Raw genomic sequence first — 72,089 nt, 5'->3', positions numbered from 1 at the left:
TTTAACGTCTAAATTGTGCGATTTTATCGTTAATTGTTATTTAAATGTGCGATAATAGTTATTTAGAATTATTTAGTATTTTTTATAAGTTAATTTAGTTTATAAGTTAATTTAGAATTTTAGTTTTATTAATTAGGAAGTAAAAACAAAGAGAGCAAGAATATAAAAGAAAATAGGAATTAGGCCTCTTCTTCAATTTTGAACCACAGGCCCAAATATACCCAACCTTCCCCTATGACCCGGTCCATTTCAAACCGGGTCAACCCAGTCCATAACCCCAAAGACCCAACACCCATATTTCCCTATCTTTCATTTCAAAACAAAACCCTAAAATTTCACTGTTGAAGAAAAAAAAAAGCCCCACCTGCCCCCTCTCTTTCCTTCTTCTTCTTCAAGCATCCAAATAACCCCTCCCATGGCTGCCCAATGACCACCCCCTCTAGACCTTCCCCCTCACCCTCACGTTACATGCACATACACAGCACATATACGTACACACATAGCAACGCATACACACACACACACGTCGTCGAACGAGAAGCTACTTACTGCTTTGTCTTCGCCTCATCGTCAATGGTGACCCTTTCGCCTTCTTCTTCTTTGTCACATCCAAACGAGCTTCAGCTTCACCGCCTCCATAAACCACCATGAACGACCCCAAGCCAGTCTATTGCTGCTGCGCCAAGCTCCCATGGCTGCCCCGTCTTCATCTCCTTCTTCTTCACTTCTGCTCCAAACAACCACCCTCTCATGGCTGCCCCTCTGCATCTTCTTCGTCATGCTGCTGCTTCACCAACGACCATCGAACTCAAGCTCAAAACCACCATCCATGGCAGCCCTCACGTCGAGCTCAGAAAGAATCGCCATGGCTGCTGCTGGATACTGCTGCATCGCCATCCACTGTCGTTGTTGTTGTTGCTGTTACTGTTGCCTCGTCTTCGTCTTCTTCACTTCTGCTTCACGTTCAAAACCAGCAGCAACTGCTATTTCTCCGGGGTGCTGCTGCCTTCTATTTCGTCCAGCTTCGACGGGCTGCCATTGCCTCGTTTTCAAACGATACCAAACGACCATCTTCTTTGATCATCCGTTCGTGGTCGTCTTCGGCGTCGAGTTATTTTGGCGCGATAATTGTTTCCGGGCAGATTTGTTTTCATTCAAGTTCTTCGTCGTTCCGATCCGGTTAGTTGGTTTAAGTTCCGTTTCTGTCCGTAATTTGTTTGATATTTTTCAGATTTGAAATTAAATATGTTTGATATTAACTTCATGTTCATAGTTTTTTTTTTTAATCTTTCTTCAGTTTGTTTCATTCATTTTTCTTGTTTATTTTTAGGTAGAAATTGATTAGCTTAATTATAATGTTGTTAGATTTAAGTTGAAGATTCAATTAATTATTTTTCAGTTTGTTTTATTAATTTAAAAGGATTTAATTTTAATATAGAAGAGTGTTAGTTTAAATCGCTTGAATCCGTTGTTTGTTGTTTAATATAGATTTAATTCGTGTTCATTTTTATTTGAAATTCATTTTTAATTCAATGATTTAATGTGAGTTTATGTTTTGGTTTTTAATTTTTTGATTTAGTTTGAATCATGTATCTTTGTTGTATTTTGTTGGATTTAATTTGAAGATCAATTGATTATTTGAGTTTAGTGATTTGAATCTGTTCATTTATTTTGTTTAAGTTTAATTTGAATTTGAGCTCATGCTTTGAATATATTTGTTTGTTATTGTTGTTGAATCTGAAAATAGATTTGTTATTTAAAAAAACATTGTTCAGTCAAAATAATTCCAGTTGTTTCTTTGTTGTTCATCATATAGTTTGAGTTTGTTCATAAAATCTGATTAAGAATTGGTTATAGCTGCTATATTTTGGTTAGAATTGATTAGGTGAATTGGTTATAGCTGACGGGGTAGATTGGTAAATTGCAGTATTTTCAGGGGTAAAATGGTAATTTCAGTAAGGTCAGAGGGGTATTTTTGGAATTAAAATTCTGAACAAATATTTATTTTGAGTGTTATGTCCATTAAGATTAAGATAATATTAAAATAATTAATAATGGGGGGACAAGATATAATGGTGGGAAATAATGCAATTGTTTAATATAAGCATGGAGGACAAGATATAATGGGGTATTTGTTTAATGTAGCGGGGGACAAAACATTAGGTAGTGGGATTAAAAGGGGGATGAGTGGAAGATAGTGGGTTTTAATTTTTTAAAAATGCTGAAAGATGGTAATAAATAGGGGGACTTGGACAGATTTAAAGAAAGAGGAGATAGAGAGAGAAAAAAAGGGCTGAAGATTGAAGAGAGAGAAAGAAAAATTCCGAAAATATTAAAACTTTCAAAAAAAAAAGAAAAAAAATACAAATAAAAAAAGAGCTGGAAATTAAAAGAGAGAGTAGTATACACCTGATAAATATTCTGATATACGGGTTTAGAAATTAAGGGTTAAACATTAATTAGTCTTTCAAATCTGAAAAGATTCCCTTGGCTTCTGTCCGTTGTTTGTTGTCGGTGTTTCTGGATTTTATCTTGATTTTCAAATCCGTCACTGGGATTTCTGTTGACTGGATTGCTGATTATTATTGTTGTTGCTGTGTTACGTACTACGTTGCTGACTTTCGTCTTCTTATATTGGCAATACCAGGTACACAACTGTAATTTTGGCATTTTGTAAGCTGAAATGAAGAATGAAATTTTAAATTTTTAATTTAGCTTTTTTTTATTAATTGTATTTAGGTTATTTCATGTATTATTATTCTGTAAATCGCCGTCGTTTTGCATAATTAGACATATTGTAGCGATGTATTAAATAATGCTTTGCTTTAACCTGATTATTAGGTAGTATATATTTAAGCATGTTCATTACTGATTAAACTGTCTAATAATTAGAATGAAAAGAAAATAACGAAAAATGACTTTAGTAAATTAGTTTGGCAAAATTGATTAAGTTCACTATTTATAAGGGTTTTAGTATTGCCAACATTAAGTTAATCGAAATCATGTAGCTAAATTTAGTTAAAACATGAATTTAAATTAATTTTGCGAATCAAGTATTAGGACATGATTTGAATTAAAACAAGGTTAGTTAAGGTTAAATTAATTAAATTTTAGAAATACGCATTAGTAATCAAGATTGTTTCTAATTTTCAGTAGTTGTAAATAATTAATTTCAATAGCTCAAGTCATCTAACAATATGATTTTAATCCGGTTATGGGATAATTAGTTTCTTTTAAAAAATTATTTGACAATTCCATATTGTATTTATAATTACAATTTTAGTAATATTTCTTTCCACTAATATTTGTTTTAAACTAGTATTTAATAGGTTATTTTTAAGTATGTAAAGATTGATTTTATATTTATAGACAAAAATAAAAATAAAAATGTAGTCATTTTAGGATATTCATAAAATAAGGGAGGATTTCGCTAAAAATAAATAAATAATATAAACAATACAAAAAATTGCAGGGTCCTCCAATCTTATTTATTTTTTTAAAATACTTAGATTCTGGGATGGGTCATTTAGTAAATTTCACGGTCCTACCAAAAAGTATAACAACGCGTAGTCTTTAGGCGCGTATTTAATAAGGGTATTTTCTTAAACATGGGTGTGCATTTATGTAACCCAAATCCCAATCTTGGCGGAGTCAAAATGCGTCAACAAATCACATGTACACTGGTTATGACGTGGTTCGAGATGCGTTTTCACGACATTGCAATTCTTGTATAAAATAATAATAATAATAATAATGATAAAAGCGGGTCAAAGTTAAATTTGCATATAAGTCCTTAATTGTTAAGAAAAAATTCAGATAAATAAGCCAAATATAATAGTTGAGCGACCGTGCTAGAACCACGGAATTCGGGAATGCCTAACACCTTCTCTCGGGTTAACAGAATTCCTTATCCGGATTTCTGATTCGCGGACTATTAAACAGAGTCATTCTTTTCCTCGATTCGGGATTCAACCGGTGACTTGGGACACCATAAATCTCCCAAGTGGCGACTCTGAAATAAATAAACAAATCCCGTTTCGATTGTCCTTTAATTGGAAAAAGCTCCCTTCCGTGCCCCCCCACGGGCGGTGCGGGCGAAAGAGGAAGTGTGACAAATGTGAACTCTAGAGGGGTAACCCTTAACTTAGGGCGATGAAGATTCTGAATTGTTTGAAAATAACGTCTACAACCAGTAATACCAAAATAAACATCTACATAGGGTTGGTAAAGCCACAATACTTATATATAAAAAATGGACAGGACTCGTCTACAAGCCTTTAGGGATAATTGAACTGTACCATGGTCGGCACAGGGCCTCAACCTACCCATCAAACCTGTATATATAAAATGGACTCCAAGGTATATACCTGGTAACTCCAAGGAAGTAGAGCTTATCAACCAAGCTGATGTTTGACTCTATCTGCTGGGAGGGTCTATCCAACTGTCAATGAGGACCTGCATGCATGAAATACAGCGTCCTTGGCAAAGGGACGTCAGTACGAAATAATGTACCTAGTATGTAAGGCGACATAATAATTGAAAGCTGAAACTGAACTGATAATATAATAACTTAAATTAACTAGGAGTCAAAGATAATCTGAAGATATGCTTACCTGTTGATACTAACTCAACTCTCTCAATATAGTAAGTAAAATAGTTGTCCGGCCTTATAAGGCTCGGTATGTGTAACTGCTCTGCCAAAGTAGGCTCGCTCATAGGCACTCGGCCATACTAGGCTCTGTATCTCGGCCATTCTGGGGTCGCTCATAGGCGCTCGACCATAGTAGGCTCGGTATATAACTCACCATTTGATCAGAGGTTGCCCAATAGGGGCCTCCCCATCAATTATAGCTCGATTATGGTGAAAATACTATAATACTGTATATATATAAACTCTCTACTCTCTTGGCTAACAGAAGACAACTAAACTAAATATGAAGTCCTGATAAAGGAGAATATTGTAACTTATGAGACTAGAAAAATGTACATAAAGTCAGGAATATGAACTTCTCTTTATGTCTTGTTATCAAACACATGTAGTTACTAGATCATGCCAAAATGAAAGAAAGGTTTAGCCTTAATATACCTTAACTCTGTTGAGTCCTTAATACCTTCCCAGCAATTCTTCAAATAACTCAACTCAATCTGCCATAACATAAGAAGATTCAAAATCAGTGCTGAGTAAAGGCTAAGTTTGCAACTTAAACTAGTAGCTCGTTTGCGTAAATTTGGGCAGCATCTCTCTTGTAACAAGGCCCTCCTCCAATACCATGTACCAAAAACACCAAGAACAAAACAATAAAAACATGTATGCATCATTTTTCAACCTTATCTCCATCACAAAATATCACAAAACAACCCACACACCCTAATCACTTCATACATAAAATGACAACAAAAGAAGTGTCAAACAACCTAAAAATATAACGATGGATGGCCAGCCCACCATTCCGTCATTATGTGGTATTTCTCCATACCTTTTATCCTCCAAAACTCCATAAAACATCAGCAAAATAGACAGCCCAAAAGCAACACGAAACATCCCACTAAGCAGTCTACTACAAGTCGAATAACTCGAACTCACAACTTCCGATCACCGTCCCGTGAGTTCTAACTATTAGAAAATGAATTTATCAACCTTTATTGATACTCAAATCTCAATTACAGAAATCATAAGTTTTATTAACTATGAAGTACCCTTCAAAACTCAAACTACAAAGAAAAAGAGAGGCGATATACCGATACTTACATCATAGGGATTGTCATAGTGTTATCGCTTCTTGATTTCATACCCGGGATGTTAATATTCTTGGAAACCCTTGTGGAGAGCTTGAGGATAAGTTTAGGGGTCTTATTCTGGTCGTGGTATGTGGAAAACTGAAGAAAGAGACGATATAAGACTTATATATATCCATTTTTGAAAAATCAAAGAGGTACTAGTTTGGCCCCCTATTATTGGCTCTTCTTCAGATGCTTATATCTTTTTATCCGAATGTCGTATGAAAGAACTGTCAAGAGAGTCAGAAACTACATTCCAAGAACTTCAATTTGGTATATAATATGTCCCAAAAATACCTCATATAACACACAAAATGTATTGCTCAAAAGGTTTTAGTGACACACCTACTTGTCACCTATGCAGTCTGCGCAGGCTCGCAAAACTGTAAATATCTCTCTACTCCTATGTCGTATTGATGAACGGTTTAATACGTTAGAAAATAGACTCGCAGATATTAAATATGTTAGGTATATCATTCCTTAATTCCAAGTATATTGGGAGAAAAGCTCAGCTACATTTGACCTAAATTTTAGCATATTTATGAACGTAACTTGTGAGGATCTTTTCCAAATTTTGTTCCACAACTCACTTGACTTCAAAATATAACACACGACTATCATAAGACAAAAATACTCATAAAATAACCTCCTTATCATTTTGAGCACCCTAGTCTCACCCCAAAAGTACAGAGTATAACATTCCCAACTTGTCGAATTTCGACGAAACTTATTTTTTTCAATTGGTTTAGCTTCTAAGCCTTCCAACTCTCTTGGTACTTGCATTCCACGATCTTAAGTATTTATAACATCCAAATTAACATGATTAACTTACTTAATGTACTTTCAAAGATGATCTCGTTTCATATCTTACATCAATTGACTTACGACGTACTCTCACATTCGAAACTATGCGGTGTAACAGAAATGCTAGACACGAATCTTGGTGAAAAGGTTATTTTTTATGCTTGCAATAAGACCAAATTGCTGTAAGGTTATTTTTGTATGCTTGCACTCAATCCTGCATTCCCCCTATCATTGTGTCTTTTTTTATTTATAAGGAACATGTTCCTAGAAACCCTAATAGTACAAGTGCATAGAATATCTACTAGAATATTCTCTTTAATGTCCTATATTGGAACTAACCATTATAACTATGTCAAGGATGCTCGACCTTGACCTTGATCTTTGATGACTCATCGACCTTAATCCTTGCTAACTTTTCAATTGCAACCTTCATTGTTTCTAGAGCCACCTCGGTCCTGGGGAGATCTCTATCAAAGTTGCATTGGTGACACCTGGCGGCATGTGAATGCCTCAGTAATGCTATCATGACTTAAGCATACTAGAGATAATTTTTGACCCATACAACTAGTCCCTCTACTTATGAGGTCGATTTTGTGGGCCAGTTCGATGAGCAAATAATATCTTTTGTGGTCGAGCTTATCAAGCGGACTACACGGGTCATGGTTGTTATGGCGAACTAGTGACGTGGCCCTCTGTGAGCCCCACATTTCAAATACTTCAAAATTTCCTGGGTTATTTGTTGGAGTTATCCTGTCCAAGGGTTGAAATGACATCAAGACATCATGCGTTATTATGACATATATTCTGAATGCGTAGCTTCGTTTCGTGTGTGAACCCTGATTACACCTACCATTTTGATTCCAGTGCCAATTATGACGAGTGATGTTTTGGTTTTGGTGCCATGACTTTTATAAATAGGGATTCTTGGACTTGGTTTTGAAGTTTCACTCCTCTAACGTTTTGAAGCACCAACCCATTTTCCTGCTTTCTTCTTCTCTGAATATCCCTTCTCTATTTCATTGACCTTACTATTTTTCATTCTCTCTCCATATGTTACTTTCCTTCACTACCTTGAATCATGTCAAACCTATCTTCTGACGCTGGCGAAGGGAGTCGTATTGCTCCCTTGGTAGTGGTGTTTCCCTCCTATGGGGAGAGCGTTTCTGCCATTGTTGAGGATGAAGCATTTCCGTCTAGGAAATTATCCCCCGCAATCCTGGCTCCAGGTCTTACCTTACCAAAGTACCTGATGTCACGCCTGGAGTCTTTCAATCGGCGATGACGCCTAAGGAACTGGCAGAACTCAAGGCCAAATTCGGCCTTCCAAACCATGCCAAACCTATCCCGCTGAAGGGGACAAGGTATAGGTTCATCGCCTCAGGTACTGCGCTCTTTATGCCTACCCCTTCTCATCGGCTATTATTTCCCCCTCCTTCCATTGGTGGATGAATTTTGTCATCACTACAGTGTCTACCCTGCTCAGCTTGTGTTTTATGTCTATAAGACTATCAAAATGTTGACTAAGTTTATCGAGCTGGCCGGGGTTGAACTAACGTTGTGGAACTTAGCATATCTATTCGCCCAAATAGGGGAACGATGTTGAATCTTCGCCACCATGGAGGAAAATTATTGGTGGTGAAGATGGAAGACAAGGCTAGTCGTTAGTTCTGGCTTAACTTATTCTTCATCAGAACAGAGGGTGTCGTGGCCAATGTTAAAGGCTCTCCTGAGTAAGGCTGTTCATTCAGATCGGATATCCGAAATCCAAACCGATCCATTCAATTTTGGATTTCGGATTTCGAATTGGATCGGATTTCGGATTGTGTTTATTAAAATTTTGGATTTCGGATCAGATTTCAGATTGGTATATTTTAATCCAATCCAATCCGAAATCCAAAATTATTAGGACATGTATAAATACTACACTTTAATTTACATCAACCTCCAAGTTATTACCTTTACAATTGCTAGATTTAGCTATATTGGCACCATAATACTCTCATAATTGCATAAACATGAATTTTTCTTAACTTATTGCCTCTTTTACAAAGAAAATATACATATTAGTTTAACTTTGAGGCATAATAATACGATCTGATATTCGATCCGATCCAAACTTTAAAATCAGATCCGATCCGATATAATTCGGATCGAATTCGGATTGCATTTTCTAGAATCCAAAATCCGAAATTCGAATCCGAAATATGCTAAATCCGATCCGATCCGATCCGATCCGTGCACTGCCCTATTCATGAGGCTTGGAACTACACTCGTAAGTGCCTTGTTTCTTTCTACATTTTGTTTTTGCTTAGTTCTCAGTTCTGATTTCTCATTTTCATCTCTTGCAGCCAATAGCCATCCTCCTCTTTTGGTTGTGCACATCTTTGATTGGGTCGAGCGACTCCTTCCCCATATTATAGGAATCCACGATTGGTCGAGTTTTTTTAAGAGATTCAAACTGGCTCTTCCTTTGACGGGTAATTTCTTTTCTTTGATCATGGTCTTTTCACTTCCCTATGTGTATGGATTTGCTCTACTAACCTGATGTCGTGTCTTTTTCCCAGGCAGGTGATCTTCTCAGAGGAACGGGCATCGATGCCCTCTTTCCGGAAGAAGGTTGATGTGCCGTCAGATTCTACCCCTGTTGCGACTACGACATCTTCCGTATCGGTCCCAACCTTAACTACCGTGGTCCAAGAACCCGTCTCCATCCTGTCTGCTAGTTCTGCTCCTCAACTCCTTTTGTTGGTTGATGAGGACGACGTCTCCCCTAATGACGGTGGTCTAATGCTCTGTAAGAGGAGATCCGTGGATGGGGGGATGACGGTAGTTGTCGACTTGGAGGATTATGGCTTTGTTCTTCGAGATACGCCATGGTGTATGTGGGAGAGGGCCCCGAGGCAGGTCCCGCACTTAGAGGAGATGAACACAAGTGCATCAATGCATCCCGCAGGGGACTCAATCGAGGGAAAGGTGCATGATGAAGGCCTTGCACTTACGAGGCAAGAAGAGGCCTCGTCCTCTCGGGTCACAATGGATATCCCTTCTACCGCTGATGACAGAGAGCAGGCGATCGCCGAAGAGGACGTTGGATTTGACTTCCATAATTTTTAGAGCTTTAAATTGATTTTTTCTGCATGAAAATTACTTGAATAATTATTAATTATTCCTTCAAATCATTTGGTGATGATTTAATCATCCAAATTACTATTTTGCATCCTCATATATGTTTCATAATATTTTTACTTTATTTCGTATAATTATATTTGTATTTTTTAAGCTATTTACCTAATTTTGCAATAATAGCCTATATTCATATATAATTGCTTTTTGTCTATACTATTTGTGTCAAAATAACCTTCTATATTTTCATAATGCTAAATTATTATTGTTAATCATTTTATTGCATAAATAATATTTTTATTTATCTATTAAGTATTTTTATAAATTATTTTGTTAAATTTTGTGTATTTAAATAATAGCCCATTTTTAAAACCAAAATTCGGACCTAAAACAACCCAAACCATAGCCCAATTACCCCAGCTCAAAAACGACCCATGATCAATACCCAATCGTGACCTGCCCCATTTAATTTTTTATCTCAGTTGTTGATCTCTCAAGATCAACAGCTACCGTCCCATCTCCCCCTTTTTAATTAACCTAACCCCGAAAACCCTACCCCATTTCCCTTTACCTGCCACCCTTGAACTCTCTCAACCTCCCCTTCTCTCTCTGTCAAACCCTAGCCACCGTAACCTCTCAACCTCTCCAAATCCGGCTCTAAAATGGAATCAATCGTTGATTCACTTACCTTATTGATCTCCTGTCACTACCGGTTGTTTGTCTGTGGTGTTACCTAGTTGCTTGCCTGAACATGGCAAGCAACAGCAATAACAACAACAACAACAACGGCCCAGTATAATCCCACAAGTGGGGTCTGGGGAGGGTAATATATACATAGACCTTACCCCTACCCCGAGGGGAAGAAAGGCTGTTTCTAGGAGACCCTCGGTTCAAGAAGAAACAAGAGACAAGAGACGATATATTAGTACGATCAATTGACTCATAATAAAGTAACATAAAATAACATAAACTACAAAATAACAGTAATATAAGAGATGCAGGAAATATAGAAATACGAAAAAGATGGAAGGTGGAAGGTATAATAACATCCAGCCGATAAAGCCCTGCATCAGTAGCTGACCAGTAGAATCCTAAGACTAACTCCTAACTGGCTAGTCCCATTCTAGTGCACTGCAGAAATATTCACAACTTCCCCTAACCTACAACCTTAATGCTCGACCTCCATAATTCCCTGTCAAAGGCCATGCCCTCAGTAATCCTAAGTCGCGCCATGTCCAGCCTAATTACCTCTCCCCAATACTTCTTAGGTCTCCCTCTACCTCTCCTCGTGCCCACCACAACTAGTCGTTCACACCTCCTCACCGGTGCATCAGTGCTCCTTCCTGAATGTGCCTAAACCATCTAAGTCTTGCTTCCCGCATATTGTCCTCCATGGGGGACACGCCCACCTTCTCTTGAATATCTTCATTCCTAATCTTATCCATCCTTGTATGCCCACACATCCACCTCAATATCCTCATCTCTGTTACTTTCATCTTCTGGATGTGTGAGTTCTTAACCGGCCAACACTCGGTCCCATACAACATGGCAGGCCTAACCACTGCTCTATAAAACTTACCTCTTAGTAACAGTGGCACTTTCTTGTCACACAGGACTCCCGATGCTAACCTCCACTTCATCCACCCCACCCCTATACGGTGTGTGACATCCTCATCGATCTCCCTGATCCCCTGAATAACATACCCAAGGTACTTGAAACTACTCCTCTTAGGAATGACTTGAGAGTCAATCCTCACTTCCACTTCCGCTTCCGTCGGCTAGACCCCAAATTTGCACTCGAGGTATTCCGTCTTTGTCCTGCTCAACCTAAAGCCTTTAGACTCAAGGTCATGTCTCCAAACCTCTAACCTCTCGTTAACGCCACCTCGTGTCTCGTCAATTAGAACTATGTCATCAGCAAATAGCATGCACCATGGTACCTCCCCTTAAATATGATGAGTTAGTGCATCCAACACTAGGGCAAATTGGAAAGGGCGAAATGCAGACCCTTGGTGCAACCCCGTAACAACTGGAAAATACTCGGAGTCGCCTCCTACTATCCTAACCCGAGTCTTAGCTCCATCATACATGTCTTTAATCACCCTAATATAGGCATCTGAGACCCCTTTAACCTCTAAGCAGCTCCATAAGATCTCCCTAGGAACCCTGTCGTACGCTTTCTCTAGATCAATAAACACCATGTGGAAGTCCTTCTTCTTATCCCTATATTGTTCCACCATCCTCCTAATAAGGTGGATGGCTTTTGCGGGAGATCGCCCCGGCATAAACTCGAACTGGTTGTCTGAAATAGACACCGTCCTTCTCACTCTCATTTCTACCACTCTCTCCCAGACTTTCATGGTATGACCCAGTTATTTGATACCCCTATAGTTGTTACAGCTCTGTATATCACCTTTGTTCTTATACAACGGAACCATTGTACTCTACCTCCACTCTTCAGGCATCCTATTAGTCTTGAATATAACATTAAACAACCCAGTAAGCCATTCCAAGACTGCTCTACCCACACACCTCCAAAGTTCAACTGGAATTTCGTCTGGCCTGGTAGCTCTGCCCTTCACATCTTACGCATTGCCTCCATGACCTCATCGACCTCAATGTCCCTACAATAACTTAATTCACGGGGACTGTCGGTCTTCCTCAAATCACCTAGTACGAACATGGTAAGCAAATCTCATCAAATTGAACCAAAATCGATTCAAATCCTTGACCTTTCTGCTATTCCGTCTATATTCATCCTTTGTTCTATTATGGGTACGAATCTCTATGTATTTTCTGTTGATTCTTACTTACCCTAAAACTAGGGTTTATATCTCTTCAAATCGAACCAAAATTGGTTCAAATATCTGATTTTGAGTATTTTTTTTGTCTATATTCGTCCTATTCTGTGTGAGTTTGATTTTTTGTTTAGGTTCTGTCGATTTTTTACTTTCCTTAAAAGTTAGGGTTTACACATCTCTCTCTTAAAATTGATTTTCAGATAAATTTGCATGATTATTTACTTTGTTAGTTGCTTAAATTACTGGGTTTCCTTGTTTGTTGCTTGATTTTTACTACTATATAAACCCTTCCCCCATTCCCTTTTAGACAGACGAGAATCGCTATAATCTCACTAAAATTTAAAGCTCTATTCTGTTATTCCTTCATTATCTCGTTCTATACTTTGGTTCTTGGCCAGCTGAAAGCCAATGCCACCGAAATTCTGGGTTCTTGCTCTTCGTTGATATTCAGAATATTGTGGACTTCTATTCTTTCTTATTTTTTCACTTAACTAGTGAGTTAGTAGACTTCGTAGTTTCATTCCTATGTATCTATGATTTGCATATGTTTTCATGCCTGGAGTTTTTGCTTAATGTGTTCTTTCGAGTTGTTTTGTGTGATATTCTATTTGTTCTACTTCAATTCTTAGCTCTCCTTAACTTTTAACTTCATATTGATAGTTTAAAGCATGCCTAAACCTGATTTGAGTAAATTAGATCCCTTTCAAGCCTACTTAGCCTATGTGTTGCAATTTACTGGTGTTTAGGACCTTTGCATCTCTTTGTTGTTTAATTTTTCTATCAATCTTGTTACTTGAACGTGCTTTACTTACATGATTTGTATCCCTTTTACTAGACTAGCTAGTTGTGTTCAAAAGCATGAATGTATATATCAACTATATAGCATAAGTCTGTCCCCTGTCCTATTCTGAATTTGTTATGATGATATCCTACCTATGTAGCATGTTTGATCCTGCTCCTTATTAGTATGTTTCTAACATTCCCAGTAGTTGCAATGATCTGTTCTCATCCTGTCTAAATTCTGTTGCCAATTAATGTGATTCCCTCTTGTAACACTAGTACCTATACTTAGCACAATTTGAACCTTTTCCTCACTATGAGTCTGTGTACACCAATCCTGCATATGCACTAGGTATTCAACTTGTTCTTCTGAATCTTTGCTATTCCGCTCTTAAGACCTAAAGCATGTTCGATTATCTACTTTATGTGTTCAACTTGACTATGTTTTATATCCTTCACTGATGTCCATCAACCTTAGTTTACTCTCTTTCACCTGTTACCTGGGCTCTTTTGAGTTCTCATTCTTATCTGGCTGAAAGCCAAGGCTACCTAAGCTCTATTATTGACCTCCCTAGTGTGAGCACTACTCGGTGTCCAATTTAGACTCTTGCGAACTCTGACACACTAGGACTTGATCCTTAGTCATTCCCTGAATCTCCTCTGTTAGCCTTTCTAGTGTAAGCACTGCTTGGGGTCTATTTTAAAACCCTTGTGAACTCTGACACACTAGGGTCTAAGGTTCCTTGGCACTCTGTCCTAAATGCTTCATCCTACCCCCTTTCTACCTACTGAAAGAGCCAATAGGCTTGTGTACATGGCTCTTTTCTGAATTTTTGATGGCTACTGGGTTTTGGCTATGAAGATTATTTGCTGGGCTGTTGCAAAACTATTTGGACTTGAGATTGAAGGCCTGGCCTGGCCGGGTATACTTGGGCCTACCTTAGGCCCACTATAGCTATTTTGTAATTTATTTCATTCATTAGGCCTGTAATAATACTGTAATAACAATTGGGGTGTTAGTAAAATCGGGAAAATGGGTTTATTTTAATATTTGCATGAAATGGATAGAAATCCTGCCTATATGTATTTAATTTGCTCAAACATGTTCTGCTACTGTGTGTGTTAGATAACCTGCCTATATGTATTTAATTCGTTCTGCTTCTGCATGTTTGTCAGATATCATGCCTATAGGAAATAAAGTGACCAATGTTTTAATTTGCATTACGGCATATCCATTAGACATTATGACCATAGGGTCATGATAGTTTATGTTCTACAAATCTGTATTTTAGAAATCATGCCTATATGGTTTTAATTGGTTAATGTGCTGTTGTTGTAACTACTCACTTAGGAGACATGCCTATAGGAGCTAAAACCATTTTTAATAGCTAATTGTAGAAATCCTGCCTATAGGATATTCCCACTCGCTTTTAAGTACTAATATTGAACTTTCAACACTATTTTGTTGCCACTATTAGAAAGCATGCCTATAGGATCAAACCGAGTAATTATGAACGTCTTCCATAGTTATCACTGTCAACTACTGCACATAGATATATGTCTAATTATAATCTATAATTTTAGTAATCAGTATGCAATACTAGATTCCCTAAGATATATAGTTATTCAGAAAGCATGCTTCTAAAGTAGCACCTTGCATATGAAATTGTCTGCATGTTTAAATTCCAAGGTCACATAGAAACCATGTCTATAGGGCTTAATGGCTTTGACTCATCTCAATTTTGAAACTGTCAAATGCCTAATTCGTTTGCGTGCATTTGTTGTTTAAGTGTGGAGGCTAACTTGAGCCCTTAATTGCTTTTACATGAAGTCCAACTTGTTTTGTATGTCGCCTAGTTTTCTCATTTTGAGCAACCTAAGATAAGTCTAGAACCACCCAAAATAGAGGTTCAAACGCCTCCTGGACCATAGGCATGAGACTGTTAGTGCACGTATAAGGTACGACTTAGAATCAAATAGTGCTCCTTAAATAACAACTTAAAAATAGTAATCGGGTAGCAGGAGATGATAGTCTGTGCCCGCTGAATAATACGAGTACCACCCCATATCGAGAGAGTTACGAAGTATTATTTATGTTGCACAGGGTGATCCTTTAGGCTAAAATATTTAGGACCCTCCTCCCATCTTGTCGTAAAATCAATTGTTTCGTTTAGTGGTAGATTTTTTGATAATAATTGCCCAACGTCTTGTCTTTCCCTCTTGTTTTGGACTAACTCATATAATTCGAGTTCGACTGGGACCCACAGTTGTGGACCTCGAGGAATGCCTAACACCTTCTCCTCGAGGTAATTTGAGCCCTTACCCGATCTTTGTTGATGCAAATTGGTTAAACCTGAGTTATTTGCAAATAAGTGCCCTAATGCACCTCAAACTCGTTAGGTGGCGACTCTTCTTTTTAACACCTTCCTTAAAAGAGTTGTCACATGTCGAAACCCAATTTCACGAGAAAAAGGGGCGCGACACTTGGTATAAGCTGGAGGGGATGACTCTCATGAGATGTATCCATAGTCGTCCTACTATGGCATTGTATACGGTTGCCTGGTTCATGATGTGGAATGTTGCCTCTAGTGTTATGCCACCGGCCAATACGGGGAATTTACTTTCTCCCGATGTCCGCTCAACTACATTATTAAAACCGGTTATGGTAATGCAGCGTGGCACTATCTTGTCCTCGAGTCTCATCGGGGTGAGGACTCGGGGATGGATAATGCACGCTCCACTTCCATCGTCTACTATGATACATTTGACATCAGTATCTAAAATACGCAAAGTAATAATGAGAGCATCATTATGAGGGAAAGTCAAACTGGCGCCATCTGACTCATCGAAGATGATACTTTCTTCTAGTCCGTCAAATCGTTCGCGGGTGATAGATCCTTTAAGTTTGTGAGTGGTGGTGAATTTAATGTCTTTAATGGAGGCATCGTCGCTGCCATGGATGATCATGTTGATAGTACAAGCTGGTGATGGCGGCTTAGGCGGACCTTGGTATTCGCGTCCTCTAGCAAAGTTATTTCTCCCCTTATTACTCAGCAGCTCTTTGAGGTGTCCTTGCCGCAACATGTTTACAAATTCTTTCCTGAGGGCGATGTAATCTCCTATTTTATGTCCACGCTCCCGGTGGAACTCGCAAAGGGCGTCAGATTTTCTGGTGCTCGGATCAGACCTTATCTTTGGCGGCCACTTCACTTTCGTTTCGAGTTTCTCCAGAGCATAGACTATTTTTGTAGGTGACACAAAATTTTTGAGCAGATAATAAGGGGGCATACCTCTTTCATTCCTGTGAGTCTCTGTCCTCGACATGTACTGGCCTTCTTCATAGCAAAGGGAAGGTGGGGCGGGGCCCTGTCATATGACTAGTATCGTTCCTTGTTGGGTTGTGAGACCGGGTGATCCCTCTTGATGTTGTCTCTTCGTTCTTTTTTGGACTCGACTTGTACTGAGATGAGTCAATGAATTGGTCCATTGAGGTCATCCTCATCTGCTCGGAATTCAACACAGTAAGTGTTATAGATCTCGTCCCAAGTGGTTGGAGGATATTTGATCAGCCGGCTCAGTAGTTTTCTAGTTGCTCTCGAACCATCTCTACACAACCCGTTCTGAAAATCCATGAACGCCATCCCCTCGGACACGTTCGGTAAGGTCATCCTTAACCTGTTGAATCGGGCAAGGAAGTCCCTATCCTAAGGACTGCTTGATGGCGAATATGTCGTTTACTCTTTTTTCGTCCTTCTTAGCTCCGGCATGCGCCGTTACGAACTTATCGGCCATTTCCTCGAATGTTTCTATGGAGCGGGGTTGGTGGTTGTGAGTACCATATTAATGCCCCTCCCATGAGGGTTTCGCCAAACTTCTTTAACAAATTAGAGGACACTTGTTCCCTAGTGAGGTCGTTTCCTTTCACGGCGGTGACATTATTAGTCACATGATCTCCTGGATCATTCATTCCATCGTATATCCTGAGGTAGGGCGGCATTTTGAAGGTCTTTGGTATGGCATGTAGGGCTGCTTCTTCGTTGTATGGCTGCTCCATGAACCTACCAGCATCCCTCTTTGGCAATAGCTTAAGAGCGCCCGGTATCTTGTCGACTCGTTCTTGGTGTTCTTTCATTTGATCCCTGAGTACTTTGTTTTTATTCTCCATTTCTGCCATCCTCCTTGGAACAATGGCGAGGGCGTTGTCACCTGCATTGTTGGTTAAACCTAGTGTTGGAGGGTCTGGTCGGTCACCCTGTTCGTCTACTTGTTGTATTGCGTAGGTTTTTGCAGTATCTATAGTCGTGCATAGAGTGGGCTTGTTGAGCATGCTCACTAGCGTATCAGTTAGTCATGCTTTGAGGAGCTTCTTCACGGCGGGTGGCGTCCCTTCTTCTGTAGACGTGGAGGCCCTTTTTCCATATGGTTTTATTATGCTATAATGGGGGAGGGATGGCGACCTCTCGCGCCTGGGGGAGGCAGTGGGCGTCACTTCCTCGCCTAATGTCTCACAACTCTCATTGATAGCATTCATGAGGTTGTTAGGGAAGTCACCTGTTACTTTATCCCCCTCTCCTTGATTACCTGCCATGTAGGTTTTTGTACGTGCAAAGAAAGAGAAAGATCTTGGGGTTTTTGAGGTTAGTGACTCATGTTAGCGGTAGATCTAAAGGAAACTAAAAAATTAACTAAGAAATCTCCACAGACGGTACCAAACTGTTTGGCCAAAAATATAGGTGTTGGTTCAAGCAATTAGATTTATATAAAGAAGAGTTAATCTTAGTTAAAAATAATATCCAAAAAATAAAGCTACCGATGTTATGACAAGATAACTAGTACTGTATATTTTGTCCGGATAGTAATTAATATGAGCAATGATAACAATACTCAATGATCTAAAAAGATGGAATATGACATTCAATAGTAATAAATGACATTTAAGTAAGTAAAATGTATGAGTCACCTGAAAAGATGAGATCAATGGTTATTCTTTGTGATAATGATGAATGATTGATATGCCTTTGAACACTTAGGTTATTCTTGGGTGGAAATGCTAGATAAGAATCTTGGTAAAAAGTTATTTTTGTATGCTTGCAATAAGACCATGTCCTCTCTATAAAGTCAATGTATTTTTACAAATGAATATCTCATGTCCCCTATCATTATGTCTTTTTTCTATTTATAGGGAACATGTTCCTAGAAATCCTAATAGTACAAGTACAGAGAATATTCACTAGAATATTCTCTTTAATGTCCTATCTTGGAATTAGTCGTTATAACTCTGTCAATGATGTTCGACCTCGGCCTCGATCTTTGATGACTCCTCGACCTTAATTCTTGCTAACTTTTCAACTGCAACCTTCATTGTTTCTAGAGCCACTTCGGCCCCGGGAAGATCTCTATCAAAGTCGCATTGGTGACACCGGGCGGCCTGTGAATGCCTCATTAATACTATCATGACTTAAGTATATTAGAGATAATTTTTGATCCATACAGCGTATATACTATCATTTCCAAATTCCACGTATAGAAATACTATGAATATATTATTGTTGTTGATATATATAATATACTGATTCCCTTCACGCAAGTTAAAAGCTTAACTGTATGGTCATGAGGTTCAAATTTTCTAAAAGATTAGAGGTCCAGTTCCATTAAGCGCAGTTCTAATCCTATTAAATTTTGAATCTGCTTCGTAAATATTCTACCTCTGCCACCACTAATAAATGGTAATGGAACACCGCTGGGTCTAAGTTGATAGTAGTGTATGGAATAATTTTGAAGTTACAGAGCTTGCACCCTTTGGGTCTCCACTAATATTCTTGTTTTGGATGGGAATCAACCGATTGAAGCATCGAAAGCAGAATATAGGTCCACACTACCAATTGATTCTTCAAATGAAAGCAAATAGAGCCAAGCAAGGAGCCACCAAGCATATGGATTCCCAAAGAAAATCAATAAATTATCATAATAATACTTTTAATATAAAAAATGTTTTGTAACCTTGAGAGCAGTGCTCTTACCATATACTCCATAAGCGGCATAATATTCACTAAATTTTAAGCGGCATAAGTACATGGATAAAAGCGTGCACAACTTAATTTGAACACCATTTGTATACAGAGTAATCCCTCTATCTCATATTATGTAGTGTGTTTCTCTTTTACACGCCCCTTGAGAAATATTAATTAGAAAAGGGATTGGACTATTCTACCCTTATTTATATCATAAGATACAATCTCTCTTCATTGAATATTTATTCTATTTATGTGTTATCTCTATTTTTAAGAACAATTATTACTAACGGTAAAAAAGAGAAAAATAATCAATTTTATCTTAAACTTTTAAAATAATAAATAATTTGAGACAACTATTTTTAGTAACTACAACGGTTAATATGAGACGAAGGAAGTACTAATTTTTCTTCAAATCAAATATCTTTACTTGGTTAAACGTTAATAGATAAAATTATCCAATACAAACAAAATATGGGCGAAATAACCACCCTCATAAAAAAAGAAAATCTTTTACTTGTGTGGTTAGGATTAGGACTTAGGAGGTATCTATTCCCATTCAAAGTTGAATACGACATGTTAAGGTACTCCCTGGGCAGCAATATTCTATTTCTATTACAATTGTACCCCTCGTCCCATAAGCTGACTAAAGTGAAACTCTCCCTCTAATCCAAGGGTATTTCTGTCCATTCGTACAAGGGCGGCGAAGACCCAACACAGTATATATATTGACCCTTCGCCAATTTTAGGTTTTGAATTCATCATATCAAAAGCGAACAAAAAAAGGGAGAAGATGATAGAGGTGGTGTTGAACGATCGATTGGGGAAGAAGGTGAAGGTGAAGTGCAACGAAGATGACACCATCGGCGACTTGAAGAAGCTGGTTGCTGCTCAGACTGGTACACGCGCTGACAAGATTCGTATCCAGAAGTGGTACAATGTCTATAAGGACCATATTACCCTTAAGGATTACGAAATTCACGATGGCATGGGCCTTGAGCTCTACTACAACTAATTCAATAGGTAACTTTTGGAATTTGAGGTTTTTTTTTGTGTTACTTTTGGAGTGTGATCTGATGTTTTTTTTTTGTTTGAGCTAAGAAACTTTTGTTAATATGAATTATGATTGAGTTTTTACTCCCCTTTATGATCAACTGATTTTATGAATAATGATGTTGTGTTTAGTTGAAAATTTGGGTTTGATCTGTTTTTTTATGTTTTGGTTGGCTTGGAATTGATTTGTTAATTTGCGTATGTGATTGAGTTCTTACTCCCCTTTTGGCGATACAACATATGTTGTTGGGTATACGAAATTTTTATGCAATTTGAGGGTTTGATGGTCTGAACTGTTGTAGTATTCGTGAATGCATCCCTCTGTATTTTGAGGGGGCAACGAGTTGAGAATTTTATTAAGGCTATGCCAAAGCTTTGAGAAATCCCAAAACTTTATTCAAATTGTAAGATGTGGAAAAGGTGTTTATTCCCAACTGGCTGTTGCAACTTCTTGCTAAAACGATGTAGCACGATATCAAATATTTAGTTGTGCACACACTTGTATGATACCATCGAGTTGGTGTCTTTTCTCTTTTACAACCGCAATAACAGTGGCTCAGCTTGATACAACTTGGTGTTTTCTCTCTTTTAGTTGTAAAAAAATATCTTGAAATTGGACTGAGGTGCTTTTTTTGTTGTTGGTGGTGGTCGCTTGAGTCCTTGGATAAACACCCAGAAGGACACCATACTTGGATACCATAACCTTTAAACTGTTTATGATTCGGAAAGTTAGAAGTTATGCAATCTTCTGCCTTGAGTTATTTCGGTTGTTTTTGGTGACAGTCATGTACTTATGACTAATGAAATATGCTCTCAAGTTATTAAAGAAAACGTCTTTTAGTGCCATATTAGGATGTATGCAAAATATATAAAAACGAACAAAGAAAGAAGTTATCTCCTAATAATAGTGTCTTCGCGTATTGACTACTTTTCAGCGTATCCTTGCTACATCTTTGGTGCTCAATGCTTCTTTATTCAGGTAGCAGGGGCTCAATAAAAAAGAAAAAGTTACATTCCTCATTGAACTTTAAAAACCATGAAATAACGCGTAATATCAAACTATATCAGAGCACTGAATCCCTCGGTGCTCATGCTTGTCTATTCGGGTAGCAGGGGCAACTGCATATGCACAGCCTTACCCACCCAAACTATTTGTTCTCAATAAAGCTCACCTCCATTACTTTGATGAGGCAAGCAGAATGAGTGGTTTTACTCATGATGCTTTATAGAATTAAGAGTGCCTAGTCTTTAGGTATCAGTGAGCTGTTGGTTTAGGCTTCCAAGAGAATCATTTGTCTTTAGAGCAAAGCACCTTGAATAGAGGATGTGTGGACGTAAAATGAAACCAGGGATATTCCATGAATGCTCAATGTGAGACATTCTATGTGGAAGACAAGGTATGTGGTTCTGCCCACCATGTTGCCCTGACTTTGTGCTGTATTCTGAAATTTCAGAGGATTACTCTTATATAGTAGACCACTTATTTTGTAAGATTGTGATAGAGGATCTTCTACTGAATTGCTGGTGTGAGATTGCGGGAGCAAGTTCTGGTTTGATTGTGTTTCCAGAGCATTGTTTACTGTAGCATATCTATGTATTACTCTTGGCAGTTGATATTCATTATTTCCATTTCTTATTTTAGGTTTATTTTGTGATGGAAATACACTGGAGAGACGTATCTGAGGTACCATGTTCTGAATAAAAGCTTGATCATTGGTTTGTAATGAGAAGTACGACATATTTAATGGACTCTAAGGAAAATGCTCAACTTTGTGAATGCCATGTAACTGGTTGGTATTTTGCCTTGTGTGCAAGGAATTATATCTGTGCTTAGACTTTTTCTCACTAGAAAAACTGAGGTGGGATGTTACCTTTGGCTATGTAAAATAATAGAATTTGTGACTGAGCTTCCTTGTTCTTTTTTTTTTGGTTTGTTTGTTTAAAGTAAACTGTTGACTTACCTCTAAAGAATCTGAACTATATTCCAGAAGTTTTAACAAATGCAGAACATTTTCTTAATCTCATGGGTCAGGTTTTGGGATGGGTAAAATTATTTGGGTCATGGGGGTCTTCTTTTACTTTAAATTAACGATTGATATTGTATGAAACAAAATGAAAGTGGTGTGATTTTGTTGTAAGAAAATTAAGTTTGATGATTTTACCGCATGTGGTGTGTACTTTATGTTCAGATTCAGTGGCCTTTTGTGAAATTAATCCAAAAGCTCTGCTGTCATGGTAAACATTTAGTTTGACTGATATACTGGGAAATTTAATAACCTTGAGTACTATTTTAATTCTAGTTTTTTTTGGTCTAATAACTCGGTATCCAAAATCTATTGGCTAAAATAGTAGGAATAAAGTATTGTGATGATACCCGCTGTTCCATCACAAAGTTTTCTGAAAATACTTGTTACCTCACACTTTTTTAGGATAATGGTTCTACCAATATTTTACTCGAATTCTTGGTATCAAACCATAGTGGTCTTTGACCCCTCTAAGTGAGAGTTTAGATGTTGAGGAAGTTCTTCTCGATCAAGCTTTCAACAGTGTCCTTCACGCTCAATTCAAGACATGTGCAATTGATGCCTAAACTTTTTGCTCTTTCCCCTGATATTTGGAAGGTTGGTGTAAGGGGCAATCCATCTTCAAAACTACATCCAAATATAAGAATTATGATTACCTCAAAAGTTGCTTTAAATAGAACAAAAAAAAGAACTATTTAACCATAAGAAAGTGAAACATGAATGACTATAAGCCAGTGTGTAAATAGTCCACTTTTAATCCCAAATGATTATTTTAAATTTTATTTATTATAACAAGAAATGGCAATACTTGCTTCCCAGGGATGGTGATGGAAGGGTAAAGCTTATGTACAATCTTCAAAAGCGAAGAAGTGTATCCGTTTACCCCAACTAAACAATATCTTCCATTTGCTGAAGGAACCTCAAATGCTAGAATATATGCATTAGCAACATCCCTAACATCGACAAATTTATATATTCCACCAGTCCATGCTTCTTTTCCTACATCCAATTAAGCCAATGTTTTAAAAATGCATTTATTATTTATCAAAAGAATATCTCAAGGTGTCAGTTGAACATGCTTACCTTCTTTTATGAAGTTAACTATAGACTCACAAGATGAATTGAGCATAGGCTGTAGAAGTGGACCAATGACTAGACCGGGATGAAGTGTAACCAAATCAATCCCATTTTCTTTTGCAAATTCCAAAGTAGCTTCTTCAGCCAGGGTCTTGGAGAGTTGGTACCATTGCTGCAAATTAAGAGAATGCTGATATATTCTAGTATTACTTCCTCATATATAAGGACACATACTTAGCATCTCAAGACGGATAAGGCTTTGTTTCACAATTGGTACAATAGGGATTGCAGAATTAAGTAAATTTCTGGTATAAGAACCATATCTTACTTGGGCACATTAAGTTCAGATAGCACACGCACACACAAATACTAGTGTGTGTCTGTGTATCCTTAACAGATTTAAAAATTCGAACAAATAAGCTATAGTATTATATAGAAGGAAATAGCTTTGATTTTAGTGATGTTAAAGCTTGATTCTAGTGATTCGGTAACATAATGCAATGTAACGTCTAAAAAGATGTCAAACAAGATCCAAACCTCCTGGTATACTAATCAAACGATAAGACTCATCAAATTGAAAAGAACTACCAAAGTCACCTTTCTGGGTCCGAATACCAAGTCTCATCAGCCACAGCTCCAGGAATAAAACGATTTTTGTTGCATATAACAGAAGCAGTAGAAGAAGTTATCACCACTCTTCTGACTGATGGTGATTTGGTACATGATCGAAGGACATTTAATGTTCCTTTTACAGCAGGTTCCACAAGTTCCGCCTGAAAGATGGAAATAGAAAATGTTTTCTTTTTAAAGTTACATATATACAAACATGCTCCTCTTTAAAGACATCTCTTGGGCATCAGTACAGTGCTTTATAAATAGAGGACTGCAACAAAGTAGGTTTCTGACCTTGGATTTAGCTGTGAGAGAAACAGGTGATGCTGTATGAAAGACACATTCACAACCATCAACGGCAGGATCAAATGATTGCTCTTCGAGTAACTCAGCTTTGAAAAGATGCAGCCTCTCTTTAGCTCCGTCAAGGCATAGCAGGTGAGCCACTTTGCTTGTATCCTCTGCGTGTTTATAACTAACATTTTAGAAGCACGGAAGCAACACCATGATCACATAAAAATATTGCACCATTTCTCTTCTGTCCTGAATATCAGATGTATGTGAAACCGCACTTTTGATTTGGCTAAAACAATAACAACAACAAGAAGCCCAGTAGTTTCCCACAAGTGGGGTCTTAGGAGGGTAAAATGTACGCAGCCTTACCCCTACCCTGGAAGGGTAGAGAGGCTGTTTCAGATAGACCCTCAGCTTGATGAATGATGACAGCAGAGCTAATAATTCTCTCAGCTGTGGAAACTGGACGTAAGAAAACAACAATAACGGTTATGTTGTCTTTGCTGCCTCATTCCGCAGCTTTTGTTGCTAACCTCTTTGAGCACATTCCTGGCTCTTTCACTGTGTCTTTGATTATGTTCACTACATCTGTCTCACTAACAACATCCCAAAGGCCATCACTAGCCGTTACAATGTATTCATAACTGTTCTTGATTTGACTAAAACAAGAACGAAATATACATAGCATTTTCTGATTAATATACATAACATACCTTTGGTTCTAGCCTTAAAGCCAACCAGTTTAGCTTCTTCATATTCAGGGTGTGTTTGGTATTTTGCAAATAATTAAATACCACTGCAAAAGAAATCCAAACACAAACATGGAGAAATTAAAGAGAGAAAACTGACTGAGGTTGCGAACAGTGGCATTGACAGTGTAATCACGTTGTAGCAACAACTTCACAAGCCATGAAGCTATGAAACCAGAGGCCCGTCACACATACCACCTTCCCTTCTCCACTACTCTTGCTTTCGATTGCCACATACTAGTTCCAGTGATTCAGAGCCAATGCATATATACTAAGAGGACAATTTCTTGTATTTTTGTTAGCGTGTTTTTTTATTGAATTTGGACATATTATGCTCTTGTTTGCATTCACAAATTAGTCTCCACGTGAAAAGAATCAAAACCATTTATTTATCTTATTGTTGTGCTTGTTTCAGCTTATTCAACTAAGTTACTTAACTGGTTCAGTTTGTAAACAAGTTATACTGGGATTATAATGTAAAAATAGTAATGTGAAAAATTAAATAATGATAAAATTATTTAGTAGATATACTTTTATTGATAGATGTTTGGTTCATATGACTAGAAAAAAGATATATGAGGTATAATATAAATCATATGTTTGATTTTACACTAAATAAACTTGGGTAAACTTTTATTTTAAATTTTAAGTTGCTTTCGTAAAAAACTTTGAGACGAGAGCTTTGAATAAAGGCAAATGTGCCATTTTGAGTTTTACCCCGGTATTAGTAATTTGGAGATAATTATCGCACTTGAAGTATGGTATAAAATTAATACCACAATTGTGGTATAAATAATCCTAGGATTGCTTATGACCGAAATAAAAATTTCAACCAGTAATTTCACATTTTATCCCGAGATTCTTATGAGTACTTGTCTTGTAACCAACCGACCCCTTGCACACTGTCACAGGCTCATAACTCACAAGAACATGTCTCGAATAAGCAGAGTTTTTAACTCTGATGGACGTCTTATCCTCACATTTCAGTAAGCTCAAGAGTTTCACTAAAGAATTATGACCACTAATCTCAGTATAATACCCACTACTATAGAAGGAAAGATAAATTTGATCACTCTTCTTTCTATATGCTCGTTGAACCAACATGCAACAAGTAGAATCCAGGTAAGTAAATAGACATAACATCAGAGAAATCCAGTGCCAGCAGCTCCCAGAGCAGTAAGCACTAATTTTTGGCAATAGAAACAATGTTACAATGCATTCACCTACTGCTTGTTCAAATCTTGAGGAAGTTCTTCTCTATCAAGCTTTCAACAGTGTCCTTCACGATCAACTCAAGAGATGTGAAATTGACGCCTAAACTTTTTGCTCTTTCACTGGATACTTGGAAGGTCGGGATCAGAGGCAATCCATCTTCAAAACTACATCCAAATTTAAGAACTATGAGACCTCAAATTGATTTAAATGGAACAAAAGATTCTTAAAAGAAGATCACTTAAGCTTAAGGAAGCAAAACATGTTCAATTAATATAAGCCAGTGTCTAAATAGTCCACTTCTAAGAGTAGTTGGTGATCCTTTTCAAAAGTTTTAACTACTCAGTAACTGTAAACTTGTTAGATTATTTCTTCTGCCTTTGTTGTTTTCCTATTTTGAATCATCACATCTATTGATGTTTTTTCTCTGCTGAAGAAGAAGATAGTAATGAAAACTAACCAGTATCAAGAGAATTATAACTGTGATATTGGCAATACTTACTTCTCAGGGAGAATGATGGAAGGGTAAAGCTTTTGTACAATCTTCAAAACCAAAGAAGAGTATCCATTTACTCCAACTAAACAATATCTTCCATTTGCTGAAGGAACTTCAAATGCTAGAATATGTGCATTAGCAACATCCCTAACATCGACAAATCTATATATTCCAGCAGACCATGCTTCTTTTCCTTCATCAAACAACGACAATATGTCAAATTTTACAAAGGGTTAAATTTGTAATTACAAGAAGTGTTAATTTTTTATATAAAAAAGGCCCAAAAAAGGGCTAATTGTGCAAATCAGTTGGGCAACGGCACCTTGGCAGGTGACCATTGCCAACGGTAACCAAATAAGCCAATCAACAATTAAAAAAAAAAGAAACTAGTCGTTAACTGGTCTGGGCTGATCCGGTCCGATTTAACCGGTTTTACAGTATTTCTGTTGATCGGGCTTGACCGGTCCGGATAATCGGTTGAAAATAGGTGAACGGATCAAACCCCCTACCCCTTTAACCCAGCCCCATCCGACCCCCTTGTACCGATCCGAGCCGGTTCCGGTTTTAATCGGTTTGGGCCGGTTCGATTACGGTTAAACCCGGCCCGTTAGACACCCTTAGTTACAATTGGTGTCAGCAAATACAACTAACAACAATGTAAAAGATGAAAAGAATACTTTAGTACAGTAGAAAAAATAGAGTTTGAGACTTGATCCTACATTGAAAGAATGTGATTCGAATGACGTTGAAGTGGGCTCAAGTCTTTATTATAGCGGAGAGTGGTGCTTTCATAAATATTTGAGAGTCTTGACCAGTTTGGACTCGTGATCCGCATGGGTTGTTATAAAGGAAACTTACACAAATGTCTCAACTAAGTTTCAACTTAACAACCTCTAGCCATTAGTCATAGACTTACCAAAACTAGCCAACCACATATAAAAATTGAAAAACCAAATAAATAAGGTTCTTTCTCTCAAATAATCACATGCAAAAATCATCTTCCATATTTTTAAGCGTGATTAACAACATTAGATGCAAGACGGAAAAAAAATTCCATGGATGAGGTAGCAAATAAGGGGATGAAATAATATATATATATATATATATATACAATAATTCCAAATATCTAAGCAAAAAAGGAATTTTTTTCAATGGGTATAGTTGAAATTCATTGAAAACATATAGATAAGTCAATATACAAAATTTGAGGAAGATTGGAGGTGATTTGGACTGGTTTTGTATCAAAATTCGTAATTAAATCGAGTTCAAAAAATTCTTTTGCGACACATGTATCAAATATGTATTACACATGTATCTCACGCACAAGTATACATGGATATACATGTGATATACAATTAATACAAATATGATACATATTGATACACAAATGATACATACATATATATATATATATATATATATATATATATATATATATATATATATATATATATATATATATATATATATATCATGTTCAGTTTTTACTTCGAATTTTTAATTCAAACCACCTCAAAACTTCACCAAATCATTTCAAATCGGAGATTCAAGCTCCTTAAGATGTACCCAATCTATTCTAATAACACTCGCTCATAAAAAAAGGAATACTTGACCTTTTTTTTACTACAAATAGCTAATTCGCTAATATTAGTAATATTTTGTGAATGACCAATTTTTGTAATGAGCTACTTATAAATGTACATAGCTATGAGACAAATTTAGCCCGCGGTCGAAACTATTTACATTTTTAATCACCACAATATTTATGAATTAGCACATGTTTATTACATACACTTTGTGCGTGAATTTTAAAATGTTACAACAATATAATAAAAAAAAATATTTATTTGTTTCAAGAATAAATTAGATATATGGAATATTTTAAATATATTAGAAATAACAAAAATCCCTCATTTTCCCAAATGGATAATGATATTTTTATCTTTTCTAAACATATATACTAGAAATGAAAATCTGTATTTTGTAGTACAAGTTATAGGAACGAATTTTAGACTTACCAATACATTATTTTAACAACAAATTAAAGATCATACATTATATTTAAAAAAAATAAAAAATGTAATACAAAAGTTTGGGATTTATTAAGCTCAAAACTTGCTCTGAACTCGAAAACAGAAAGAAAAAGCCTTTAACTGAACAAGTGACCTCTTAAGACTTCGTAATTTCATTTTCATACCGATTGTAATTTATTTGGTCATTTTCTCCCGAACCCGCGACGATTTAACAGTAGATCCCCCCCTAAAACTCCAGATCTCATACATTTCTCGGCGTCGTTATCAGCAATGTCAATGGATTCAGAAGATCCGATGGACGAGGCATCACCGGTTACCGGACTTCTCCCACTGGCATCAGCTTCACAACAGCCTTACGTCTCCGAACTCCTCTCTTTCACTCTCGATCGCCTTCACAAAGTACTAATTAATTGCAATCTCCGCAAGTTTGAAATGTACTAGTTGATTTAATTTCATTTGAATTGAACTTTTTATTTTAATTTGTGCAGGAACCGGAACTTCTGAGAGTGGATGCGGAGAGAATTCGGAGGCAGATGCAAGAGGTTGCCGTTGGAAATTACCGCGCTTTTATTTCTGCTGCTGATGCACTGCATGCCATTCGCGAAGAAGTTTCTTCTGTTGATAAGCATCTTGAATCCTTGGTAATTTTCATATTTCCTTGCAGAAATTTTGTTAATTGATTTTATTTTGAGTTGTTGAATTGCTATTTTAGCTCTTATATAATTCTGAAAGTGAATTTTAGTGTACTAACGAGATAGTAATCCTAAGGACTAAGTGAGACTGATATTATAAGAATGAGTTATCAGTTGCATTGCTATTATAGCTCGAATATATATCCAGAAAAAGTGTGAGTGGAATAGGCTTAGTGCATGAATCTTTGTTGGTTAATGGCTTTCTTGAATAAGATTTAAACTAACTATACAAAGCTTCTAAAGACCCTTCTGGACAGCTCATTCAATTTAGGGTGTGCCTTATAGTTGGCGTCAATGTTCTGTTATTTCTTTCTGTAAGTGGGAACACACTATTCATCTTTTTCTCGTATAAATTCTTTTTAGGAAGAACAAGGACGTAAACACTTACCATCGTGTTTCTTGTTTGCAGATCGATGAGATTCCTAAGCTAACATCTGTTTGCAGCGAGTTCAGCACCTCTGCAGAACATATCTTGGAAAAGAGGAAAATGAACCAAACATTGCTTGCAAATCATAGTACTCTGCTGGACTTGCTTGAAATTCCTCAGCTAATGGACACGTATGTTTTCGTCAATGCTGTAAGGATCACACGTTAGAATTGAATCGGTATCCATGATTTTGAAGGGATAAAATGTCCTTGGTATTTGCTTTTGATGTAGATTACATTCCAAAGTGCCGTTTATGTGTGTGACTGGTAAATTTGCGAGAGGGTTCATTTTGGTGCAAACATTGTAGCCAAGTTATCATATCCAACTTTTTTTTTTATATTTTTTTTTTTTATATTTTATGAGGGAGGGATAGCCTAGTGGAAAGGACCTTTTACCTCAAACATGAGGTTAGGGATTTGAATCACCAAGAGAGTAAAGTGAGAAATTGTCGTTTGCTCCTATGCATAGGGGTTTGGGGTTGTGGTTTAGCATATGAAAATGATCAAGTTTCGTGTTTATCTGGGCGATGAACAAAGTTGTGTAGTTCTGCACTCAAGGATGTGGCCTAGTGGTCAATGGAGTGAGTTGAGAACCATGAGGTCTCAGATTCAAATCCCAGCGGAGAAAAAAACACTCGGTGATTTCTTCCCATGTTTCCAAGCCTTGGTGGAAGAGTTACTTGGTACCTGTTGCTGGTGGGACGTAGCTGGTATCCCGTGGTATAAGTCGAGGTGTGCGCAAGCTGACCCGGACACCACGATTATTAAAAAAAAAATGTCATGTAGTTCTTGGAGCCATTACAGCTGCCAAACCTGGAGCTTCAGCCTGAATTATCTTGCATAGCACAGCCATGCTAGGAGTCAAGCTTGAAAAGAAGTTTTATGTGTCAGAACATAATATGTATAATTGTTAGTACTAAACAGTATCATTATTTTAACCTGCTGTGCTTCATTGGTGCTAGACTTAATGAATCTCTTCACTTTGCAGATGCGTGAGGAATGGGAACTATGATGAAGCTCTTGATTTAGAAGCATTTGTTTCCAAGCTTTCAACAATGCACCCCAAGTGAGTTCTTTTCTTTGGTTTCCAGTATGAACTGATTTTAACTGAATTTGATGAAAAATTATTAAGGTACTTTTGCTTCTTTTTCATCCTCCCCTGAAGGTTACCAGTCATTCAAGCACTTGCTGCAGAAGTTCGGCAGACTACCCAATCTCTTCTTTCTCAGCTTCTCCAAAGACTTAGATCAAACATTCAGGTGACTTCTCGCATAGATTATGTATATCATGTTACAGTGATGCTATTGACGCATACTTGAATGGAAGTTCTCCATAAATTATGAAGCTTGAGACCTTACTGTTTACAATTTATTGGTGCAGTTGCCAGAATGTCTGCGTATCATTGGATACTTGCGTCGAATAGGGGTGTTCAACGAGTATGAGATGCGCTTACAGGTGAGACTGATTCATTTCAACAACACCGGGTTTTACGCCTACACCTACATCTTCCATTTGCTTTTGGTCTTCATTAATTGCATTTGGTTCATTATTTTTACCAATAGCTGACCAATTTTGCCCCTTCAACAGTTTCTAAGATGCCGTGAGGCCTGGCTTTCTGGAATCCTCGATGACTTGGACCAGAGAAATGCTTATGAATACCTTAAAGGGATGATAAATTGTCATCGAATGCATCTCTTTGATGTTGTTAACCAGTACCGTGCAATATTTGCTGATGATACTTCAGGGAGGGAAGAAAACTATGATGGTGGGCTTCTCTTCAGTTGGGCCATGCACCAAATTTCTTCCCACCTCAGAACTCTAAAAATGATGCTACCAAAGATCACTGAAGGAGGTTCTTTGTCGAACATTCTGGATCAGTGTATGGTGAGCACATATTTATCTGTGCCAGACTGCTCATTTGGAATCATTTTGCTTTAGTAAAATGCCTATTTGTCTAAAAAAAAGAGAGTAAAAGTCTTGGCTGTGATTGACCTTGATGTCTTCTGCTTGCAATCACCTTGAATGCTAAATACGTGAAAGAAAAGGTATAGCGTTATGAATACAGAGCAACGCGATCCCAGAAATGGTTGGAGAAAGATAGCTTTTAAGTTTGTCCTTACCATTCAAGTCTCTTGTTGCACTTTGGCCATCCTGCTAGAAGCATTCTAGATCAAGATTTTGACATGATTCTGGAGAGGCAAAAAGCAGGCAAATGTGTTTTCCTCTCTATCTCTCTCCCTCTATCTCTCTCTCCCTCCCTCTCTCTCTCTCTCTCTCTCTGGTGGGGAAGGAAGGGGAGTGGTGTAGCACAAAAGCAAAAAAGCATACTTACCTTTGGGTAATCTCATCTGATGAGCTAGTCCTAAGGGCCATATAACTCAAAATCTAGACAGCAACCTAAAAGAGTAGAGTTGAATTCCATCCGTTTGTTTCCCTCTAATCGCTTTGCTTTACTCGGTCAATTTCAATTCTCAACCTATCTCTTTGTCACGTTTTGGGGACAATTTCATTATCCATCTTCTTCGTCACATTTTCTGAATCTTTGTCCACTCTTTGTCCCCTAACTGCCGTGAAACCAAAGCAGATGGCATTAACTTTCTTGTCCTTCTCCCACATTTACAATAGAAAATAAGTAGACTTCAATTCTCTGCAGGCTGAAAGTTCAATCACTCGACAGATCCAAAATCTTAACTGACTTGGCTCTGATGGCTTAAAATAAAGTAGAAAGTTCTTTGTTGTATATTCTAGTATAATCAGCTATTAGTTAAAGAGTATGCTTGCAGACTTTTCCTTAAATTCCCTTTGTCCTGTTTTATGTGACATCATTTGACTGCCACACAATTTAAGATGCTAATTTGACTGTTTTTATTATAGTAGTAATAGTAGAAAGCATAGACAGCATCTAAATTTAATTTTGTTTATTAATGAGATTAAATTCTTGAAAATTGTGAAACTCTTTTAGAAGTGTATTATTATGAGAATCGTGTCAAACCTTTTCCAAAGGAAAGACTATCATGTAATTGTGAGTAGAGGGGTATGTTCCCCCTCCCCTTTCTTTTGGAGTTTTTTCCTGTTGGGTTGGGGAGTTGAAGAGGCATCACCAACCATAAGTTCTTCTCTTGTTATTCTGTACGAGATGTATTGAAGCCATCAGAAATCAGGCTCAGCCAAAGCTTTGTTTAATCTATAAAGGTGTTCATATTTGCTCAGATGCATTTGCGAGATAGTTATTGCTTGTTTTGAGGCGTTGCAATATTTGTTCCTATTGTTGCATTTGTTATTTACTTACTCCGTGTTTAAATCAAGCTTTGGGTTTAACTCATTTATTGATGCTTTATTCCTTTTTCTCCTGACAGTACTGTGCCATGGGGCTTGGTTGGGTTGGACTGGACTTCCGTGGCTTGCTTCCCCCTCTTTTTGAAGAGTACATACCTGATTGGTTCTTTGTGATTTTTGAATGTTAAAATTGGTCATTAAGCTAGTTCATTTATGCATTTCATTTTCTGATGATTTTGCAGGGCTGTCCTAAAGCTCTTCTCGAAGAACATGAATGCAGCTGTCGAGAATTTCCAGGTATATATTTTGTCACCAATGGTAAAAATCTTTTACCTAGCACAGTCAGCTTAAATGGAGGCACTTAGACCTGAAGTTATCTTTTGAAATGAACACCCAATCATTCTTCGCTCAGGATTGGTAATGTGTATACTTTACTTGATTCCAGTTGGTCCTTGATTCTCATCGCTGGGTTCCATTACCAGCAGTTGGCTTTCCTGCCAGCAGTTTTGGTGAAGAAAGTCAAGAAGATGTTACTCCTCCCTCGAGTCTAATGGAGCACCCACCTTTGGCTGTCTTTGTTAATGGTACGTTATAAGATGTAGGTCACTACTTAAGCTCCTTTTGCGAAGGTTCCCCCTTGTTCATTGCCAACAACTGTTAATGCACCAAGAAAAAGACAAGTACCAATAGATGGTTTTTTAGGCCAGCATGAGAGATATCTAGGTTATGAATTCAAAATTGTGCTTCGAGCTCCTGCTGGCGTACACTAATAAATTTATGGTGTTATGGATGTTATTATGTCACCAAAAATGCTTTAATGCCTGTTATCTGCATGTGGTTTCCTGCCAAGCAAAAGGCAAATTTCTTTTAGAATCCTACAAATTCGTTCTTTGGATTTTCCCATGAATAAACAAAAAACAAGAGGATTTTAGAGGTCGATTCACTTTTTGTAAATCTTGTGTAGTTCACTCTGTTCCATCTTGTTGAAAATCGATTTTAACCGATTTTTTTAAAGCTGTGGTTGCTGGAATTTTGTTCTGATTATTTTATAATTGAGAACTCAACTATAGAACTGGAATTGTTTATCTAGTCTAAGCATCTCTAATGTGGAGGAAAGCATCTTCATTGAGGCTATGACCTACAGGTGTGAAAAAGATTGTCTTTGATTTAGGGCAAAATTTGAGCTTCTATTGAATCACAGGAAAGTTTGCAGGGCTTCATATTGTATGAATTGTATCTTAATCAATTTACTATTGAGCTGTACTTTCATGACTATTGGTTTCAAAACCACCCTGCATCGATTAGGTGTCAGGTTCTAATCCCACCAAAGTTACTTTTCCTCTTTTCCTTCCATTCCTTCTATTCACCGGCCCACCTGCACCCAAAAGAAAAGGAATAAAAAGAAAGTCAGTGGCCACTGTTATTTGGTATCTCTAAGATAATAGCTTCACCATCTACTAAGAATTATTGAGCTTTCCACTGATGGAGCAAACTTTAGATTTATGTTTAAAGCTCCAAAAGAAAGTAAAGAAAATCATTGGCTTTATGTTTCAACTAATTGCTAAATAGTCTTGCTGCACTAATCCAGTTATTTTTGCATCCTGTCTATGATTTGCAGGTGTCTCTGCGGCAATGAATGAATTACGACCTTGTGCTCCATTAAGTATAAAACACGTGCTTGCACAAGAACTGGTGAAGGGATTGCAGGCTGTTTCTGATTCTTTACTGAGATATAACACTACTCGCATGCTTCGAGAAAACGAGTCTCTGCTTTTTCTATCATTATGTCGAGCATTTATTGAGGTAGCATCATATGAACATGTTTGACTTCACTTATAATTGATTCTTGCACCCATTGATTCAATCATACAAATTCTGTACTTTTCCAGGTTGCTTTCCCGCACTGTGTTACTTGCTTTGGCCGTTGTTATCTGGATGGAGCTGCTCTGATAGCCGATGCCAAAACTTTTTTTGATGGAATTAGCCGACTATTGGTGTCCTCTTCCTCCAGGGAACTTCCAAAACCAGTTCGTAATTCAGAGGCCAAGAGTATATCAGAAAACGGTGACATGCCTAACAAGGAAAATGGGGTAGTTCTTAGTACTGAACAAGCTGAGAGTACCAACACAGAAGAGGAACCCAACAATGTCCCTTCAGAAAATGAGGAAAAGCCTGGTAATGTGTCATCGTGATGTTGAAGAGCTTATACATTTGGAAAGCCAGTTGATATATACTCCTTTATACTGCATTTTCTGATGAAGTACTAAAGAGAATCAGAAAGATGCTTTTCTCGGTTCTTCAAATCCAGGGATAAACCTTTTCATCCAATGAGATAGTGGTCGTGGCTGATTGATTATGATCAGATAGCTATAATGAGCAGTCACGTTTGTACTCGTTTTAAAGGAAAGATACTACTCGGATGGAGTTTGGCCTGTAACATTTTTGAAAAAGCTTTTCTTCTCTTCCTCCTCACTTATTCATAATGTTACTGAGAATGAATTGATTTATATACGAGATATCGAAGTGTAATGAAGATTTTGTATAAATGGTGATGCTCTAGGGTCTGCAAAGGCACTAAATTGTATGAACTCTCCAATATTATTTCATTCTGAGAACAAAATAGGACTTATGCTTTCTTCGGTGAAAGAAGTGTTTGTTCCATATGCTGTTGCATTTTTGAAGAATCTTTTTACCAGGGTAAAAACTTTGCAGAATGGATTTGATCCTACAGTTTATTAATAGTTTATATTGGAAAGTGGTTACTTTAACTAATCATGAAGAAAGATATGTTAAGACTAAAGAGACAAGAACAACCTCTGGAACCAACAGTCTGTAACCACGGTTGTGTCTAAATTGTGTGAATCCATCTTTTACTCTTCTAGATACAACTTTTCTCAACTTTATTCTATAAAAATTAAAAAGTTTAAATAAAACCCAGATGTATATTAAACAAATCAGAATTGATCTCTTTTTCTTTCTTCGTGCAAAATCAAATTCATGTAGTAGCTCTGTAGCTGCATAAAGTTTGAGCTGTATTCGTCAACTTCAGAAAGTTCATCCCAATTTCCCCCTTTTCATTTTCTGTTTTGTTTATTGTTTATGTTGTTGACTTCTGAAAACTTGATAAGATAAAGAACAAAAGCTAGCGACAAAGCCGAAAGATTGACGCTCAAGGAAACATGACAAAATCATTTTCAAATCCTATGACATAAAGATCAGTTGACAAAAAAAAATGTGAAGCCAATTTCTTTACTTATTCTTTTTGTTGTACTTAGTCAGTTAATGTTCTACATGATGGAAAGTGACAACCATTTTGATAATAGTTATTGCTAATACATCATTTATTTCAACCACCTAATCCCATCCTGAAAACTTTTGGTTCTTTGTTATATTCGTTCAAATGTAACTTTCTTGTTGCAAGACTTGGGATTGATGGAGAGGCTTCAAGTTTATATTCTTTTTGTTGTCATTTTACATTCAATAGCAGTAGAATTTGCTTGTGAGGGCCAAACTGTTGTTACAAGTTGTTCAGCTAATGATCATGAAGCACTTCTTGATTTCAAGAATGGCCTAAATGATCCTGAGAACCGGCTTTCGTCATGGCAAGGAAGAGACTGTTGTAAGTGGAGAGGAGTAAGGTGCAGTAACACTACTGGTTCTGTTATCAAAATAGACCTTCACAATCCATTTCCAGTCAATTCTGCTGATGTTACCAGGTATGGATTTTGGAACTTGAGTGGGGAGATTAGGCCTTCTTTGTTAAAAATCCAATCTTTACAATACTTGGATTTGAGTCTAAACACTTTTGGTGGAATCCCAATTCCAAGATTTGTTGGTTCTTTGAAGAACTTGGAATATCTGAATCTATCAAAAGCTGGTTTTTTTGGCACAATACCTCCAACTTTGGGAAATCTTTCTCACTTACAGTATCTTGATGTTTCTTCAGAATTCTCAGCCTTGACTGTTGAAAATTTTCAGTGGGTGACTCATCTTGTTTCTTTAAAACATCTTGGGATGAACCAAGTAGATCTCTCTATGGTAGGATCAAGTTGGTTGGAAATGCTAAACCAGCTTCTACATCTAACAGTGTTGCGTCTTTCATCTTGTGGCTTGTTTGGATCCATTTCATATCTTACTCCTGTCAACTTCACTTCACTAGCTTTTATTGATCTTAGTTTCAATAGTTTCAACTCAATGTTCCCGAGTTGGCTAGCAAATATCAGCAGTCTTGAACATATAGACTTAAGCAACTCTGGTCTTAGAGGCAGAATTCCACTTAGCATCAGTGAGATTCCGAGGTTAAGATACTTGAACCTTGCGCTTAACAAGAACCTTAGTGCCAATTGTCATGAACTATTTAGTGGAAGCTGGAAACAGATAGAAGTTCTCGATTTAGGTTCGAACAAACTACATGGAAAAGTGCCTAGATCCATTGGGAATATGACTCATTTGACTCACTTCAATCTCTTATTGAACAACATTGAAGGTGGAATACCGAGTACTATAGGAGGACTATGCAAATTAATCAACTTCGATTTATCAGGAAACAACTTGACAGGAAGTCTCCCTGAAATACTCGAAGGAGCCGAGAAATGTGATTCCAAGAGGCCCTTGCCTAGTTTGATGTACTTAAAGCTGAGCATTAATGGTCTTGTCGGTAAAATACCAGAATGGTTGGGACAGTTGAAAAATCTTCAACAACTTGGATTAGCTTCCAACTTTTTTGATGGTCCTATACCAGCTTCTTTAGGAACACTTCAAAATTTGACCAACTTGGGACTTTCAGGAAACCAGCTAACTGGTACTCTACCAGAGAGTTTCGGACAGCTTTCTGAATTATCCGTTCTTGATGTTTCGTCTAATTTTCTCATAGGTACTTTATCAGAAGTTCATTTCAAGAACCTGAGCAAAGTGAAGATTCTTGACCTTTCATCCAACTCCTTCACCTTGAATGTTAATCCCAACTGGATTCCTCCATTTCAGATTCGAAATCTTGACATGGGGTCTTGCCATTTAGGTCCTTCTTTTCCTACTTGGCTCAAGTCTCAAAAGGAGCTTAAGTTCCTAGATATTTCAAATGCAAGTATTTCAGATTCAATTCCAGGCTGGTTTTGGGACATTTCTTCTAATTTATCCCTGCTGAATTGTTCTTTTAATCAGTTAAATGGTAATCTACCAAATCCATTACCAATATTTCCCTTTGCAGATATTGACCTGAGCTCGAACCTATTTAAGGGAACCATTCTTTTACCTACTGTCCCAATTGAATTGCTTGATCTCTCAAACAATAAGTTTCAAGGTCTCATCCCTCAGAATATTTCTGAAGTCATGCCAGATTTAATATTCCTGTCTCTTTCGGGTAATGAAATTGCGGGTGAAATACCAGCTACTATAGGAATGATGACCCTTCTTCAAGTCATTGATCTATCAAACAATAAGCTAACAGGAAACATTCCTTCAAGCATAGGGGAATGTTCTTACCTAAAAGCCTTAGACCTTGGGAACAATAACCTATTTGGCTTAATTTCAAGTTCCTTGGGTCAACTGAGGCAACTTCAGTCATTGCACTTAAATGATAACAAATTCTCAGGAGGGATCCCCTTTTCTTTCAAAAATTTATCCAGTTTGGAGACACTTGATCTCGGAAACAACAGGCTGTCTGGAAATATTCCCTCTTGGATATCCGATGGTTTTCCAAATCTTAGAATCCTCAGATTAAGGTCAAATTCATTTTCAGGAGAACTTCCTTTAGGAATGTCAAACTTGAGTTCGTTGCAGGTCCTTGATCTTGCAGAAAACAACTTAACTGGCACAGTTCCGACAAGCGTAGGAGACCTCAAGGCCATGGTACAAGAGCAAAAGGTGAATGAATATTTGTTGTATGGGAAGTATAGAGGGCTTTACTATGAAGAAAGCTTGAGAGTGAATTTGAAAAACCAGTTTCAAAAGTACACTAAGACTCTATCACTTCTGATCTCAATAGATTTGTCAAGGAACAACTTATATGGAGCATTACCTGTGGAAATGACTAAGTTGCACGGCCTCGTGGTTTTGAACTTGTCTGGAAACCAAATCATTGGACAAATCCCAGAAAACATTTCAAGCTTACGTCAGTTGGCATCGCTTGATCTCTCGAGTAATAAGCTTTCTGGTTTCATCCCATCAAGCATGGAATTAATGTCATTCTTGAGCTATCTTAACTTCTCCAACAACAATTTATCCGGTATGGTTCCTTATAAGGGGCAGATGACAACTTTTACAGAGTCTGCTTTTGAGGGGAATCCCCATCTTTGTGGGGCTCCACTTCTAGTACTGTGCCAAAATGGAAACTCAAACGATACAGCAGTACTAGAGAATGACAGCAGTGATGAATTTCCTGATAAATGGTTTTATGTGAGTGTTGGATTGGGATTTCTTGCAGGTATTCTAGTTCCTTACTGTATCTTGCTTGTTCGAAAGCCATGGAAACGAGCTTATTTCAGTTTCCTGGATAGAGTCATCGACAGATTTGTCTCAATTGGAAGCAACAGAATAGCTGGTAACAGAGTAACCAGCAGCAGACGATCAGGTCCAAGCGCTAGATTTTCATTTTAATCGTTGTATTAAGTTTCATTAGAGGTAAAGAAGGTGAATCCCGTTGTACATAAGACATCTTTGTACTATTTTGAAAACTTGAATTTTGTAATGTGTGCTCTTCTTGCAGATATTTGTCAAACCTCGGTAATTATGTAAAACGTTGTCCATATTTTGATCATGGAAAGTTTGCCATCGCGCCTTAAATGGTTTTGTTCCATCGACTAAATTAAATCTCACCTGATTGACGTTTTGCTTCAGTTTTGAAGTGTAAACGGAGAATTATAATAAATGAGGTTGAACTACCCGTGCTACCTCATAGTGAATAGATTTTGACGTTAGCAAACATTGTAAATTGAGCAACTTTTGTCAACTTTAAATAATAAATAGTGCAGCTTTCTGTCCGTTCATGACTGCATGCCTACCAGTGTAAGGGAAAGCGTCACTATACTAAGACTTCAGCTAAGCTGATAAAAATTTACAATAAATAAAATTCTGAATATTCAACTAAGACTCAGACTAACGAAATCCTAGCTTTAACTAGTAAATGCATAGCAGGTAATGAATCACAGATATTAAAAACGATATGAAAGGTGAAATTGTAACTTTATTATTATTTCAATGTTTGAAATAGTTCACGTGTACAAATTAAAGGGCATATACCCTAGAGTAGACTAACTAAAAAAAATATTAGTCAAGTGAATGGCAACACAAAATTCTCATGGGGAAATTGAATCATGATATCGTCTCAAAACCTTCTCCTTTCCCAGCAGCGTTTGGGAGCACAAGGATCTTTCGCAGGCGTAGGCATCTCGTGAAAGTCCACCATAATGGTCCTTCTCTTTGTTTTGTTTTGCTCTGCCATCCTATCCTCATATTTCCTTTTACTTGATTCAAAATCCACTCTCGATCTCTTCTTCTTCATTAATATTTCTTCAGTGCAATGCTTAGTTGTTGTTAATGTCGTAGCACTGTTCTTGCTTTGGGCATCAGCGTCAATATCCGTCTTCTTGAAACCATTGCCTCCCTTCCTCATAACTCCGTTTGTTGCTGATTTCAGATTAACAGTAGTAGTCTGCATGTTCTTGCTTTGGGCGTCAGCGTCAATATCAGTCTTCTTGATCAAACCTTTGCCGCTCTTCCTCATAACTCCGTTTATTGCTGATTTCAGATTCTTGCTTTGGGCGTCAGCGTCAATATCCATCTTCTTGATCAAACCTTTGCCGCTCTTCCTCATAACTCCGCTGCAGTCAGCGTTTGTTACTGATTTCGGATTAACAGGTAGTGTGTAGGTTCTTGCTTTGGGCGTCAGCATCAATATCCGTCTTCTTGAAACCTTTGCCGCTCTTCCTTATAACTCCTCTGCACTCAACCTTTGTTGCTGATTCAGATTACCAGTAATAGTAGTCTGCAGGTTGTTGCTTTGAGTCCGTTTTATTCCTTCTTGATCTCCATCATTCAAGTGTTTGTGTTGTTTGATCTTCGTTGAACCACCACTGCAACTCTTGGACATCGCTCTTACTCTTGTATTCATGTGAGTGTTGGCGTCGCTACTATTGAAACTCTGTTCTTCTGTTATTACAGTAGAGTTGGTCTTTTCAGTAGTGTTGTAAGTAGTTTTCTTTCTCATGTTTCTGTTGATCTTCAAAAATAGGAATCTTTATTGCATCCATCTGCTCCTCCTCTTCAAGGGAAGAATCATAACCATTCTCGAAATCTTCTTTGACTCCTGCAATAGGAATCATCAACTGCTTTTATATTTTATTTTGATGCTTCTTAAAGTACTCCTTAGGATACTTTCGTTCACCCACTGTTATAGCAGCTTTAGAGACCGTTTGAGTGAGCTTGTTTTAAGTGACTTTTAAATCAAAATAGCTTTTAAGCCATAAGTTAGAAATTCTAACTTTTGGCTTTTGGCTTGTTTTTGTCATTTTAGCTTAAAAACAAGTGCTTAAAAGCATTTTTTTACTTTATCCAAACACTAAAAAGTTATTTTGGAAGCCAATCCAAACGGGCTCTTAATCAACTCAAATATATCATCTGGCTTCTTTTCTATGCAAAAAACACTCATAAACATTGCTTCTAAATCCATGCTTCAAATTGTGAGAGAAATTTCCAAAAGTTGCTCAAAGTGAAAGAGGACGGAATTGCTTTCATAAGTTAGGTATTTATTATAATATAATAGACTACTCCTAATCCTATTCTAACTAGGTTAATTAGGATTTCAAATAGCTTTTTTGTATCCCGTTATGAATAGGAATTCTAATATTTCATTACAATTAATCAATTTTCAAGTTTTCTCAATTTGTTTTAGGACATTAATTCGTCAATTCAGTTTCTTCAACCTAAAGCAATACATACACAAATTTTATTTCACGAACACGTACGACAAGTTTTGACACGAATTTTTTTTCCGGAAACTTTGTGATCAAGAATTGAGTTTTCCTTACTTTTATGTATATGTCTTATGTATTATCGTTTAACTGATATAATAATTGTGCCGTCCTTTATAAATTGTCTCTGATAGTGTAAATGGAACACTTAAATGAAGTTGATCAAACCATGTTTATTCATTACATAAATGTTTCTTTTGTTATAGGATTGTAACGACCCGACTGGTCATTTTACCTTCTACAATCTTGTTCCACTACATAAGACTTTCCGTACGTGCTTTTACTGTTTTATGACTTGCGGTGATGGTTAGTTCGGGATTTAGAAGGGTTCGTGTTGAAATCGGAACACTTTGTTCCTAAAGGTTGGCTTAAAAAGGGCAAATTTGACTTCGGTCAACATTTTGAGTAAACGACCTTGGAATCGGGATTTGGCGGAGTTGTACCATATTGCTCCAAAAGAATTGAAGGAGCTGAAGGAGCAGCTTGAGGAGTTGTTAGCAAAGGGTTCGTCAGACCAAGTGCATCACCTTGGGGTGCACCAGTATTATTTGTGAAGAAGAAAGATGAGACTATGTGGATGTGCATTGATTACCACCAGTTGAACAAAGTAACCATCAAGAACAAGTACCCGTTGTCGCGTATTGATGATTTATTGGACCAGTTGCAGGGTGATAGAGTGTTCTCTAAGATCGACTTGAGGTCAGGGTGCCATCAGTTAAAGATTCGGGCCTCGGATGTTCCGAAGACTGCTTTGCGTCTAGATATGACCATTATAAGTTTCTGGTGATGTCCTTCGGCTTGACTAGAGCCCCAACGGCCTTTATGGACTTGAAGAACTGGGTGTTCAGGCCTTATATTGATTCATTCTCATCGTCTTCATTGATGGCATCTAAATCTACTCACGTAGTGCAATCACCCGGCCGGTCGTTTCATGAGTTACCGCTCTATTTTTTCTATTTCTACTTCTTATTGTCTTGTTCAAGGTATTAGGTGTTACCGGGTTGGTTGGCTCGGGTTCGGAAAGGTTTTGGTAAGGTTTGAGACACTTAGTCTCTTTATTGTAAGCTTAAGTTGGAAAAATCAACTGGATGTTAACTTATGTGAAAAAGGGCTCGGATGTGAATTTTGATGGTTCGGATAGCTTCGAGAGATGATTTGGGACTTAGAAGCATGATCTGAAGTTGTTTCGGAGGTCCGTAGTATATTTACGCTTGAATTGTCAAAGTTGGAATTTTGGCATTTTTCAGTTGATAGGTGAGATTTTGATATAGGGGTCGGAATGGAATTCCGGGAGTTGTTGTAGGTCCGTTATGTCTTTTGGGATGTGTGTGCAAAATTTCAGGTCGTTCGAGCGTGGTTTGATAGACTTTTTGATCAAAAGAGAAATTCGAAAGTTTTTAGAATTCTTAGGCTTGAATCCGATGTGATTTGGTTGTTTCGATATTGTTTGAGGGTTTTTAAAGATTGGTATAAGTTTGGAGGGTGGTATATGATTTGTTCGTGTTTTTGGTTGAGGTCCCGAGGGCCTCGGGGTGATTTCGGATGGTTGGCAGAAAATTTAGAGTTGAGTATTGGCAGCTGAAGCATTTTTGTTGCTGTCATAACCGCACCTGCAATTGGGAGGCCGCAGGTGCGATGCCCGTAGAAGCGGAAGGCAAGCCGCAAATGCAGCCAAGAGGAAGATCAGCTGGAACCACAAAAGCGGCTAAGGGAGCACACCTGCGATAGCGCAGGTGCGGACATTTCATCGCAGATGCGGAAAATGGGCTCATAAGTGAAAACCACAGATGCGGTATCTTGGACCACAGAAGCGGGACCGCAGGTGCGAAAAGCCTGGGTCAGAAAGTATAAAAGATTTCCTTCGCGATTTTTGAGTTATTCTCCACCATTTTCATGCGGATTGAGCTCGAGGGAGTTATTTGAAGAAGGATTTCAAGGGGAATTCATAAAGATAAGTTTTTGGACCCTAAATTCGTTTCTATGGTGTTATTTCACTGATTTTGCTTGAAATTAATGGAAATTAAGGGTTAAAAATTAGGAATTAGGGCTTGAGATTGGAGACCTTTGAGTAAGGGTTTGAGGGGTCATTTGTAGTCGGATTTTGGTACTTTTGATATGGATGAACTCGTGGGAGGATAAGGAGTTTTTTATGTAATTTTTATCGAATTCCGAGACATGGGCCTAGGGGTTGGGTTTTGGTTAATTTTGGGATTTATGTTGTGATTTGATTATCTTCGCATGGGCTTCGTTCCCTTAGCATATTTTGATGTCATGATTCTGATTTTGGATAGATTCGACGCGAGTTGAGGCCGATTCGAGGGGCAAAGGTATCGCGGGCTACAGTTTGGACCGGATAGAGGTGAGTAATGATTGTAAATGTTGTCCTGAGAAACCCCGGATTTCACATCGTTGTGCTATTTCGAGGTGACGCGCACGCTAGATGACGAGCGTGGGTCGTGCACTGTTGGGGATTGTGACTTAGTCCGTCCTGAATGACTATTTTACTGCGTATTTGATTGAAAATTATTTGTTATCATCATGTTTTGGATTGAATGTCATATTTGGGCCTCGTGCCAACTGTTTTGAACCCTTAAGAGATTTTTACTACTATTCCTTACTGTTTTGACTTTATACTTGTACTCAGTCATGCTATATTCCACTGTTTTCATAACTCAGCCATGTTTACTCTATTTTGACATCTTAAATGATATTTTGAGTTGAGCATCATATTCTACTGTGCCCGAGTGGATTTTAGAGATTTCTGAGTGAGTAGGGTTGAGGGCCCGTGTTGTGAGGTTATTATGGGATTGGGCTGCACGCCGTAGCGATATTGTACTAATTCATGATCATGAGATCGAGGGCCTAAGTTGTACGCCACAAGGTGGCTTGATATGAGGCCGAGAGCCTGTTGATTATGCCACGAGATGGCTTGTTATTACGCTTGGGCCGTAAGGGCCCATCCCGAAGTCTATACACCCCTAGTAAGCGCGGGTACCCAGTGTGAGATGTGTTATAGCCCGAGGGTCTGATGCTGTTCCATGTTATTGCCCGAGGGGCTGATACGAGTGATTGTAAGATAGCCCGAGGGGTTGATTCTGTTGGTACATTGCCCGAGGGGCTGGTTTTATGTGTTTATCTTTTCTCACTATTTTTCATTCACTCGTTTAACTGTTAAAAGATGTTTTAAAGAAGCTTATACTGAACTAAGGTGTTTTTATAAGTTTTCACTATTTTATTGCATTGTATTGGTTTTACACTGCCTCTTTGTAGCATTCTGCTGTATTTTACGTGTTTTCTTATTGCTCAGTTGCCTTTAATTTTATTACTCACTGAGTTGGCGTACTCACATTACTCCCTGCACCTTGCGTGCAGATTCAGGAGCCTCAGGTCCTGCTAGCGAGGGTTGATTGCTTCGAGCAGACTGTTCGGAGTTCACTAGGTAGCTGCTCGGCGTTCGCAGCCCAGTGTTTCTCCTTCTTATCCTTATTTTCATTTGTACTGGATTTGTAGTAGACTATGTAGTCTCTTCCTACTCTCAGACGGATGTTTAGATGCTCATGACTGGTTACACCCCGATGTCGGGCTATGTTTATTTCCGCACTTATTTTATTTCACTATATTTTGGGGTTTATCACTCATTAATGACTTAAATAAACTATTATAACTGTTAAAATGTATTGGGGGTTTGTGTCGGCTGGCCTTGTTTCATGATAGACACCATCACGACAGGGTCCGAATTTAGGGTCGTGACAAGTTAGTATCAGAGCCTAGGTTACATAGGTCTCACAAGTCATGAGCAGGTTTAGTAGAGTCTCGCGGATCGGTACAGAGACGTCTGTATTTATCCTCGGGAGGCTGCAGAACCATTAGGAAAAACTTCATATTCTTGAAATTCTTGTCGTGCGAATCTATTGATCCGAGTACTAAACTTATGTTATTCTATTCTCTCAGCGATGGTGAGGACACGAGCGACCGATCAGGATGAACGACCGCCAGTACCACCAGTTGTGGCCGCTAGAGGCCAAGGACGCGGTTGAGGCCGTGGTAGGGGCAGGGGTGTAGCCTGCACCGCAGCTAGGGCAGCACCTGCAAATCCGCCAGCCGCCCCAGTTCATGATTAGGTCCCAGTTGTGGACGCTCCAGCAGCACCAGCTCAGACACCAGTTGTGCCCATTGTGATTCCGGGTCTTCAGGAGGCCCTGGCTCAGATTCTATCAGTATGCACTGGCCTAGCTCAGGCGATCTCAGTTACTACAGTTGCAGCTACTTCTCAGGTCGGGGAAGGCACTCAGACTCCCGCCGCTCGCACACCTGAGCAGGTCATGCAGGGACTCCAGACACCGGGGGCACCTCTATCCCAGCCGGTTGCAGCTACTCAGGACTATGTAGCCCCTGCTATGCCAAAGGACGAGCAGCGCATGTTGGAAAGGTTTGGTATATTTCAGCCTCCGACTTTCAGTGGTGCAGAGGGCGAGGATGCCCAGGGTTTCTTGGACAAGTGTCAGAGGATTCTTCGTACAACGGGTATTCTGGAGACCAGCAGGGTCGCTTTCACTACTTTTCAGTTTTCTGGAGCTGCTTTCACTTGGTGGGAGGCTTATGAGAGGCGTAGGCCTATTGGTGGAGCACCCCTTACCTGGCAGCAGTTCTCCGTTCTCTTTTTGGAGAAGTATGTACCATAGTCTCGCAGAGAAGAGCTGCGTAGGCAGTTCGAGTGGTTGCGTCAGGGAGATATGACTGTGACGCAGTATGAAATGAGGTTCTCGGAGTTAGCTTGTCATGCTATTTGGTTGGTTCCCATAGAGAGAGAGAGAGAGAGAGAGAGAGAGAGAGAGAGAGAGGATTAGGAGGTTCGTTGATGGCCTCACGTATCAGTTTCGAATTCTTATGACCAGGGAGAGGGTGTATGGTGCTACTTTTGAGGAGGTTGTAGATATTGCTCGTGAGATTGAGTCAGTTCTATGCAAAAACGCTTCAGAAACATTATTTTTAAATCCATTACACCCAAAAAATAACAAATTGAAAGGAATTGCTAAGACACTGGTAGTGTCTCTAAATTACAAAATAGTGCTTATTTATAATACTAACTACTATCCTATTCTAACTAGAAAAACATACAAAAAAAATCCTAAAATGATTAGGATTTGCGTATCCCGGTAGGAATAGGTTTTGACGAGGGATAGGTCTTTTCCATTTTGGAAACTTTGCGACCAAGATATATATATATATATATGCTTTTTGTATTCTCGTGTAACTGATGTATATATGTGTATATATATACTAGTTTTTGGGCACGTTGCACGTGTGTCCCAATCATGTGCCTTGCAGTACAAATTTTTTAAAACTGCTTAAATAAAGGGGAAAATGCTACGTAAAAAACGATTTGTGCAAGTGATATGGTGTTAAACTCAAAATAATTGGATATGCAGATATATTTTGTAATTAAATCATTTTAATGTTATTTGAGGCACAAATATGTAATATGATTAGCAACCTAATTTTTCTTTACAGATGTTGTTTTTGAGTATGTTCTACTGACATATTAATTGTCCATGACCAAAACTTTTATTGTCGATGTTGATTTCCTCTTAAAAATATAATATATAGTTGTGAATATGAGAGAAATTGTTATAGAAAATACAGCCAACATTGAATTGTTTGGTCTTGTAATTTAGGCCGAATAAAATATTGCAGAGTTTATTTGGGATCCAGACCCGACGGGGGAGAAATTCAAAAATAGCCAGATTTACAACGGTTCGTTCAAAAATAGCTCAATTTCAAAAGTAATCGAAATTTAACCACTTTTTATGTAAAGATAAATCTGAGCGAAAACACTGTTCAAAACCCGGAAAATACGCCAGTATATTATGTTGGAGTTCCAACATAAGTATATTTGAACTCCAGCATATGAGTTCCAGGATGGAGTTCCAGCATAAGTACACTAGAACTACAGCATAATATATTGGAGTTCCAGCAAGTATACCGGTCCAGCATAATATACTGGAGTTTGGAGCACCAGTGCTCCAGTCTCCAGTATATTATACTGGAGCAAGCAAAGTATACCGGTCCAGCATAATATGCTGGAGTTCATACACAGGTGAACCGAACTCCAGTATATTATGTTGGACCGGTCTCTGTTGCAGCAAAATAGTGGCTATTTTTCATTGACTTGGTAAACATTGGCTATTTTTGAATGACCAGTTCGAAAACTAGCTATACCGTGCTATTTTACCACGGGCAACTGGTTAAAAGGACTAGGGGTCAGAAAGTTTCAGTTTATGGGAAATGTTATTAATAGCCTGTTTGGCCAAACTTCTAAAATCAACTTATTTTGAGAAGTGTTTTTCTCAAAAATACTTTTCAAAAAAGTGCTTTTGGTGAGAAGCAGCTTGTGTTTGGCTAACTAATTTGAAAAGCACTTTTGAGCAATAATTAGTGTTTAACCAAGCTTTTGAAAATTGCTTCTAAGTGTATTTTTCTCAAAAGTATTTCTCAGAAAAATGCTTTTGAAGAGAAGTACTTTTTTCTGCTTCTTAAAAACTGCTCACCCGCTTTTTCTGAGTTATGCTTCTCTATCCCCTTCTTCTAAATCATGTCAAGTTGTGATTTGGCTTAGTTTGAGTACATCCCAACATACCTAATAACAAATAATAACCTTTATAAAATTAAAGGACACGAGAATATAACTTTTAAGTCCCTAATTTTTTTTTATTACGTTATCCACTATTTAGTATTGTTGCATTGCTAATATGAGATAATCACAAGGAGGAATAAAGTGATAATGGTCCAATGCACCTATAATTACATGACGCATTATCTTAGGATTATAGTTAACACAGCTACCAAACTGAATGTCTGACACTAATGCATAAGATAGTGAATATAAAAGAAACATGGAAATAATGGCGATTATGATTTGTATAATGGAAGAAAATGGAGTACAAAATCTTACAGTAGAAGGATTGAAATAGCCAAATTCCTAACGGGTATCACTTCTAAAATATTTTTGAAATGTGTCTTGAATATGAAAAAGTGTTATCATTTATGAAGAAGAAGAAGAAGGTAGAACGATACGTATCAAGATACCCAAGCAAAAAGAGCACTGGCATTGAGAAACAGAAAAATAGTACTAGCACGTATCACCAACAAAAAGTAACATTTTTTCTTCCTTATAAATTTGTTCGACTTAATTACATCTCTCACTACTTCTGTCGATAACTCTTGTTTCTTCAGACGGAATATAAGTTAATCATAACGCCATGATAGCATTTCCGCAGTTAGGATTGCGGATTCAAAAGTGAAAGCATGAGAAAAAGTGGCAAGCTTAACTCGAAGAAAACAAAATTGCAGTTACATTACAACAGCCAAAGGATGTCATGTTGACATTAGTCAAAATTGAGAGTTGCTAAGAAATGTGACCATGCATCTGGCGCTTTGGAACAATTTATCTACTTTTTGCCAAACTGCAGATTGAACTTCTAAAAGCTTTCTTGCCTTATCCTGCAATTTTGATTGGCGCCGAATTGTTTCACCATGAATCTGTCCAGCACAAAAGATATGTTAAATGAAAATGTCATATTCAACAAACATCACAGAAAATTTTCAAGCGGGATAATAGCCAATTCCGGTCAGGCTTATGTCAGTAGTTGGATCCTCCGAACACACTCTCTAAACCTAAGCTTGACTATCTCAACAATGTCAAGATGAGAACAAAAACTAGACAGCTTGTGAGCACAGAAATTTACCTTCAAAAACAATCTAATCAGAGCCTGTATGTACTCAAAATTGTTTCTGCATGAAACCTCATGAATAAAGTAATCCACTAGCAGCTCAATAAATTGCAATTCTTGTCTCTTCTCAGGCTCCTGCTCGTCGTCGTCATCTATTATCTGAAGCATTCGGAGCTCCATATCCAATGTTGAAGGCGACAAGCTTTTGATATAATCAGTGAATGTTGAAACTGCAAAGACATTAAATGTGTCATCCTAGAGTCTTTCCAATAACAAGGAAAGTGGATACATATATAGAGAAGGAGAGGAGCTTACAATTCTCTTTCTCCGCACATGACTGAAGAATTTGCAAGAATTTGGATGCTGGAAGATCAGTTTTCCTACTGTTCTTTTCCAATTCGGCATTTCGTGTATTATTCTCCTCATTAGCACCTTCGCTTGGTTTAAATAATATCTCACCGGACAGAGATGGTATTGAAGGCAAGAAGAAAGGTGCTCTTTCAGGTTTCTTTGGAGGCTCAATGGGTTTGTTGCGGGCCTTTATTATATCCAGGTTGATCAAGCTCTGCCATTGACTCTTAGGCAATAGTGAAAGAGTGACCAAATCTGGAATTTGATGACCTGAATATAAAAACTGGGAAGTATCAGAGGACTCCGATTGCTTAACAATAGTTTTCTTATCATTGTTTTCACCATCTTTTGCAGAAGAAACTGACGGCATATTAACATTGACTATTTCTTGTCCACTTCCGTATGATGCAAAGCTGGCAGCTCCAGAGAACATCGCTTGATTGACCCACAGGTAGACGCCATTTTGGTCAACATGAGATGTGGCCAAGATATCCATATTAGGCGATAAAGATAATGCAGTGATAGACAGATCAACCTGTACTGCATCTATCTGCCTAGCTAAAATTATATCCCAAATTCTGAGAGTCCCATCCATACTGGATGTCAAAAGCCATTTCCCATCCTCGCTAAAACACATATCAGTGATACGGTCAATGTGACCCTCAAATTTACGAACCATCCTCTGTGCAATAACATCAAATAGACGGATAACTAAGTCATCTGCCACAGTAGCCAAAAGACCATTAGAACGGTGGAACACAATCTTAACTAAGGAACACCCAACGTCCCATTTATATTTCAAATCACGTCCTTTGAAGTCCCAAATTTTTACATCACCATGGTATCCAGCGCTTATCATGATGGTATTTGTTGCATCACAAGCTATGCCAATTACTTCCCCATTGTGAGCAGCACTTTTACCTTCCAACAGATCAATATAATTGCCACGGCTGATTCCTGACTGCAGATTAAATCGCTCAATCCAACCGCCGGCAGTCCCTAGTACAGCAAAATTGCCACAAGCACTAATAGCACAGGCCTTGACTGGAGTTGGATTTTCAGGGCATGGAGTTAAGATATGTTCACCGAGAACAAAATTCTGAAGCCTCCATACATAAGCCCGTGGGGTGTCCATGTGACATGTAACCACATTGCACCAATCACGTTCCCTGATTTCAGCAACATCAAATGCAATAACAGGCTTCAATTTTATCTCCTCCTCTTTCAACTTAAGCTTCTTTGCTCTTTTAGACACATGTCGCTGGGAAAGTTCTCTACTTTGTTGATCCTGAACAACAGAAAAAAGACGAAACGCTCGATCTTGACCAGCAGACAAGATGTGACGTCCATTTGCGTAGAACTTGATACATAGAGGAGGAGCACTGTGACCACTTCTAAACCGTAGTAAACGAGGGTCCCCATCACTTGTATCGAAGATCCACATTTTCATTGAATTGTCTGCGGATGAACTCATGAGGACAGGCTCATTAGCAAAGAACTGAAGTGAAACTATGGAGGAGTCATGGGCCTCCCTGATGACAGAGTGCAGCCTTCTCTTCTCAAGATTCCATATGCTTATAACACCAGATGAGCCTCCAGAAGCTAGAAGCGGCTGCCCATCAGTGCTGAATGACAAGGCATTAACAGCACCTCTTGTAGAGTGGCTAAATGTAGCTACCTCTTCATCATAACGAATGTTATGAACATGAATCTTTCCATCCGCACATCCAACAGCAATAACATCTAGTGCTGGAGATGAAACACAACAAGTAATAGAAGATCCCCATCCCTTGAACTCATAAATTTTCTTCTTTGTGCTTATATTCCAGAGTTGCAAAGCACCTTCTTGACTTCCTACCATAACCTGTTTGCAAGCCACTTAATGTAAAAAACCTGTCCAGTGAAACATATAGGAACAAAGAAACTAGCTACACTACCTTTTTTCTTCCTTTAAGAAGCATGTTTTACATTAGCTTTTTAATTTTGGGTTTCCAGGGGGAGAGGGAGAGGTTGTATTAACTACTGTCACCAACACATGCTTCAGTTGTTGTGTTACTCAAAGTCAAAAAAAAAAAAAGGCCATACCTTATTTAAATAAGTGTCTGGATGCATTATGCAGCTAGGAGAGAATTTATCATCTAGCTTTATGTGTCCGATCGGAGCAGGATTCTTGTCTATACCTTTAAACTGCCATATGAAGATATTGCCTTCAACATCAACACTTAGGACGTGTTCACCAAAAAGAAGCAAGTGATTGACCTTAGCACTATGGCCACTCCAAGTAGCCACCTGACCAAAGAATAGTGAATCAATGCATCAGAAAAGGATAAAAACGCCCCTTATTTCATGCTGAACTTCAAAGGTGAGCCCAAAATAATAATCTGAACCGAAATACTTGAAGGAAAAAGGACAAGACAAAAATGTGCTAATAATCTATGAAATAGAAAGAAACAGCGAAGTAACTGGTAATAGGAGCAGGAGGACCCAATCCTTGCACCATTTGAAACAAAACCTGACTTTCATCCAGCAAAAGAAGAGAAAAAGGAAAGAGAGATCAAGAAAGGGGATTATTCAAGAAGAAACAGCGAAGTAACTGGTAATAGGAGCAGGAGGACCCAATCCTTGCACCATTTGAAACAAAACCTGACTTTCATCCAGCAAAAGAAGAGAAAAAGGAAAGAGAGATCAGGAAAGGGGATTATTCAAGAAGAGATCCCCTGAAGGCAGATGATGCCTCAGACGAACTCTTTCTATCCTCCTACTCCAGAAACATTCAGATCATCAATAAATTATAGGAAGCTAAAGCCCATCCACATTTATAGTAAAGCTTTCTGAAGATCATGGGTTTTTGTGAACGACGCAATGACAGAAGTAATCTTCAACACATTTCGGAGAGTTCAAAGGCATTCTTCTCAAACTGATACAAGGGTAATAAGATCAATCATCTAGATCGTCAGGGGATGCTACAATGGCTAAGGCTCCTCAACAATATCGAGTAACATGCACAGTTTTGGGGAAAAGAGCTATTTCCAACAAAGCCTAATCAAGATTAATACATTCAGAGGAAAAAGCAAACCTGATGAGCACGCTTAACAACTGCAATATCACTCCCATAGGCAGCAAAAGTATAATCACGATAAGAAGCGAGAGCTCGAATCTTCTTTGGCAATTGAGGACCTTTAATAATTGAAATATGAATGTCAGGAAGTGCAGGAAAAAGTTTTAAGAATGACACTAAATAACTCCTTAAAGATTAGTAACAACTCTTTTCCACCACACAATAGACTGAACACCACTTATACAATAGACTGCAATATCACTCCCATAGGCAGCAAAAGTATAATCACGATAAGAAGCGAGAGCTCGAATCTTCTTTGGCAATTGAGGACCTTTAATAATTGAAATATGAATGTCAGGAAGTGCAGGAAAAAGTTTTAAGAATGACACTAAATAACTCCTTAAAGATTAGTAACAACTCTTTTCCACCACACAATAGACTGAACACCACTTATACAATAGACTGCAATATCACTCCCATAGGCAGCAAAAGTATAATCACGATAAGAAGCGAGAGCTCGAATCTTCTTTGGCAATTGAGGACCTTTAATAATTGAAATATGAATGTCAGGAAGTGCAGGAAAAAGTTTTAAGAATGACACTAAATAACTCCTTAAAGATTAGTAACAACTCTTTTCCACCACACAATAGACTGAACACCACTTTGCCAGATGTTTGCCAAAGTGTTCGGGTTTGAGACTTGTCCGGACGTAGTAAAGGGATAAAGTGAGAGATTCAGAGAAAACCTAAAGTTTCAGAAACCAGCAATTTGCCTAGAAAAGGCAAATTACTTGATGTTGGAACAAAAAGGATCAGGTACAGTGGAATGGATACAGAGGGTTCATACAGCCAACCCCAAATACTTTGGGATTGATGCATAGTTGATTTTTAGTTGACAATAATCTGGACATGACAGTATAGCTAACTAGTACGGGCTGCAATCTAGTATTAAAACTACTAGTAATGAGTAAAGTTCAACTGATCATTGTTTCTAGAAGAGTAGAGCTCATCGTTTCCTCTCTTTTTGTCAGCAGCTGATTGTTTCTCTTATTATACCTTTTATAAAGATATTGTTTCCCTTATTTTACTGAAATGGTCTTCTTACATAGCCTTTTCCAACTACTAACCAATTGACCTTCCCCTAAATTTGACCTTCCCCAACTCCAGAGCCGCAAAACACTGTAATGCATTGACTGATATCATTAACCGTGCTAAACTTCCTATGGAAGTAATGCATGAACATCATTCTCATAACTTCCCTCTAGACCTATCTGCTATTGAAACCAAAGGATTTCTCCTCAAATCAAGTAAGTCTTTCAGCTATAGATCAATCTATCACATCTCCTTCTGAAGACAATTTGCTCTTAAAACTTGTATCCATATTTGTAGCCCTCTTATAAATCCCTTTTCAAATTTTACATTGAACTCCATAAAGAAAATCTGAAGTGAAAAGTTCAGGTCCAACATAACTGACATTAATTCTCCCATCCTACCGTTATAGATTAATTACAGTTCGTGGGATGTCAAAAAAGGCACAACATCTCAGAATCATTTATTTTTCTAAAAAAATATAGATGGTAAAACTGCTGAAGAAGGAATGGAACTTCATTTAAATATCTAAACGAATGAAGCTTTTCTGGAATCCCCAAAAGGGGATTGCAAAAGGTTAAACATGACTTATGTGTTTTATTTTTATGAACTTAAGAAACCTAGTTCCAAATTTTATCTTTTCGAGAGAACCAGATTTCCCGCCAGTGACCTCTTCAAGGAAGTTTAGACTAAATTAGGAATATTACTGCAGCGTAGGACAAGATATGGATAAAATTGAAAAGAATGCAATAAGCTCCAAAACCACAATGGAAAGAAGTGAATACAACTGGCGATTCAACTGATAGCATCAAAGAAAAGGAATTGTTGTCTTCTCCTAAAGCCATAACAGTATAATACTGATGTACTCAATGACACGCTCTCTAAAGTAATGGCTTTTTGTTCTTAAGTTATAGAGGACTAGAAAATATAAGCACTGTTTTGCATGATCAAGTGACATAGCTAGCAGAAAATAATAAGAACTACATCTGCTCTAAAGCCCAGTATGTTAACCAGAACAGAATATGAATGAAAATTGATAACAAAAATTGGCATAATAATTCCGTCATGCATTCAATGTCTATTTTAATTTCATCTACTTATTTCTCAGCCTTGAACCATTCCTTTACTAGAGAAGTAGCTTGATAAATTGGGCGATTCAGTGAGAACAGCAGTGGATAGCCCAACTCATTGGGCGAATTCAGTGAGAACAGCCTGGTATCAAACTGAAGTTTGAGACTCTGGTGGATAGCCCAACTCATTGGTACACATTGTGTGGTATAATATATACCCTAATTATGCTCAACTTTAACTATTTTCCGAAATCCATGTGTGCTGTCATATCATCTGCCTCTGTCTTACGCTATTCCTTCTTGGCTTCTTAGGTTCACAACATAGTTAACTGTTTCACACTCCTTCTTTCAAAAGAAGAAAAAAAAACAACAAATTTCTTCAAAACACATTGTCATTGTACTTTGCAGCCTACAACTATTGAAGATATTCAAGAGTGCATAAATTTATTTCAGTCTAAGATCGCCCACAGGATATTAAAACATGACAAAGTCTGTTGCAGTAATTCTCAGACATCAGAAATGGGACTCCTCGTTTAGTGTTAAAGGGGTAAAATACGAGTATGGATACCTTACTCTGGGTAACTTAAGAGACCTATTTACGGCATAAATCAGTTACCAGAAAATCTTCATTTAACCTTAACTACAGCTAATACCTCACATAACCTGCACCTACCAGACAAAAGAAACGGTCTTTCTCACTTCAACAACCCCCCCCCCCCCAAGAACCAAAAACCCCAAAAAACAAAAGGTCCCATAAAATTAAAATTTTTAACAGAATCAAAAGTTCAAATTTAAAAAAATTCAACAATTAAGCTGCTTAGAGAAAAACTGAAAATACTGGCATTATGCAGAATCAAAACCAAATAAATAAATTGCTTACCAACAAGGACCAAATTGAGTTTAGCGCACTGCAGATTCCAAAAATGAAAAAAAGATCAAATTTTTATCACAAAAAAAAAAAAAAAAATTGACAAGGGTGAAGGGAGAAAAGGCATACGTTGTAAACTTGGAAAGCTTTTCCGACACTGACGGTGACGAAGGTCTCAGTGCCAAGTCTCTGTACAGAGAAGGGAACATTGGTCGTAATGTATCCAATTGCTCTAAATGGTTCGAATATCCCCATTCCCCTTTTTTCCACAACACTTGAAAGAAGCTCTTTTATTGAATCACTGCTAAAGCTTTCTTATTTCCTCTTCTTTTCACTACACCAGAAAGAAGGTTTTTCGCGTCCAGGAAATTGAAGCTTAGGGTTTTGGAAGCTAGAACCTCTAAACCCTAGTAGGAGTGTTCCATTTTCTTTTTTCTTTTTATTTTTCTTGCTTCCTTCTTTCTTTCCTTCGTTTTATTTGTTCGAAAAATAGTAGTTTTGATCTCTGAGTTATCACATTATTACAGTTTCAGTCCTCCTATTATTTAACTGAACACGTTTGAACTTCAATTAAATTAACTGTACTGTTTTGGTCTAATTTAAATAGTTAGAACTCCATTATTTTTGTTAAAGTAAATTACTCGGTTAAAAATAATAGATTTTCAGCCATATTTTTTAGAGATAATTGCAGAAAAGTACAGTTCACGTAGGTGCTCTACATCCGCATGACCATCATTTTAAGTTTTCATCCGCGTAGCCCATGAAACCCTTACAATATGACATCATCGCCTGGATATTTTACAGATCTATATGTGATTTTTTATTCTTTGCATACAACCAGCTTAAATCGATCATATGCATTCCTATTACAACTACAACAATGCAAACCAACTATAATGCAACTTGAAAAAAATTAAATTTTCTTCTTCTCCAAGTTTTAACTAGTAGGAAAAAAATGAAAAAAATTACTGCAAGTTCGCAATTTGGCAGAGAAATCAATAAAACGATTGACTTTAAACATTGATTGTTCAAGAAAAAATTTAATTTCTGTTTTACGTTCACATATATTGTACATGTATAAAAATGTATAACTTTGTATAAATGTGTATATGAAATGTATAATAATGTATTCTACTATTTCACCAATACAGAAAAGCAAAATTAGCTTTAACTGCACATGTGAAAGAGGAACTTACTTCAAAAGAAAGACCAGTGCACCAAAGTCGAATTGAAATCACGAATAAAAAGAGTAATGTTGTATAACACTATTTACACATCTAATATACAATATCATACACTTATTATAATTTTGTATAATATTGTATGATGATGTATATACTGTATATGAAAATTGGTTTTCACCTTCAATTTCCTTTTTCAATTGGTATGATTCTCTAAACCAACGTTAATCATGCTCAATTATCCTAGTACTCTAGATTCAAGTTACTGCAAGTTTTTTCAATTTTTTTTAGCTTCACCTAAATAATTTTACCAGTATTAATAACACTCATTTGATTATTTTTTTTACCAAAATACATCTCTCATGTTTGTAAAAAAAATCATAAATTGGAATAGGCTCAAAATCTCAGTCTTGAACTTCAATCTTGAAGGAATTTAAACAAAAATCAAGAACCGAGTTCGGCTCTTCACGATTTTACCTCACCAAATTTGTTCTCAAAGAATTACAAACTAGTCCAACTGAACCAAATCTCCAGGTTGCAACTTCTTGGACTATTATTAGTTAATTTCAATAGCACCCACTCGAATTGAGTATGATTATTTCATAAATTTTCAGATCTGAAAAGCTTCCAACTCCATCGACCTAATTTTTTGTTTGGATATCAAAATCTTGACTTCATAACAAACTCATCGGAGGTGGCCACTGTAGTGGAGAGAAGAAGAGGAGAAGATGTAGAAGAGAAACTTTTAAGAAAAATTACATTGTATAGCCGCTCTCAAAATTTATATATAAAAGAATATACAAATTTTATACATTTTTTCGACTCCCACATGTAAATAGTTTCTATCACGGGCTAAAAGTGATAATACTCCAAATTTTTATTTCAGGATATATATAATATGGGCCCCAACAGGTAAATCCTAAAATATGGGCTCGTTTTGGTTATAAGACTAGGTGGGGTAATATACAGTGTAATTGTTCCCTTTTTTTTACACATATTTGAACAAAAATAAGATACGTCATTGAAATAAATAGGTTATTGCATCTAAAAAAAATACAATTTTAACTCCACTCGACTCAATATTTTTTTATTTGGCTAAAAATAATGGAGTTACAGTCGAGTATTTACATACTTGGGCGGAAAAAAAAAAGAAATACACAATTAAAATAAATAAATAAATTATAGTAATATATAATGATGAGTCCGAAACCTAAATGCCAACTTTTTGGACTCAAAATACGTTTCTACTGCCTAAAAAAAAGATACTTTTCTATATATAATGTGGTATTATACCGCGCTATACTTTAACGGTGTTTCTGTCGTTAAAGTATAGCGTGGTATAATAACACCGTTAAAGTATAGCGCCGTATAATTGGTATATATAACGCGGTGTAATACCTATTTGTGGGCCCACCAATCAGTCTCCTGTATTTAACTGACATAACAGTAATTCAAATATATATAGTGTGGTATTACACCGCGCTATACCTGTTTGTGGGCCCACCAATAAGTCTCTTACAGCTAACTGACATAACAATAATTCAAATGGGTATAGCGCGGCGTAATACCGCGCTATACATCAAAAAAGTGAGCCCCTCATGCTAGGCATTGCCTTATTTAAAGGCGTTAGGATTTTATGAAAATTCATTTAAAAATATTCTAGCTTCCATTCGAACTTTTCTTCTTGATATCAAACATTTTTTATAATGTCTGAAGAGCAAAAAATAAAGGTTTCATTATATTGGGGGGGGGGGGAGGCAGGGGAGATGATGTTGTAATGGAGAATAACTCTGTGAGGTATAGTTCATCTCCACAATGTCATGTTAAATTGCCGCTTTATGGAGTACGATAAATTGGTATCGTTGTTACTTAAAAAAACGAGTGTGAGGAAACATTCGGTGAACCTTAAAGTAACAGGTAGATTTTCTTATTCTGTCACTCCGCAGGGGTTTGCTTGTTATTCTAAGTTTAACATCGAAGATGATGAAACTCTTAGATATTTTTTGCTGAGTCCGGATGAATATAGGGAATTTATTGTAATAAAATTATTGGAAATGTACGTCAAGGTGGAAGACGTTCCCTATAATGAGGGCGTGCATAGTAGGGATAACCCCCAGTCATCGGGTGGTTATTCTGGAGCAGTTTTTGCCGGATAGATTGGTGATGAAAGAGCTTGCCTTGATTTAAACTTGTCACCACCGGCGAATGAGCAGCCACAAAATAATTTTTCGACTTTAGATAATCAACAAGACGACTGGTAAACTTCAATTTTACTACGATTTAGCGATGCTTAATTTATGTTTTAATTGGATTTGTATTAACACTCATATTTTTCATAGGGGGTACCGCCCGGATATGAATTTTACAAGTTATGACCCTGCCCCTAGTTGGAATATGCGTAGTTCTGGAGTATTGGACCATGGTGGTCCATCTGGGAGTCATCACCAACAAGAAAATATCCATCATGAAACGTCAAGACAGTACGACTTGTAAGTAAAGTGATATAGCTATATCTAAAGTATTTATCTAGTTGGGTAACTTATCATTTTGTTCTTTATGTGCAGTGAAAACGAGCTTCTTGAAGCTCCTGACCTCACACAGTTGCCCATAGACGACGTATTTACTCGTGATTTGGCAGATGCGCAGAGTCGGGAAGATGATAGTGATTATGACAACAATGCTGATGAGTCTGGAGATGACACACCCTTCCCTAACGAGGGTGATGAGGAGGAGGAAGTGAATGTCGAACCTGAGCTAATGAGGGAGCATGCTTCTCCACCTCCCGTTAGACCAAGAGTGTACGAGTCCCACGTGCCGTTTATGAGCGGAATATTCCCTACCTTAATAATTTGTCAAGTATGTCGGATGTGTATGCCCTCACAAAGGATGCTGACGAATTTCGGTCAGCAATGTGGGATAAGTCTAGACCAACGGTGCTGGCAAAGGGCATGTATTTTCCCGATAAAGCTCTCTTAACCAGGGCTGTAAAAATGTACAGCGTAAGAAAGTGCCGTGAGATGACGATAAGGGAGTCAACTCCGGAGGTATACAAGGTTGTATGCCGTAGACACTTTATGGGTTGTAACTTGATGTTGCATGCGATCAAGAAGGAAACAGGGTTATGGAAAGTGGGTAAATATATTAGCACCCACAGATGTGAAATGGACACATTCAATCAGAATCACTTCAACTTGGATGTAGACTTGATTTCTCTTGTCTTGATTCCACACTTGTAAGTGTCCATTAGGTACAAGATTAAAGAGTGTATTACATTAGTCCACCAGGAATATGAGTGTACTATAACCAAAAGAAAGGCATATCTCGGGCGCAAACGTGCTTTTGAAATTATTTATGGTGACTGGGATAAGTCATTTTTATCTCTACCCAAGTACGTGGCCGCACTGAAACACTTTAACCCCGGGACTATTGTTGAATGGAGGCATGAGCGGAGTCCGGGAATACCAGAATATATTTTCAACTATGTGTTCTGGTCATTTAAACCAGTAATTGATGATTTTGTACATTGTCGTCCGGTAGTTTCCATAGACAGTACTCATGTCTATGGAAAGTATGATATTAAGCGTTTGATCGCAGTTGCAGTATATGCCAACGGACAAATATTTCCACTAGCTTTTGCCATTTGTGACAATGAAAGCGAAGAGACGTGGATGCTTTTTTTGAACCACTTGAAGTAGCACGTTGTCAAACAGCGTTTAGGTATTTGTTTAATATCTAATCGGTATGGTGGTATTTTAAGTTCTGTACGGCATTTGCCTAAATGGCAAGAACCCTATGCATACCACCGTTACTGTGTGAGGCATCTAAAGGCCAATTTCCAAAAGAAATATCCCGACAAGGCCTTGAATGATTTAATGTGGATGGCTGCAATTGAGCATCAGCAGCGCAAATTCACGAGGCGCATGGAAGCGATCCGACATTTAGACGAAAGAGCCTATAATTGGTCGATGGGACATGAGTTTCACAAGTGGACATTGCATGCTAATGGTGGAAGACGATGGGGAGCCCTGACTACAAATGTGTCGGAGTCATTCAGCGGTTTATTGAAGTCTGCACGTGGATTGTCTGTCAATGCCATGGTCCGGATGACATTCAAACAGATTGCGGAGAGATTTGTTGAAAGGCATAGCATCAGAATTGATGGACATGGGTGTTCAATTTATGCCAATACCGATGAGAAGATTTGAGAAATACAGGCGGCGAGCACATTGGCATTCATTTTTACAGTATGATCACGACCGGGGTATTTTTGAAGTTCGTATCGCTATTCGCTGACATTAGGGGAATAATCTACAAACCGTGAATGAAGCCAATAGGTTTTGTTCATGTGGGAAATGGACCATCTACCACATGCCGTGTGCACATGCCATGAAGTGCTTTCAACAAGTTGGTTTAGGGGCAACCAACTATGTTGATAGACAATACAGTGTTGCTACATACGTAAACACATATAGTTGGCAATTATAGCCATTGGATGTTGAGCATTATTGGCCGTTGGAACCATTTAAAATGATGTGTAACAATGACTATTTGTGCAAGCTGCAAGTGCAAAAGAGAACGCGTATATGGAACCAAATAGATGTTAGTGATACCGTTTATGCGCGTAAATGTGGTATATGCTCGCAAACAGGACACGACCATCTTAAATGTCCTTCAGCTGGTCTGGGTGACGGTGGTAATCCAGCTCCTGGTGCAAGTTCGTCTAATGTACCCAACTATCAGGGTACACGTAGTGTTTTGTTTTCGTAATATTTTTTGTAATAAGTGTTTGTACTTATTTATGTTGCAATATCTATTAAATAAAATTATGTTCCACAGTCTTATTACATCTTATTTTTTAACATGACCTTTTGAATTGGGATGATGATATGATAGTTCCAACATTCAACTTATTAGTGTTAGTAAAGAAGACCAATATGAAGATTGAAATTTCATAACATAATATTCGAAGAGAAAAAATCACAACAACCATAACTAAAGCAACATACATGAAAATAAAAGATAATAAAAGGATAAATCAAGACAAAGTTGTTTCGTTTCAGAAAAAGTCAATATGTATAGCGCGATACAATACTATATTTTGTGTGTTGTCTTGTCGGTCTGAAAAGCTGAACGACTGCAAAAATGCTATTTCATTTCATAAAAATCAGTATGTATAGCGCGGTTAAATACTACGTTTTGTGTGTTGTCTTGTTGGTCTGAAAAGCTGACCGACTGCGAAAAAGCTATTTCGTTTCAGAAAAAGTCAATATGTATAGCGCGGTACAATACTACGTTTTGTGTATTGTTTTGTCTGTCTGAAAAGCTAACCGACTGCGAAAAAGCTATTTCGTTTCAGAAAAAGTCAATATGTATAGCGCGATACAATACTACGTTTTGTGTGTTATCTTGTCAGCCTAAAAAGCTGACCGACTGCGAAAAAGCTGTTTCGTTTCAGAAAAAGTGAATATGTATAGCGTGGTACAATACAACGTTTTTGTGTTGTCTTGCCTATAAGTAACGGGTGCATTGTAGTTAATTTATGCTCTTAACAATAACCAATAGCAAATATTTTCATAAAAGCAAGGTTTTTCTTTACGCTTTAACAAATGTCCGAACTCCTATGTGTCAAGGTGCGAGTGCACCAAAAAATGCATGATGCAAGATTGTTGAGATGATGGTGAAGCTGGACGTCGTTACTAGGTGTGTATGAACAAGTTTTATAGGGTTCGTGACAAACCTGTTTGCAATTTTGAGGTATGGATTGATGAACTCTGTCAGCAGGAATACTACAAAGAAAAGTTGTAGCATTTTCATTATTTGTGCTTGAAACATTGGGAAAGAGAGCGACAATCCAAACGAGAAGTTGCGAAGTTGAAGGATAAACTCAAAGAGGTGGAAGAAAAAAAAATAAGCTAGAAGAAAAATTTAAGTGGTTGGAGCAGAGAATACTAGGCGGTGGTGACTAAATAATGACATATGTATTGAGCGTAGTAGTGTATCTTTATGTTTCCCGTGTCATATGTTTTTATTAGTTGCACTGAATTTAAGTTATGTTAAGTTTCTATGTTTGTGTTTGTGTTGTACTGTTAAAATAAAGAAGAAATAGGGTAATAAAAACATAATACGCATATTATGTAAGCCTAAAAAATTATTGTTATTATTTACATAAAATAATATTTATATAACGTACATAAAATACAAAATAAAAAAATAAAAAATCAATGAATCCCACATCCTTTGTGCTTCAATACAGCCAATGGCATGAGGCGTATCCCCTCTCGCCCGGATACACTATCAGGATTATCCTTATCACATCGCCTCTTTATATGAGGATGCGCTGCAGCATGATCGTCAGTTGGGTTGGCAGGGTCGGTAGAAGGGGTCGTCGGTCTATCAGCAACCTACAAAATAATAAGTAAGCTCAGTATATGAAAATGCATATTAGTAATGTACGTGTTACGTCAAAAATATTTTCTTACCATGGTCTCGTCGGGCTCCTAAATATATGCATTTGTGGTATCCTCAACATCGCATAAAGTGGCCTCCGTGACGGGCTGGGATGAAGCCTTAATAAGAAAATTAAAAATTAATTTATGGCAAATCATTGAGAAAAAAAAAGCAAATTAAAATTTAATAGTAATACAAACATACCTGCGCCTGTGATAGATCTGCCGTACCCGACGATGATGAGCCAAAACTCAACCTGCACCCACCATCCACGTCTCGAGTCGGCTGATCTTCAGCTGCGGTCGATGGGCCTGAAAACAACTGCTCTATATCTGCGGTAAAGCTCGTGTTAGTGATCAATAATGGATCTGACGGGGTCACATGCGATGTTGGAAGCTCCAGCTGAAAGTTGTATGACGACATGCTGCTAGGAGGCTCGTCTTGCTGAGGGATGTAACCCGGCTGATCAGCTCCAAGATCCTCATCAGGTGCCTCAACGCCCCCTTGATGGGGACCACCTCCTCGCTGGCCCCCACAACCGCATGTGGCACCCCTACCTCGTGGGACAGCCCTGCCTCGTCCCCGTCCCCTCGAGCGTGCGACAAGCCTACCCCACTGGTGGTGCTCTGGCTCCACATAATCAGGGTCGTGATCTAAGCGCTTGCCCTGTTTGGCTCGCTGCAGTGTCCGAAGAGCCAGCTCTGTCACCTGTCGGCCATACTCAGCGACCGCCGGATTGCCGGCATGCTGCTGCATCTATAGTCCCAACTGGTTGAATAAATGTTGACCAATAGCCTACACAACATTTAAAATATTAATTACAGAATGCTATATTACAGTTATAAGTAAGAATACCAAATAACATACCAGTGCCTCGTGCCTCCCGGCATATGGTGTGTATTGACCGCCAACTTGATGAATGGGGTTCCCGATAAAAAGTCAGGTAACGCGGCGGTTCTGGGACGTATACATCTGAATAGTCGCCCCCTGGATCTATGAAGGTGGAGCGGAATCAGGTCCTTTCACCCCTCCCAAGTATGGACATGCGCCTCTAGCCATGCTACAAATGTGTCGTCCGTCCTTGAACGATCATCCCGCTGATAATATGTAGCCTCCCATGTAGGCCCCCTCGGAGTAGTCTGCAGATGGCCAAACTGGCGAAGTACCCGCTCTGTGGCATGATGCTCCACAATATCGAGGCATAACAGCGGGACGGAAGTGCTCCAAATCAGTCGGCCGACCAAGCAATAATCGGGCAGGCCACCTATCAAGTCGTTGCTTTATGGCGTCCAGATGAACTATCAAATAATAACATAAAAGTGAGTATGCGCAACACAAGTGAATTTATAACAAGTAAGTTTAGGTACACATTTGCATGTGCGCCCTCCAGCATATCCAACACATCCCTGACAAGGGGGAGATTATGATGAGCATCAATGGCTCGGTAATTTCCATGCCGGAGAACCCACCTCGTAGCTAGAGAGATAAATGGAGGTTCTACATCCGGAGGTAATGGTGGTAGAGGTGGCTGCAACGGCAGGAACCGCTCCCAGGCCCAAACCTAACATACAAGGCTGACGTAAAGTTTAAATTTTTTTTTGACTAGATAGAATTGGAAGTAATGAACAGAGTATTCGAATATGTTGTCACATGTAGAAGCAGCAGAAAACCACATACGTCGCTCTGGGTGCCCATGTTTGCCCGGCACATATGCCTGTACAGGTAAGCGAGAACAGCAGCACCCCAGCTGTAATGGGGTAAATCATCTAGCTGTTGAAGATGATGTAGAAATCACAAACTTACTAGATTTCACGAAGTGTTTGGGAAAAAGACACTCCCTAAAAGAAGGAGCAGCACCAACCTCATGTACCAGAGAATATGTAGATCATATGTCTCGTCGGTGATGTCAGGGTGCAATATCTCCAAATGTTGTCTAATAGCTGTCAAAGCCATGCGACTGGACCCTGAAGCTGCAGTCTCATCTTGTGTCCTGAAACTAGTGAACTGCTGCAGCAAGTCCAAATATTGGGCACACGACATAGATATCATATACTGAGGCGGTGCAACAGGCAGTCCATCAACAGACAGCCCATATAAAACCTCAACATCCTGTAGCGTAATGGTGGCCACACCAATGGACAAGTGGAAAGTGTGTGTGTTTGCCCAAGTAAAGGTAAAGTTTTGAAGACTGACAAAGAAACTCAGACATGGACCCGGTCCATCTTGTGAAGCACAGTTGTGATTAACTCAAACATGTGAGATTCACGTGAAGGAGACAAACCTAACTTATCAGAAGTGATATCTCTTGATCATGATCGAAAAGGTTGCATATTGGATAAGGAGAAAGACTCCTTATACAAAGAGAACACGATTAAGGAAAATGATAGAGTTAGAGTATGAGATAAACTAGAACCCTTCCACCATGGAAGAGTAGCATCAGTATCCTAGTCAATCTCTAATTACTAACTCTTTAAATATTAGTGTTGTTCTCTTTTATAGGTAATGCACATAAGCAGAAGTTAAACTTGAATTGAGAGCAAAATAGCAGGGCAATTTTGCAAGCAATTTATGTGTGATTCAAGCGTGCAAACCTGAAGTTACTTGAACCAGATAGAAGAATAAGTTTCAAGTGTCTATCTTTTATTATAGTTCAATTATAGTAGATGATTTTACATTGTATCTTTCAGCTTATTTAGAAGCAATTGTATTAGGTACTTAGAGTTTTCAAGTTAGAGTTAATTTGAAGTTGTCGTAACAGTTGAGGCTGTGTGCCACAACGGGATTAGAGTTAATCCTAGGTTTACAAAAGAGTTTTTTGTAATGCAGTTTTTGGCTCAGTGATTTTAGTGGAGAGTTTGGGAAAATCCTACTGGAAGGTAGGTCGTGGTTTTTTCACTTTTTGAGCCAGATATTTTCCACGTAAAATCTCTGTGTTCTTTATTTTATGTATTTATTATTCCGCAACAGTAGTAGTTAAAACACATAGAAGAACCATGTCCTTCTATAATCAAGTTAAGTATAAATCGGGTACCACACAAATCACCCCACTCTTGTTTGGTATTGAAGTATAAAACATCAATTGGTATCAGAGCGGGTTTTCCTTGAAGAGACTAACACCTTAGGAATACACCTTAGGAATAGATCAAGATAAGTGCACCACCTGAAAATTGGAAAGGACATTCCACTGCTAGGCCTCCACTCTTTAATGGCTAGTACTATTCCTGGTGGAAGAACAGGATGAGAGACCACATCATAGGAGAAGACTATGAACTTTGGTACATTGTTACTGATGGTCCCCTAGCTACCACAACGAAGAATGCTGAAGGAGTGGACGTGCCAAAGACGGGAGTTGACTGTACTACTGACGATTTGAAGAAATGGGAAAAGAACGCCAAGGCCAAGAAATGGCTTTGTGTGTGGACTAGGTCCAGATGAGTACAACAGAATTCAAAACTGTACTACTGCTAAGGAGATCTAGGACACTCTACAAGTGGCCCATGAAAGAACTCCTCAAGTAAAGAGATCAAGAGGAACACTGATGTATTCCCAATGTGAGAATTTCACCATGAAGGAAGGTGAAACCATCCAAGAGATGTACACAAGGTTCACAACAATAACAAATGAACTTAAGTCTCTTGGAAGAATTATCCTTGAAGAAGACAAGGTTGAGAAAATCTTGACAAGGGTCTTGCCAGTAACTTGGGAAAGCAAAATTACTGTTATTCAGGAGTCAAAGAACATTGCTACTCTCAAGTTGGATGAGCTGATTGGAAATATCACTGCCTATGAACTAAGAAGGCAAACCATGAAGATGGATGCACCCAAGAAGGAAAGAAGTTTGGCTCTCAGAATAGCTGAAGGTGCAGACTTAGAGGATGATGAAATGGCTATGATCACAAAGGATTTCAAGAAGTACCTAATGAGAGTAAAGGGTTCTTCAAGAGGTACAACCTTCAACAAACCAAGGGCCCCTGAAAAATAGACCAACGAGGGCTGCTACAAATGTGGTAGACTGACCACATGATTAAGAATTGTCCTCAGTGGGAAATTGAATAGAAGAAAGAAATGGTTGAATGAAGAAACAGGAAGAAGGAACAGGTTCAACCCAAAAAGAACAAAGGATCAACAAAGTCTATAGTTGTTGCTTGGGGAGAAAGCTCAGATGAGGATTCAGAAGATGAAGCTGGAGATTAACAAGCACTTATGGCCATTGGAGAATCAGACGATGAACAAGAGGTAAATGTAATTCATCTCAAAGACAAGATTAAATTTTTATCTAAAGAAAAGCTATCTGAATTACTGCTAGACTTCATTGATGAGTCTGGGGTCATAAACAATGAGAAGGAACAATGTCTAGGGAATGTGTGATCCTAAAAGCTAAGTGCAAAAATCTGGAACTCAGGGCTAGTGAAAGTGATAGTAAAAATACTGAGTTGAAGAACCAGGTTCTTGAACTTGACACCACTGTCTTAGAACTTAGATCTGAAAATTTAAAACTGAAATCAGGAACATGTAAAAAGAAAGCTGATCACACACACCTCACCTTAGAAGAGAATCTAGGAAAAATGAAGGATGAGTTGTACAAGAGAGATGATCACATAAGAGTCCTAAAAGAAGATCTAGGCAAGGTGAAATATGAACTAGGCAGAACTTGCAAATGGAATAAGTCCTATGATGCACTATCCTGGCTACAAGAGCATCACAGTAGCAATAAGAGAGGAGGGCATAAACTATGATGAGACCTTTGCTCAAGTTGGAAGACTGGAGGATATAAGACTCCTCATAGCCTTTGCAGCACACATAGAATTTATCATTCACCAAATGGATGTGAAGAGTGCCTTCCTAAATGGCTACTTAAAGGAAGAAGTTTTTGTCAAACAACCTCCAGGGTTTGAAAGTAAGGAGTGTCCAGATCATCTATACAAACTGGACAAGGACCTATATGGACTCAAGCAGGCTCCTAGAGAATGGTATGAAGGCCTATACAAATTCCTGCTTGAACATGGATACAAAAGAGGTAAGATTGACAACACTCTATTCTTGAGGGAAAAAGGTAAGGATCTACTAGTAGTACAAATATATGTTGATGACATAATTTTTGGTGCAACCACTGAAAAATTGAGTAAGGATTTGCTAAATTAATGGGGAGTGAATTTGAAATGAGTATGATGAGTGAGCTTAACTTCTTCTTAGGCTTACAGATCAAACAAAACCCAAATGGAACCATGATCCATCAACAGAAATATGCAAAAAAGTTGATTAAGAAGTTTAAAATGGATAAATCAAAGGAAATAGACACACCCATTGCAACAACTACTAATTTAGACATATATGAACCTAGTTCATCTATTGATCAGAAGTTGTATATGGGTATGATTGGTTCACTTTTGTATCTTACTACTAGCAGACCTGACATTATTTTCAGTGTAACGCTTTGTGCTCATTTTCCAGCAAATCCTAAGGAATCCCACTTGATTGCTGTCAAAAGGATATTGAGATATTTGAAAGGCACTACTGACCTTTGCCTTTGGTACCCTAAAGGTAGTAACTTTAATCTAGTAGGATATGTTGATGCTGACTATGCAGGTTTCCTTGTAGATAGGAAAAACACCCCAGGTATGGCTCGTTTTCTTGGTTCATGTCTAGTATCATGGGCCACTAAAAAGCAGAATTCAGTGGCCTTATCCACTGCTGAGGCTGAGTATGTTGTTGCTGCCTCTTGTTGTGTTCAACTGTTGTGGATCAAACAACAACTGATGGATTTTGGCATTGAAGTTGGTTGCATCCCTATTTTTTGTGATAACACTAGTGCTATTAGTACGGCTAAGAAGCTAGTTCATCATAAGAGGACTAAAGACATAAATGTTAGACATCACTTCTTAAGGGACAACTATGAGAAATGATTGATTACTATAAAATTCTGTGCTACTGATAAACAGATTACTGACATCTTTACTAACGCACTGAGTAGAGAAAGCTTTGAAAGGAACATGTTAGAATTAGGGATGATTAAGATCACCTAATGAGACCAGTTTAGAATGCACAATGAAAAAAATGAAATTAAAAAAAATTGGCTAGGAAATCTGAACTTATGTAAATATCTAGATTAATTTTTACTCAGTTTCATACTATAAATAGTATACTACTATGACGTGTGTTGATATGACTCACTAATCTCTAACAAATTTTTCTCTATTTTGGTAAATTGAGACATGATCAAGAGGATTCTAAATGAAGAATCTGGTTCATCTGAATAACGAGATATGTTTTCTATACTCTGCACAATTAGAAATATAAATATTTAAATCATGCACAGAGTCCTACCTATGTTCAGAAACATCAGAAAATCCTATCCGTTTATTTTTTTGAACCACTTCAGTCTCTACTAGAATAATCACCACAAAAATTGCCTATAATCTAGCGAAGCTTAACCGCTCATTCAACCTGAAATTTCAGGTTGATTGGACTTCTAATTGACTGCAAAAAGCTACTGTTAGTCATTAATTAAGTTCTCTCTTTAAAAACCCATCATCACCTTCTGCCACCCTCATTATTCCAAACCGTCAAAATTTCTTTCACTCTAAATTGTTCTCTCTTCCAAAAGCCAAACATCCAAATTCTTTCACAAAATCAGTCACAATGTCGAACCCTTAAGATAACCCCAGGCACTCCTCCACAACCCACCTCTTCTGATACCTCCACACCTCCTCAACCCAGTATAACCCCCCAGCTTAGGAGGAAACGTGTTAAGATGCTCTCTCCTAAAACTGTGGCTACATGTGCACTGTCAAAAAGATTGAACGCATAATTGAAGGCTAGCCAAACCCAAGAATCTGAACACTTAGATGATTCCTTCAAGTCTGCAAGTGAGGGGGAAGGAATTAGGTCTTCTAATTCTGAGAAGATTTAGAGTTCCCCTTCTGAGGTACTTTTTGTTTTGGTTGAAAGTGTAGAAAATAGGTTTGTTCTTGTTGGGTCTGTTAGAGATATGAAAATTCCTGAGTTGAGAAGGAGAGGAGGTAAAAATAAAAATGAAAAAGAAAAAAAAAGAGGGTGCAAGCTGTGATGTGAGGGGAACAGGGGTAGAAGTGGTTGATTCATTACCCACCTTTGAGATGATTAGACCAGCAATTTGTGGGACTGAGGATGAAATTATAGGAGAAAGTGGTAAGAAAATAGGGGGAAGTGGATCAGGGGAGGCTGCTGAGGGTTTGGTAAATTTAAGTTCTCATGTGGATGAACCCGGTTCATCTATTGAAGAAACCCTAGCAGACCTTCTGAAGAAAGTAGGTGCCAGTTATGATCCCAAGAAAATGAGAACTCTAACACCTAAGGTTCCAAGCACTACAAAGAACACCAAGAAAAGAAAGGCCAATTCCCAACAACTGCTCAAATTCCCTTGCCAAAGGGGAGAGGCACAAGAAGTATGGTGAAACAGAGTGAGAGTGAATTACAAAAGGCTTTGGCTAAAAGCAAGAAGAAGAGGATAAATAAAGGAAAAGCTAAGGTTGCAGAGACTTCTGAGGCTGTTGATGTTGAGGAGATGGAACAGGTCCATCAGGAGGAACATACAACTGTGAAAGTTCAGACCCCCAAGCCTAAAAAACCAAGACTTCTTCCAAGAAGTCTTCATCAGGGTCTAAGGTTGTTGAATCTTCATTGGCCAAGAGGACAAGGCCTGCAATGAAAAACAAACGAGTTAGAATTGTTGAGGATGATGAATAGAGTAGTAAAGAAGAGAGTGAGTCTGATGGTGAACAAGACAAGCTTGCCAAGTTTGGCAAAAGAAATTTTTTGAAGGGTAGATTGTTGAAAGACTTGGTGGAACTAGGAATGGTTCGATTGGTTGATGCACTAGTTGCTCAGAGCTGGAAGGACATGATCCTTCAGATGGATAGAATGCTATCTAGGAATGAAATCATTGAATTCATGGCCAATACAGAGGTCAAGGATGGCAGAGTTACTAGCCAAGTGAAAAGGGTTCAAGTGACCTTCGATGCAGAGAAGCTGGGTGAGATTCTTGACATCCCTGCTAAGGGATATGATGACTACACTAGGCAAAGATGGCCAAGTCTGGATTCCCTTCCTC

At 38.0% G+C, this 72,089-nt stretch overlaps 5 protein-coding genes and 1 pseudogene across 5 annotated transcripts; 3 read left to right on the top strand and 3 right to left on the bottom strand.

Annotated features, from left to right (window-relative positions):
- Nucleotides 1–11,651: 11,651 nt before the first annotated feature.
- On the bottom strand, nucleotides 11,652–12,038 carry LOC138878083 (secreted RxLR effector protein 78-like). Its single transcript, XM_070157740.1, has one exon. The coding sequence runs from the start codon at nucleotides 12,036–12,038 to the stop codon at nucleotides 11,652–11,654; it is 387 nt and encodes a 128-aa protein (XP_070013841.1).
- Nucleotides 12,039–22,856: 10,818 nt separating this feature from the next.
- On the bottom strand, nucleotides 22,857–26,210 carry LOC104230200 (phenylacetaldehyde reductase-like; annotated as a pseudogene).
- Nucleotides 26,211–28,944: 2,734 nt separating this feature from the next.
- Nucleotides 28,945–35,902, top strand: LOC104230195 (conserved oligomeric Golgi complex subunit 8). Its single transcript, XM_009782935.2, has 12 exons — nucleotides 28,945–29,246; nucleotides 29,336–29,488; nucleotides 29,949–30,097; nucleotides 30,954–31,031; nucleotides 31,131–31,224; nucleotides 31,346–31,420; nucleotides 31,553–31,849; nucleotides 33,322–33,389; nucleotides 33,484–33,538; nucleotides 33,687–33,825; nucleotides 34,860–35,044; nucleotides 35,131–35,902. The coding sequence occupies exons 1-12, from the start codon at nucleotides 29,118–29,120 to the stop codon at nucleotides 35,431–35,433; spliced, it is 1,725 nt and encodes a 574-aa protein (XP_009781237.1). The 5' UTR covers nucleotides 28,945–29,117; the 3' UTR covers nucleotides 35,434–35,902.
- Nucleotides 35,903–36,410: 508 nt separating this feature from the next.
- Nucleotides 36,411–39,943, top strand: LOC104230196 (receptor-like protein EIX1). Its single transcript, XM_009782936.2, has one exon. The coding sequence runs from the start codon at nucleotides 36,674–36,676 to the stop codon at nucleotides 39,833–39,835; it is 3,162 nt and encodes a 1,053-aa protein (XP_009781238.1). The 5' UTR covers nucleotides 36,411–36,673; the 3' UTR covers nucleotides 39,836–39,943.
- A 9,403-nt stretch (nucleotides 39,944–49,346) lies between these two features.
- Nucleotides 49,347–56,846, bottom strand: LOC104230197 (U3 small nucleolar RNA-associated protein 21 homolog). Its single transcript, XM_070156273.1, has 7 exons — nucleotides 56,502–56,846; nucleotides 56,385–56,412; nucleotides 53,365–53,465; nucleotides 52,374–52,577; nucleotides 50,253–52,152; nucleotides 49,953–50,167; nucleotides 49,347–49,746 (listed from the first exon to the last, which is right to left on the bottom strand). Exons 1-7 carry the CDS (start codon nucleotides 56,625–56,627, stop codon nucleotides 49,597–49,599), a joined length of 2,724 nt encoding a protein of 907 aa, XP_070012374.1. The 5' UTR covers nucleotides 56,628–56,846; the 3' UTR covers nucleotides 49,347–49,596.
- Nucleotides 56,847–69,273: 12,427 nt separating this feature from the next.
- On the top strand, nucleotides 69,274–69,947 carry LOC138878082 (secreted RxLR effector protein 161-like). The gene is made up of 2 exons (XM_070157739.1): nucleotides 69,274–69,616; nucleotides 69,940–69,947. The coding sequence occupies exons 1-2, from the start codon at nucleotides 69,274–69,276 to the stop codon at nucleotides 69,945–69,947; spliced, it is 351 nt and encodes a 116-aa protein (XP_070013840.1).
- Nucleotides 69,948–72,089: the final 2,142 nt, after the last annotated feature.

The sequence above is a fragment of the Nicotiana sylvestris genome, chromosome 9 (genome assembly GCF_000393655.2).
Source record: "Nicotiana sylvestris chromosome 9, ASM39365v2, whole genome shotgun sequence".
Classification (NCBI taxonomy): domain Eukaryota; kingdom Viridiplantae; phylum Streptophyta; class Magnoliopsida; order Solanales; family Solanaceae; genus Nicotiana; species Nicotiana sylvestris.
Note: the sequence above shows the minus strand (reverse complement) of the source record. Positions and strands in the feature narration are given on the sequence as shown.

Bases quoted from the DNA above. Each gene is read 5' to 3' on its own strand.
- LOC138878083 (XM_070157740.1), bottom strand. From the start codon at position 12,038: ATGAGAGTGAGAAGGACGGTGTCTATTTCAGACAACCAGTTCGAGTTT.
- LOC104230195 (XM_009782935.2), top strand. From the start codon at position 29,118: ATGTCAATGGATTCAGAAGATCCGATGGACGAGGCATCACCGGTTACC. The intron at 31,032-31,130 runs GTGAGTTCTTTT...CCTCCCCTGAAG, and splicing joins CTTTCAACAATGCACCCCAA to GTTACCAGTCATTCAAGCAC. The intron at 31,850-33,321 runs GTGAGCACATAT...TTCTCCTGACAG, and splicing joins ACATTCTGGATCAGTGTATG to TACTGTGCCATGGGGCTTGG.
- LOC104230196 (XM_009782936.2), top strand. From the start codon at position 36,674: ATGGAGAGGCTTCAAGTTTATATTCTTTTTGTTGTCATTTTACATTCA.
- LOC104230197 (XM_070156273.1), bottom strand. From the start codon at position 56,627: ATGGGGATATTCGAACCATTTAGAGCAATTGGATACATTACGACCAAT. The intron at 56,413-56,501 runs GTATGCCTTTTC...TGGAATCTGCAG, and splicing joins AAGCTTTCCAAGTTTACAAC to TGCGCTAAACTCAATTTGGT. The intron at 52,578-53,364 runs GTTTGCTTTTTC...TTCTTTGGTCAG, and splicing joins TTGTTAAGCGTGCTCATCAG to GTGGCTACTTGGAGTGGCCA.
- LOC138878082 (XM_070157739.1), top strand. From the start codon at position 69,274: ATGGATAAATCAAAGGAAATAGACACACCCATTGCAACAACTACTAAT.